This window comes from Hibiscus syriacus, unplaced genomic scaffold, assembly GCF_006381635.1.
Source record: "Hibiscus syriacus cultivar Baekdansim isolate YM2019G1 unplaced genomic scaffold, ASM638163v2 tig00111016_pilon, whole genome shotgun sequence".
NCBI classification, from domain to species: Eukaryota; Viridiplantae; Streptophyta; class Magnoliopsida; order Malvales; family Malvaceae; genus Hibiscus; species Hibiscus syriacus.
This window is the reverse complement of record NW_024062955.1, coordinates 86,111-158,040: the sequence shown is the minus strand read 5'-3', so window position 1 is coordinate 158,040 and position 71,930 is coordinate 86,111. Positions and strand designations below refer to the sequence as shown.

General features: G+C 34.0%; 7 protein-coding genes, 1 long non-coding RNA gene and 4 pseudogenes across 8 annotated transcripts; 5 read left to right on the top strand and 7 right to left on the bottom strand.

Moving 5' to 3' along the window:
- Window positions 1-9,178: 9,178 nt before the first annotated feature.
- LOC120150193 lies at window positions 9,179-11,014 on the bottom strand (annotated as a pseudogene).
- A 7,513-nt stretch (window positions 11,015-18,527) lies between these two features.
- On the top strand, window positions 18,528-21,426 carry LOC120150173 (pentatricopeptide repeat-containing protein At3g57430, chloroplastic-like). The gene is made up of 2 exons (XM_039162878.1): window positions 18,528-21,308; window positions 21,341-21,426. Exon 1 carries the CDS (start codon window positions 18,736-18,738, stop codon window positions 21,301-21,303), a length of 2,568 nt encoding a protein of 855 aa, XP_039018809.1. The 5' UTR covers window positions 18,528-18,735; the 3' UTR covers window positions 21,304-21,308; window positions 21,341-21,426.
- A 970-nt stretch (window positions 21,427-22,396) lies between these two features.
- On the top strand, window positions 22,397-25,493 carry LOC120150196 (annotated as a pseudogene).
- Window positions 25,494-27,799: 2,306 nt separating this feature from the next.
- LOC120150194 (adenine nucleotide transporter BT1, chloroplastic/mitochondrial-like) lies at window positions 27,800-29,540 on the top strand. The gene is made up of 3 exons (XM_039162891.1): window positions 27,800-28,571; window positions 28,711-28,872; window positions 28,966-29,540. The coding sequence occupies exons 1-3, from the start codon at window positions 28,011-28,013 to the stop codon at window positions 29,434-29,436; spliced, it is 1,194 nt and encodes a 397-aa protein (XP_039018822.1). The 5' UTR covers window positions 27,800-28,010; the 3' UTR covers window positions 29,437-29,540.
- A 3-nt stretch (window positions 29,541-29,543) lies between these two features.
- Window positions 29,544-30,360, bottom strand: LOC120150197 (probable glutathione S-transferase parA). Its single transcript, XM_039162893.1, has 2 exons — window positions 30,015-30,360; window positions 29,544-29,940 (listed from the first exon to the last, which is right to left on the bottom strand). The coding sequence occupies exons 1-2, from the start codon at window positions 30,327-30,329 to the stop codon at window positions 29,599-29,601; spliced, it is 657 nt and encodes a 218-aa protein (XP_039018824.1). The 5' UTR covers window positions 30,330-30,360; the 3' UTR covers window positions 29,544-29,598.
- Window positions 30,361-36,344: 5,984 nt separating this feature from the next.
- On the top strand, window positions 36,345-41,228 carry LOC120150204 (annotated as a pseudogene).
- LOC120150206 lies at window positions 38,585-40,295 on the bottom strand. Its single transcript, XR_005518508.1, has 2 exons — window positions 40,176-40,295; window positions 38,585-39,148 (listed from the first exon to the last, which is right to left on the bottom strand). It is a non-coding gene; the product is annotated as an uncharacterized LOC120150206 (long non-coding RNA).
- A 1,966-nt stretch (window positions 41,229-43,194) lies between the features above and the next one.
- Window positions 43,195-45,799, bottom strand: LOC120150205. Its single transcript, XM_039162897.1, has 5 exons — window positions 45,543-45,799; window positions 44,033-44,197; window positions 43,895-43,946; window positions 43,643-43,803; window positions 43,195-43,609 (listed from the first exon to the last, which is right to left on the bottom strand). The coding sequence occupies exons 1-4, from the start codon at window positions 45,797-45,799 to the stop codon at window positions 43,714-43,716; spliced, it is 564 nt and encodes a 187-aa protein (XP_039018828.1). The 3' UTR covers window positions 43,195-43,609; window positions 43,643-43,713.
- Window positions 45,800-48,124: 2,325 nt separating this feature from the next.
- LOC120150184 (uncharacterized protein At1g15400-like) lies at window positions 48,125-48,412 on the bottom strand. The gene has a single exon (XM_039162887.1). The coding sequence runs from the start codon at window positions 48,410-48,412 to the stop codon at window positions 48,125-48,127; it is 288 nt and encodes a 95-aa protein (XP_039018818.1).
- A 6,507-nt stretch (window positions 48,413-54,919) lies between these two features.
- On the top strand, window positions 54,920-55,863 carry LOC120150210. The gene is made up of 2 exons (XM_039162902.1): window positions 54,920-55,470; window positions 55,594-55,863. The coding sequence occupies exons 1-2, from the start codon at window positions 55,258-55,260 to the stop codon at window positions 55,780-55,782; spliced, it is 402 nt and encodes a 133-aa protein (XP_039018833.1). The 5' UTR covers window positions 54,920-55,257; the 3' UTR covers window positions 55,783-55,863.
- Window positions 55,864-56,120: 257 nt separating this feature from the next.
- Window positions 56,121-58,204, bottom strand: LOC120150209 (annotated as a pseudogene).
- Window positions 58,205-61,203: 2,999 nt separating this feature from the next.
- Window positions 61,204-64,356, bottom strand: LOC120150179 (probable xyloglucan glycosyltransferase 5). The gene is made up of 5 exons (XM_039162883.1): window positions 63,598-64,356; window positions 63,003-63,311; window positions 62,636-62,926; window positions 62,361-62,474; window positions 61,204-62,273 (listed from the first exon to the last, which is right to left on the bottom strand). Exons 1-5 carry the CDS (start codon window positions 64,318-64,320, stop codon window positions 61,629-61,631), a joined length of 2,082 nt encoding a protein of 693 aa, XP_039018814.1. The 5' UTR covers window positions 64,321-64,356; the 3' UTR covers window positions 61,204-61,628.
- Window positions 64,357-71,930: the final 7,574 nt, after the last annotated feature.

Genomic DNA, 71,930 nt, shown 5'->3' with positions numbered 1-71,930 from the left:
TCGATGAATTAATTGAACATCGAATGCATTCCATGCACCGATGCACTCTCCATGCATCGATGCACTCTGAATATTTTCAAAACATCGAATGCATTTGATGCATCGATGCACAAGACATGCATCGATGCACCAGGCTATTTTTCAAACATCGAATGCATTTCATGCATCGATGCACACTTGGTGCACCGATGCATCAAGTGTTCCAACGGTCAAAATATTTGAATTTTACACGAATGCACCGATGCATCCTTGATCATGCATCGATGCATGAGACGCTCCACCTAGAAAAATTAATTGTTTTCACACTTAAACGGCTCTATTGACTCCACTAATTATCACCAACGTTCAGAATTGATTCAAGGAGTATTTAAATAAGTTTTGAAGCCATTGATCAACAAGAAGAAACAATAAGAAACATCAAGCAACTAGAATCAAGATAGAATCAAAGAGAAAGAATCAAACCTCAAGTTTGAGCATTTCAAGCCTATTTTTCATCCAATATTCATTTGCTTTCAAGAACACTTTTGTACTCAATTATATTTATCTTTGAGTGTTCTTTTCTTTGTTCTATAATTGTGCAAACATCTTACCTTGTGAGGTTTTCTTGTAAGTTTGCAAATTTGTAATCTTCTCTTTGGGAAAAAGAGTGTTCTCAAGAGTTGGGGTATACTCTTGAGGGATTTTGTAAGGTTATCTCTTTGGCCTCAAAAGAAAGAACAAATTAGTGAATTTGTTGGAAAATCCTTAGTGTGGATAGCTAAGGTAGTGGACGTAGACTTTGTTTGAGAAAGTCGAACCACTGTAAATCGCTGTGCAATTACTTTCAATTTTCTGCAAAAGCTTCCACGAAATTTTAATTGCCAATTCACCCCCCTCTTGGCCGATTCCGTCGATCGATTAACTCAACACATAATGTTTACAAAAATATCTAAGCATATATTAAAATTAATTAGATTCTCAATAAGTAGTCGTGTGGTCAAATAATAATAAAACTCAAATTATATTAAAATTAAGAGATCTAATTTTAAACCTGAACATAAACTATTATGGGTTGATATATTTCATGATTATAAACTACAATAGGGTGAAGCATTGTATAATTAAATGGGATTAGTGGGTGTGGTTAGGGATGGGCATGGGCATGGGTCGGGTTTTTGGTTCATCCGACCTGACCCAACCCGACCCGAGAACAAGAGAACCTCCACCCGAGACCCGACTCAACCCGATCAAAACAAGGTTTCACCTGACCCGACTCGAATATATGACATAGAAACCCTACCCGACTCGACATAATAAAAAAATATTTTTATTCAATAAAAATAGTGACTTAATTGAAAAAATTATATATAGAGGAGTATTATTGTAATTATCCCTAAATATATAGGGTAAAATTATATATATTTTCGGGGTCGGTCGGATTTTTTTACCCTTAACCCGAACCCGACCCGACCTGAACACTACATAAAAAAGACCCGATCTGAACCCGATATTTAAAAAAAAAACTCCGACCCAATCGGGTCGGAACCCGTCGGGTTCGGATCATATGCCCATCCCTAGGTGTGGTTTCGAGTCAATTAAAGGTGATTATATGTTATCAACAACCAGTTGATTTAGTGAAATGAGACACTAAATTTCTTAAGTAAGGTCAGGAGTTCTAATCATACATTTATGAATAAAGCAAATTAAGTTGGGAGGGACATCCCCATAAAATTCGATCTAAATTAATTGATAAATAGATCAAATATCAGTGATTAATTAAAAAAATGAATATATGTCTTCAATTCCATATTGTAACACCCCAATTTAAGGGCTAAATTTAAGGAATTATAAAGTGGTGGATTTAATTGGTATTTTGAAAGAAACGATGGATTAAATTGTAAAATTTCAAAGTTGGTAGACCGTTTTAAGAAGAGTAGGAAGTTCAGTGACTAAACTCGTGATTTACCCATTTTTATTATGAGTTGAATTCTAAATCTCCCATTCCCGTATGTTTTCTGGAAAATTTTCCAGTTTTTAATCTTCATCAACCCTCCTTTGAACTCCGATCTACTCGTCGTCCGACCTCCGATCAACGAAGCAAAATCACCATCGTGTTCGTTGTCAACCGAGGAACAAAACCCCTCAAACCTTTCGTCGTGAATCGTCGCCGTTTGTCGTTAATTTGAGTCGGAAGTATCGTCGGAAATAACTCATTTTCAGTTGGTTTTTGGTCGATTCACGACGAACCGACAATCCGTTTTTGACACCTCCTGTATCATCGTGTTCCTTGCATCGTTCCGAGTTCACCGGTGTTCTCCGTTTCCCCGTCGTTGCCGGTGCGTGGAGGGGTGAGACCGTCAAAGTTTCTGACGTTTTCTAATCGAGCTCTCCACCTTTCAAAATTGTGAACCGAGCTTTGTAAGTGCCTTAAAATCGCTTAAAATATTTTTTAAGAATTTTTCCTGGAATTTTCCGACACCATAGCATTGTTCACGCGCCGCACGCGCCACCCCTGAGAGTGGGAATCGTCTAGGTGTTAATTTAGTAATTAATTTCTTTTTGGGTGCTATTTGTGTAAAATTCGGGTTTTAGTTTCGTAAATATTTGCAGAAGGTGACTAATTTTGTAATTAATTTCTGTTATGGTGAAATTTGTGTAAAATGGTCGGTTGTTGACCTGTGTTGACCATTGACCGGCATTGACCACAGTTGACCAGAACTTTGATCGGCTTTGACCGGGCATTAAACGACCTTTGACTTCGACCGAATATATATATCCTGACATTTTTCGACATTCCAAATCCGATTTCGCAGTCCATTTTTCAAAATTCAGACCCAAAGGCCTTGAAATTGCCAGTCAAATCCGTTGACTTTGACTTTGACCGAAAATTTAAGATTTTTGAAAAGTCATATTTTATGTTTTTGATGTCCTGAATCTATTTTTGGGGTTTGTTTCACCAAACTCGAACCCGGTAAGTTGTTTTTGATTGATTTATCACTTGATTCGATTCGTTTATCGCAATTAAGCTCTATTTTTTATATAATTTATGTTGATATGTATATGAGAAATTATTGGAAGATGATTTCAAGGTCGATGGCATTCAAATGGAATTTATATGGTCAATCAGTATTGCACAGAAATTGAGGTAATATTTTACTACATCTTTATGCTTTATGGAACATGTGAATATTGGTAAATGCATGAATAAGACATTATTGGTCTCATATGTGTATTTAATTAATTTCTACGCTCGATCCGAATACGATGAAAATTCGGTAATAGATTATGGTTCAGATGACTTTTATAAGAAATTGATGAATTGTGAGAATTAAAATTACAAGTTTTGTGTTTAGTGATAAAGGAATCAGCTTGGATCTGTAACATATAATTTATTTCATCAAAGATACTTGGATGGGAATTTATGAGATTACTCTGGTAGGGTAAAATTAAGGAAATACCTTATGTTGTAAGATGACAAGAATTATCCCTGAAAGTTGGTTAATAACTCTGAAAAGACATATTGATCCGGTAATCTTCAGATGTGCATAAGAAATGCTAGTTTTGCTTAGAATATTTGGATAACTGGTTTTTAACCCCAAGAGAGTTTATGCAATATACTAGAAGTCTGTTAAGGAATCATTTTGAGATCAGAGAATGTTCGGGAAAGAAATTAATCATAGGATCTCTAAATTATATTATTTTTGTTATGAGTTAATACTGAAATTATCTGGTAATGAAATTATGAAAATGCCCTTGAGAGGTAAAATAGTCCGAGTTTGTAACACCCCAACCCGTACCCGACTTGGATACGAGTCCGAGATGTCACATTGACATTTTCAAAACCTTTATTCTTGTAAAATAACTGAACATTTGAATTTATATTAAGCAAATACAATCATATATTATTCAATTGTGTTTGGTATAAAATTTTGAGATAAAAACGTGTTTATGAACAGTGAAATACGGTATGAACAGTACTACAATAACCTGCTATAGTGCTACAGTGATTTTCGTAAATTGTACATAACACTCGTAAAAATTTAACCGTTCATTTCTTTGCATTTATACTTATATAAATACGTTTAAAATATTACAAAACTTGATCAGAGCATAAATACTTAATTTACCTACTTTATTTACATGCCAACCTATTTATCACATAATAACACATACTGTGTAATTTACTTCTGATCTGATCTTTGAGCAGAGATATGTTGTTACTTTGAACTTAGCTTTGATCCTTCTGCTTCTCAGTACCTACGTGTAAATCACTTACACGCTAAGTCATAGACTTAGTGAAGCAAAAACATAATAATAATGCATTTCTCATAAATATAAACGTTCAATCTATGAATTCAATCGTGTCGCATATAATTCAGTATACATGATAACATATGATAATACAAGTACTTTTAATACCTTTTTATCGTATAAGTATATATATAATGAATATTTCTCTACATACCATGGAACACATATACTACTTCACAGCAAAACATACATAGTAGCAAATCAATTTGTTTATTTACTCTGTGTAAAGACCATGTATTAGCCCATGTATACTTTTGAGAACTTAAGGTATGTGAGTACATTGAGGTTGTGCACCACTATATTGTCACAACAGCTCGTATAAATGTCCCGAAGGACCAGTCCATAGATTCCGAAGAACCTAGGTAATCAGTCTATATGTCCCGAAGAACATAGGTAAACAGTCCATATGTCCCGAAGAACATAGGTAAACAGTCCATATGTCCCGAAGAACATAGGTAAATAGTTCATATGTCCCGAAGAACATAGGTAAACCCTCGACCCTTGGCATGCCAACTATACCCTAGCTCTCATATCACATAACATGGGCATTGTAATTTATAACAGTTCACATCACTTATTCATATCATTTCCTTTCTGTCACGTACCACATGTACGTGTAATCATTGATCTTATAATCACATATTCCATATAGTCACTTAGCTTATTTCATTTCACATTGGGTATGTCTCATAGTATATATATATATATCACACATGCATATAATCATGTAACATATATAATAACCTATATCCATTTCAGGTATCCATGAACATATCAGAATCATAAATCAAATAACATTTTAGGAGTCACTTCTTACCATAATAACTCCAATATTGGCTCATCGCAAGCCAATGTTCGTTCAATAACATAAGTACAATTAAAATTGCACTCACCTTAGCCTTGCTTTGATTCGATTATAATCCTTTGATTATTCCGGAACTTGTTTAGGCTCAATATCTACATAAATATATCATTTCAAAATAACTATCAGAAGCCTAAACTTTAAACTTGATGTTAATAACTTAAACCGGTTTAATGAATCAAATTCTATTTTTTTTCTTTTAGGGGAATCGATACCCCCCAGGGGAATCGATACCCCCTGAACATACTGGAATTTTTCGTTCAAGAGGGGGAATCGATTCCCATATCGGTTCCCTCTACCCAGAAATTGTATTTTAAGCTCGAAAATCATCAATTTTTCATTCAATTCTTCTATTTTAAACCCCTACCATGTCATTAAACTCAACTACCATTACTTAAACCAACTTATATCCATGAAAATCATCTATAACTTCAAAATCCTATCCTTCATATGTAATTCAAGAATCATACTCAAATTTCAATATGTTCTAAATACAATTCTAACACTTCTATCTTCTTATTCTCATAGATGACAAGTCAAATTCAACTTATCAACTCTATTCCATGATTTCATATAAAAACTCGCTTTCTTAAATCTCTTATAACTTCTTCATCTTTTGACTATAAGACAACTTAAGCTTTCCTTAAGCTTAGTTATCATCTAGTGATCATAACTTTTAAAACAACAAATAATTAACAAAATAGCAAACTCACCTTTGATGTCTCTCTCTCTCGTATGGAAGAACAAAGGAGATGAAGTGGAGAAAATATCTCCTCATCTTTATCCCACATGCCTATATATCATTTAATTATAATTTCCAAGTCAAATGACCATTTTGCCCTTTAATTCTTTTAATAATTACTAACAACTTTCAGGAAATATCTCCACATAAATCATTAAACTATTCAACTATTCTACTTTAATCACCATATTCTGAAATTTTACAATTTTGGTCACTAACCCGTATTTTGGGATGTTACAGAGTTGACCCTGAATGAGAAAGTACTTTGAGGATTCGTACTTAACTCGATTAAGTATGGATTTGATTGTTAAGATCCTGACTTAGTGCAGGAAAATTCATGATATTCCGTTTGTAAAATTTGAGAAGGCACTTAACCTGAAAATATTCGAGTTATAAGTAAATACCTGAAGAATGATTTATCAATGGTGTTCTTTTGTCAGAATTGTTTGAAAGGACTGAAGTAAAGGATAAGATTAAATTAAACAATAAGACCGGATTGAAGGAAAAGATTGAAATACCGTAGATCTATTGAATGACCTGAATACCCCTGTAATGGAAATGACCCAAGAATATCACCAAGCTCAGGAATGATGGGATATCTCTAGCTCTGTAATGATTGGAATAAAACTGAACACCAAAATGACCAAAATACCCTTATGGCCTATACTAAGTAAATGTCTTGGATTAATTCAGGAATCCAAATAAGCATAGGTTTTGGAATACCTTTAAAAGTTATGGAACACAACTTAAGTGAGCTGATCAATCTTAATGATAAGTCAGTACCTGAACGACATAGATATTACTTGAATGCGTGTTCGTATTCTCAAGTTTGACTCGATGATAATTTTGAGAGTATACAGCTAAACTTTATATCACATTCAATACTAAGAATTGGATATTTGTTCGACAAATCAACCACGAAGATCGAACTGAACGAAAGTACAATATGTATCTGAAATTCAGGAACGTCTGAATTACTCTGGAAAATTCGAAGTAACTGAAATAGACTTGACTGCTAAATGAACTAAGTAACCTCAAGGATTGAGGATTAAGTAAATAATTGGGATAAGCCTGGAAATTTGGATGAACTTATATGATGTATCATCCCTATGGATTATGAACCATAAATCAAGTACGTCGACATTTCCTGATATAGTTGAAACATGGAAATGAAATAAAGACCATTAGAATATATGTTCGTCTCCTTAAGATTTGTTCAGTAACAACTCAGAAGATGATCTGTGGATAAGAATATTTGGTATTAAAGAGTAAATACCCTGAAAAGGTAATGAATTGACCAGTCGATAAGTATCAGTTCTGGGAGTTGTTCATCCCGAGTTGTTCGATATTCCGATAGATCGACACAAATCGTAAATGTTCCAAATCTTCGTTTCTTCCTTATCAACTCAATTCACATTCTGAATAACTGATGATTATGTCAGTTAATGAACTCTTCCAATAATGGTTCTAAAATTCCAACATTCTATCGACATACTGAAAATATGTGTTTCTCTGCCTGATAAGATTATCCATTACCTCTAAAGAATATCTGTAAACTCTGGTGTGTTCCCTAATCATATGAATATTTTATCTGATTTCTGATTTGAAATATGTTTTGATTTCTGATCTGAATTCTGTTATGATTTCTGATCTGGATTCTGTTATGATATATGATATGAATTCTGCTTTGATTTCTGATATCTCCGTTTATTGACGGAAAAATGTTTTATTTGGGGGTATTATTGGAGGAAGAATATATGCAGGCTCCTCGACTTTGTGCTCAGGGCCTAACTGTTGTGTCGGGGTTGTATGGTTCTGGGGAACCTACACATTATGATGTGTTCGGTTGGTGGATTTACTATGGTTTTTGATAAATGTTTTATTTGGGGGGTTATTGTTGGAGGAAAAATATATGAAGGCTCCTCGGCTGTGTGCTCAGGACCTTACTGTTGTGCCGGGGTTTTACGGTTCTGGGGAACCTACACATTATGGACGTGTGCGGTTGAGGGAATTACTATGATTTCTAAAATTAAAAAAAAAATGTTTTGGAAAGATATGTATCTTTTCACTGGTTTTGCGGGAACACACTAGATAACCTATTTTGATCTCCTGAACTCAGTCATCCGAAATATTTCTCTGAACTGAAAGCTCATTGTCCGTTACCACCTGAAATATCAGTAGGATCTCTGCTCAGCATAAAAATCTGTAAATGTTCAGAAACAATAAGGAAATATATATTTATCTGTATCTGCACGTTCATCAGCATCATCTGGTAGTTCTGTATTAGTGAGCTTTCCAAAGCTCACTCTGTTACTCATCTTTTCAGGCTAAAAGAATTTTACCAGTGCAGCTATCGACTTCAGTAAGGGAGTTTTTCCGGTGCTGTTTGCAGAGTACGGTACATGTGATTAGGGGCCATGTAATTGTATTTTTGTTTTATATACGAGTATGAAAATCTGTTTTATTTCGAATATTGATAACTTTTATTTTGTACTCATAAATGATTTTATGAGTTTACAAGTTTTAAGAAAAGTTTTAAATTTTTCGCTATTTTTACAGTGGGTCACTCCGGTGGCCCTAATGTGACACTCCAGATCGGATCGGGTTATCCGCATCGGTCTAGGGGGTTACACATATTGCCAATGCCTTTAAAAAATAAATTATTTAAAAAAACTCAATTTTTTTAAGGAAAAAAAATATTAAAAGCCCTCATCCTAAAGTTATCATCGTCGTCGATCACTATCATCATCGTCGTCAACAACTCACTTGTCATCAAACTTTCATTACCAACTATCTCCTTTGTGGTCGCCCAATCCTTATTAATTCTTAAATTTTCTTAAATCTTAAACATATTATTTGATTAAAAATATTTTTTTATAAAAAACTAAAAATATTATTTAAAAAAATTAAATTCAAAAATTTTATCCGACTTAACTCAACTACTCATTTATAAATTAAAAAATTAATAATATATATTTTTTATTTTAATATTATGTATTATTAATTAAATTTAATTTATTTATTTTTACTATTTAAATTAAATTTAACGAAACCTATCTCTCAACCTAAGTCTAATAAAAAATACTAAAATCTATATAAAAATTATGGAAATTTGTATATAATTTTACAATGCTTGAAACATTAAAAAAATAACATAAAATCAATCATACATGAACTGAAACCATGGTTCTATATTGATTGAAAAGAAGACAGCAAGGGAAACCAGTTCTTAATCTACAAAGACGACAATAAACAATCATCGTGCAGTGTTTCTAGAGAAAACCCTAGCACTTATTCTCAGCAGATGAGCTATTAGCAATGGCTTCCATCTGTAAACCAGGTTTCTCGTTCCTTGGTTTATACCACATGGCACAAACAAGATACAGTACAAAATTAATGATCCCCAGAACTGCTAAAAGTCCATAGAAGCAATCAAGTCTCCCATGGTTTATGTTATCAGCCAGCCATCCTTGGCCGCCGTTGCTTCCTCCGGTGACTCTTTTCACCACCGATACCATGAAGCTGCTGACGAAGAAACCGAGCGATAGAGTTGTTAGGAAGAGACCGGTGCTCATGGTTTTCATTCCTTTGGGTGATTGAGTGATGAAGAAATCGAGTTGGCCTGTGTATATGAAGGCCTCACCAGCTCCAACTAGGAAGAACTGTGGGATCAGAAAGAAAACGCTTATAGGCAGCGTTGTTGTTGTCTTGGAAGCACCGGTGGTTTTCGCCACCTCGAGTCGTTTCTTCTCGGCTAGTGCGGCGGCTGCCATGTCGAACGTTGATAGAACTAGTCCTATGGAGATTCTCTGTAGGTTGGTGAAACCTGGTTTTCCTTTCCATTTCTTCCAGGCCGGCATAATGAAACGATCTTCTACGGCGAGGGTGATCAATATCGCTGCGACGAAGAATACGGTGAGGGAACCGGCGGGGATCAGGAAACCTCCGATTGATCTTTCCATGGTGGAGGCTTGCTCAACTGAGAAAGTGATCATCTGTGCGTAAGTGGTCCAAAATATGATGGTTGTGGCCCATACTGGCATAAGTCCCATCATCATTTTGACTTCCTCCACCCTTGTCACCGAGCAAAGTTTCCATGGATTCGGATCTGAAACAACATTTCTCTCGAAATCGCCTTCGGCAACAATGGCTGCCTTGTCCAAGAAGCTAGGGTAACAAAAACAAAGAAGAAAATGATTAGGTATTGCCTTGATTCCCAAGCAAACACTGATGAAGAACAATGAGATAAACTCACCGAAATTGATCAGTGTGATGAATTCTTTGAGCCTCTGGTGTATCCTCATATAATAACTCGACATTGTAAGGAAGTTCCATCTTTCTTTTATTGATTGCTGCCACAATGACTTGGAAAATCTGAACTATTGGACTTCCCAAACTTTTTTTGTACCTGTATCTTTTAGTCCCCGATAAGAATATCAGGATGGCTATAAACATGGAAACGGAGCAGATTCCGTAACTCCAGCTTCGACCGACTTCGTCTTGTAAGTAGACTAGCACCGTAACCGCCGTCAGGGTTCCGGTACTGATGATGAAGAAGAACCTGTTGAAAAAATAGGTCATTTGGGTTTTCTCCTTCTCATCTTTCTCATCAAATTGATCAGTTCCAAATCCGGAGACACTTGATTTTAGTCCACCAGTGCCTAGTGCAATCAGATACAAGGCCACGTATAAAATCCTCATCTGAAATCCATTTGCTGGTTTGCATGTATGGGATGATGCTGATGCGTGGCATGGTGGAGGGCGTAGTTGTGGCAGCTTTGTAGCTATTGCTAATGCCCCAGTCCCCTAAAAAAACCCACCACCATTTTCATCATTCATCACAGATCAAAACCTGAACATTCAGCACAAAAGATTGAAACTATAAACAATGTCTTCAGCACCCACCAGAGTCTGTATGATGGAAAAACGGCAATCGTCTTGTATCGGCCAAGGAACGAATCGGCGAGGAAGCCTCCGAGGAGACACAAGAGGAACGATGTTCCCATGAAATCTGTCACAACATTGGCTGATGTTGAGCTCGGAAAATGCATCACCCCAACCAAGTATGTCACAAGGATAACTGCAATCCCCATTGTTGAAATCCTCTCACAGACCTCAATCCCTATGAAAACATTTCAAAGTAAGAGCTCAAAGAAAATCCTAGGATCAGGGTTTCAAATCGCGGCCGTGGTCGCGTTTTCAATTACCATAAATGATTATATAAACCAAAATGATTATAGAAAATTTTATCATTACACCTCGTTTTTATTATTTTAGAGTTTGTTAAAGTTGAACCTAACAAGCTAAGATTTAGATACCTTTCAATGACCATGAATGTATGCTTATATGAAGACACGATTGTGGACTCGGATCCATTAGGGGTGAAAAACGCTCAAAACCGAAGTTGACAATAAAGGTAGTGATTGTTGAGTAGGGTCAAGCAAAGTTGACAAACAACTCATCTCTCTCCCTCACGTGTGCTCCGCACGTGCCGGATGGTAACTCGAGCTTCACACGTGCGAATCGAGTTATCTACAGTCTGTACACGAACCAACAGACGCCACTCAGGAACAGATCAAACCCACCGGCCATTGCCGCCACATGGTTCATGAAAAGAGACTTTCCTCTTCAAAAGAAAATTCATGTAAGGCCAAACGTGACCCATAACTAGGCAATACTCCCTCCCATGGGAACCCTTTTTCAACCCTTTCCTTCCCCTTCCCCTTCCCCTTCCACTACCAATTCAAGGATTTGTTTAATCTGTTTTGACTTGTTTCTCAAGGCATATGCCACATAATCCACAACCACCCCCATTTTTGTGTATGATCTTTTAACCACTTGTGTCTATAGAAATGCTCAAGTGTAAAGGAAAAACATAACACGGAAAGACTTGTTTCGGTGTTGTTCCAATCTCTTTGCATTAGGAACTCCCATTAATTAAACTTGTTTTCCAACATGTCATATATCCTTAGTGTTTAACGTAAGATTTTATATTAATTAAATAGTACAAATATGAAAAAATTATATTAAAAATTTAGGTCATCAATGGTAATTGAACGGATTTTTGACATACATAAGAATTGAAATTATTGAATACTTAAAATCTAATGCGCGAATGATAATTGTATAGGGAGAAATTATTAGTTTTTTATTCAAATTCTAATCGGTAATTAAGTTATATTTTTTTTGTAATTTTAATAATTGAAGTAAATACTTATTTTAAAAATATATATTATGAAATTAATTTTTTGTGACCAAGTCTTTGATTCTATGGTAAACTATACGTTTAATACTTAAATTGTCATTTTTGTTTCGTTTTAACTTTCATTTGTTTTAAAATTATACCTAACGTTTACTTTTTGTTTTATTTTGTACTTGCCGTTAAAAACTTAAATGGAATTGTTGCAACATGACACTTTTTTATGGGTAAATTACATCATTATTCACTCAACTATCTTCTCACTCCTATTTTGGTACTGAAGTTTATTTTTTAAATTTAATTACTTAACTTTTATATTACTCCTAATTTAATCACTCAAACTTTCAAATTTATTTTTTAATTTTAATTATATATTAATAAAATAAAAATAAAAAGTTTCTTGTCACAAAAATTATTAATAGAATAAATTAGAGTGATTAAAACATGAGCAATTTGAAAGTTGAGTAGTTAAATTAAAAAAAATTAAACTTTAGTGACCAAAATAGGAGTGAGAAGATAATTAAGTGATAAATGATGTAATTTACCCATAAAAAATGCCACGTGCAACAGTTTTGTTAAGTTTTTAATGGCGGATACTAAAATAAAACAAAAAGTAAACGTTAGGTATAGTTTTAAAACAAATGAAAATTTAGATACTAAAATGAAATTAATAAAAATTTAAGTACTAAAACGAAATAAAATTAATAGTTTATGTACTAAACATTAAACTAAACCTTGATTATAACTATAGAATAAGTCTTAACTTTTTGAATTATGTAAATATTCTTTTTGTAATATCTATATTTTTTGGAGTTTACGATGTAGAAATAGTTTATAGGATGATAGGTGAATTTTGGGATACACCAAATTTTAATATATATATATATATATATATATATATTGGATTTTAAAATACATATAATATTTTTTATTTGTATTTTTAGTGTTCTAAATATTTATATTTTTTCTGTCCGTAAAAATAATCAAATAATGAAGATTTCTAATATAAGTTCTTAAAACTACACTCTCTAATATAAAATTCGACCAACATTCTTGTGTATAATTCTAGGGTAAAATACACAAATAGCCCTCCACTATAGTGACTATTAAAAATTATAAAATAGTCATGTGATTATTTATATATTCCAAATTCATCATGTTTGATAAAAATAATTCGATCATCTGAGCTGGACGTTAACATGTTGACTGAGATATGATAGTCGCTTAAGATTCTGGGATCAAATTTTATCATATCTCAGTTAATAGGTTAGCGTCAAACTCATACTGTCGTTAATCTTTTAACAAAAAAATATGAGTTTGCAATATATGTATAGTCGGGGACTCAACAAAGCAACACTCTATAATCAAATGATCATTTTATAATATTTAATAATCGATAAGCATAATAAAACAATATCTTACAATTAGAGACCATTTATGTATTTTATTCATAATTTTAATAAGAAATGATAAAACCATCAAAATATTGTGTGGAGAAACTAAAAGAGTACAAGGATGTGCTTGGTTTTTTTTTTCCTTCTAATTTATAAAGGGTGCGTTTGGTTCACGGAATATAAGATTACTAATGAGAATAAAAGATTACCAGTGAATAGGATTACTGGAAATGTTATTTTTTTGTGTTTGATTGGTTTAGCATGAATGTAAGATTATCGTGTTTGGTTAAAGGAATAAAAGATTATTGGAATGTATATTTGACCAAATTATCCTTATTATATATTTGTTTTTTTAACAAGTTGGAAAATATTTATATATTTTCTTTTAAAAATTTAAATTCATAAAATTTATATAATTTTTTTATAAAATTAAAAATATAAAAAGGTTTAATGAAAGGGTAAAATTTTATTTTAACCCATGAACTTCATATAAAATTTTAATTATAGATTTTTTTTTTGTAAATTTAAAATAGTTTAAGGATAAATTTGTAATTTAACTTTCGTAGAATTTTTATTATTCAATGACAGAATAAGAATATTTTTGAAAATAAAAATAAATTAAGGGTATTTTAGTCCAAAACGTTGGTAATCTAACAATACCTAAGGAAATGGAGGTAATGACATTACCGGTAATATACCTAAAAAAATCCTCTATTGGTAATATAAGATTACCGGGAATGACATTCCCGGCCAACCAAACGGAAGAATATAAATTATATTCTCATAAAAATATCACATTCTCCCAACCAAACACAGCTAAAGGTTATATCTAAAGTACCAAATCAGAACCATCTTTAATGCTGATTAGAAGCTTCCCGTGGCTTATTATAACATTATTCCCCCATGCACACAGCTTTGGACCGGATTATTTTAATGGGATTTGCTCATTAAAGTTTGTGGATATATATAATAATATATAAATTGTTTATGTATAAGATCTGAGAATATTTATCTCATCTTTAAGATTTGAACTCACATTCTATTTTTAAATGTATAATATGTCTCATCATTATAATTAACACTTTGATAAAAACAAATATAAAATTATTACTTAAAAATAAATTAGGATACATTCATATTTGATGTAAAATTTTTAATTTTAAATCTTTTAAAATCGTTTGTGTGAAAATAGACTATTCAAATTATTTCTTTATTTTCTTAACAGTAAATATCTTCTATTTTTTGTTATTAATCTAAGTTGTATTTTTACTCATATAATAATTGCAAAAGAATTTAAAAAGTTTATATTATATAAATAGATTTATTTCTTCAAGAATAAAAATATTGACATGAATATTGATTTTAAATTTAAAAATTCTTTTAGTAGTTTTTTTAACCGTCGTTAATTTTTATATTGATCGTCGTCTGTTGATATTTATTATCTTTTTATTTTTAATAATCATATCTTTATAATATATTTTTATGTCTTTATGGCATATTTTTTTATAATTTGACTGTTATTTTTTTATTATTTTTCTCAGGGTTGGATTTGACATTGTCACGACTGATCAAAATATGTTTATTTGTTTTTTTGTTGATCTTCCATATTTTGGATACTCACATTAGTTTAGATGCACGATTTGCATTTGTGGACAGCTTTTTTACGTCACTCGATTCTAATTTACAGTTTGTCGGTGGTCTTTTAATAACTTGATCTCTTTTTATGATTTATTTTTTGATGCAATCAGATTTGTTCGCTACCTTTTGTTCGAGTTTATTTATTTTAAGGTTTTTTAAACTTTTTCCTCGTATGATTTTATGTAATCTTAAGTTATTAGTTTTCTTATGTTAATGATTATAAAAAATACTTATTATGTATTTAGTTTATTATTGTGATTATAAATCTTCTATCTTTATTTTTTTTTAAAAATTAGCTGTTTATATATATATATATATATATATATATATATTTTAGTAAAACAATATCGTTGTTGTTGGCGCCAACTGGATTTGTTTTTTTTGGTTGAATGTGCGTTTGGAAATGACAGAGAGCTTATCTCCAAAGAAGAGGAAAGCAATTTGGGGAAGCTTATCCCGGTGGTGATGATCACCAAATTCTGAATTTTCTAGAAGAAAATGTCTATCATGAATTTAATTAATTTTAATAGATTTATAAGTATTTATCTATAAATCATAAATTAATTTATATTTGTTAATTAATAAGATTTATTGTTATAATTCATTGATAATGTTTGAGATTCATTCATTAATAAACTGGATTCTACGAGAATGAAAAGTTTTTTTAATGAGTCTAAAACGTATTATCTAAGAAATTATGAGAGAATAAAAATAAATAGCTCAACTAATCGACCAAATATAGTTACTTTGAATTATGATCGATTAGTGATGTATAGACTTATGCATTAACGGTTAATCAAATATAAATTTATAAATATAATACAACATAATTGTTATATTAAGAAAAAATAAAGATAATAATATTATTTAAATTTAATAAATTTTGATTTGATATTATGAGGTGGACTTATTTTTTAAAAAATTCGATAAATATATGAAGGATAAATTAAAAATCGAGACACAATCAAATTTAGAGTGTACTTGCACCAACTTACCTCAAAATAATTACTACTATGATACATAATAAATATTAAATTTTTTAAATTTCTCTATTTTTTTTCTTTATTTCACATCGTTTTCTATTTTCCTTTGTTTGTTTTTAATCTAATTTTTATTTATTTATCTTGGAATCGGAAGGACAACTAAAAAAACAACTCTCCTTTCCTTCCATTACCTCAAGCCATTGCCTTCTCAATCTATGAGTCGTTTGATTAAAATTACCGAAATATAGTATTATTTAATATAATTATTGAAAACATTATATTATCTCATTTTGTTTGTTTAATAGGAATAGAAAATTATCGTGTTTGATTAGAATAATATAACATAAGAATATATATATATATATTATCAAATTATTTTTTAAATATATTTTATTGTTAACAAGTTGAATCTTCAAAAATAAAGTGAAACTGTTCACATAAAAGTTCATAAAAATATAATTTTTCTATTATTTTATTTTATATTATATATTCTTTTGTAAAAAAATTAAACAAATAATTTAATATATTATTATTATTTATTTCTTTAAAAATATAAAAATATTTATATTGGTGTATATATGTATGTATCTATTTTTATGTATCAAGATATTAGGAGATGTGCATATTTACATCAATATAAATATATGTTTGCTTTTACATTTTTCTTAATTTATTTTTGTTAAGTGTATGAATTATACAATAAAATAGGGTAAAGTACAAAAATGTCTCCCGATTATAGAATGTTGATTTATTGAGTCAATTAACTATTAAAAGTTATAAAATGATGTCATATTACTTGATACTATTTTATTGAGTCATTCTACTATTAAAAGTTACAAAATTATCACCCGACTTTTCATATATTCTAAAATTATCATTTTTCGTTAAAGAATTTATGGTCGTCTAAGTTGGAAGTTAACATGTTGATTGTGATATGATAAAATCCGATCCCAAAGCTATTTAAGATATATTATGTGGATCGACTCTTCGTTTACATTATGTCGTCGAGCTAGTTCTTAAAACATTATGTCTTTGAGTCAGTGCTTGAAAGAAACAAAGGTACATGTAGATATCATTAAAATATGATTTTATCATATCTCAATCAATATGTTAACGTTCATTTTAGACGGTCGTTAGTTTTTTGATAGAAAATGATGAGTTTTGAATATATGAATAATCGGATGACCGTTTATAACTTTTAATAGTCGATAGACTAAACAAAACAACATCCTATAATTAAATGATGACTTTATAATCTTTAATAATAGAATGATTTAACAAAACGGCCGCTTATAATCAAGTTTGATTGGTGTCTTTTATCCCAAAAAATTAGTCTACAAGTATGGACTTGAGCTGCCAATTTGTTGGGTAAAACCATAACCAACGTCTAGTAAATCAATAGAAGCACAGGCATGGATAGAGATGGCAAACGGGTACAGTTTCGTGGATTTCGTATCGTATTCGTTCTAATTGGAGCAGGGATGGGTATAATTTTAGCGGGTAGTGGGCGGGTGTGGATTTATAAAGTAGTACCCGTCGTGGATGGTGGGCGGGTAATGGGTTTGAGACATTACCCGCCCCGCATCCGCCCACCCCGCATCCGCCCGCCCCACATAAATATCTATTAAATTTTGGATCATTATAAATTTAGGTATAATTTTAGAGACTAATTTATAAATTTTAATATTGTATAATATATAACATATAATTTATCCAAAATATTAAAGATATTTAGTCTTTAATCTGGTCTTTAATTAGGGAAATATTCGGCTCTTTGATTAAACCCATAATCACACTAACCACGTCACTTTCCATGTTCTTTAGCCCATGTTGTCCATCCAAACACAAATTAGCCGTACTATAAACATTAACATCAAAAGCAGCAGTTTCCATGTTCTTTAGCCCCTCAAAACCCATATTAGGCGCACTATAAGCATTAACATCGAAAGCAACACAACAATCCAGCTCTGCGACTACATGCTCCCTACAATCTGTCTCCATAACATTCGTAGAGCTACTCCTCTGACAAATTGAAGCATGCGCTGCTACCCCATCACGAACTGTCTGAGAACCAACTCCAACATCCCATTAGTTTGCTGTCAGGCGGGTCTAGATGGGTATGTCGTTAGTGGGTAGTGGGTGTGGGTATGGATTTGAAAATATACATGCGTGGGCGGGTGTGGATTTGAAAATTTGTACCCATCATGGGTGGTAGGCGGTTGATAGATTAAAAAAATATTAGGTGGATATGGGGATGGGGAGGGGTATCCGCACCCGACCCGCCCATTTACCATCCCTAGGCATGGACTTCGGCGTGGGATTTTGGTTGGGCTTTTTTGGTGTTCCAGCGTGTGGGATTTAGCAGTTCCATTTCCCCCACGACGTTGCTGATGCTGAGCCACAACTTTTAGCTTTTGCTTTGGTGATTTCCATTTCTTCTCATCTCTATCCTGGAACTGCTTCTATTTCCAGTTTGAACGACAAGTTAACATCATTTCAATCTCTTTACCAAAGAGGAAGGAATTTCTGTATTGGATGAATGTAGTCAGAGCTCGTAAAATGTTCATTCTCTTACTATTTGTTTATTGAAGAATAAGAAGGTAAAAACCACATCTTTGTATTCAGAAATGTCATCTCCTTTACTCTATGTATCTGCTGCTCCAACCCACCAATCCATCCCCACTACAACCCTTTCTCGGGATTCATGGACCCAATCTCTCAGAGCCGATATCCAGTCCAACCAGTTCCATCAAGCCATTTCAACTTACGTAAACATGACTGCCTCCGGCGTCCCACCTGATCACTTTGCTTTCCCCGCTATCCTCAAGGCCGTTGCGGCTCTTCAAAACGTGGCCTTGGCAAAGCAGGTTCACGCTCACGTTCTTAAATTCGGATACGGAGCGTCCTCCGTCCCTGTCGCCAATTCCCTGCTCAATGCCTATGGTAAATGTGGGGACATTTGGGATGTCTACAAGGTGTTTGATAGAATTACCCAGAGAGATACCGTTTCTTGGAACTCCTTCATCTCTGCGTTGTGTCGGGTTGACGACTGGGAGACTGCATTAGAAGCATTCAGGTTAATGCTGTTGGATAACGTGGAGCCTAGCTCGTTTACGTTGGTCAGCATTGCACATGCTTGTTCAAATTTGCCCAGGCATCATGGGTTACGTCTAGGAAAGCAGCTTCATGGATTCAGCTTGAGAATGGACGATATCAAGACATTTACTAATAACGCATTGATGGCTATGTACTCGAAACTAGGACACCTCGATGACGCCAAGTTGTTATTCGTGTTGTTCGAGGATCGTGACTTAGTAACTTGGAACACCATGTTGAGCTCCTTATCCCAAAGTGATATGTTTGTAGAAGCACTACTGATGTTACGCGGCATGGTAGTTCAAGGTATCGAACCTGATGGTGTCACAATTGCAAGTGTGCTTCCTGCTTGCTCACACTTGGAGCTCTTGGAAATCGGGAAACAGCTTCATGCGTATGCCTTGAGACATTATATTCTGATCAACAATTCTTTTGTTGCTAGTGCTTTGGTTGATATGTACTGCAATTGCAGAAAAGTTCAAAGTGGTCGTCGAGTTTTTAACTCCGCCATGGAGAAATCAATCGCTCTTTGGAATGCTATGATCACTGGGTATGCACAAAACGAGCATGATGAGGAAGCCTTGACGCTTTTCATTGAAATGGAAGCAGCTGCGGGTCTCTGTCCCAATGCTACCACAATGGCCAGCATTGTGCCTGCATGTGTGCGCAGTGAGGCATTTGTTCACAAACTTGGAATTCATGGATATGTTCTAAAGAGAGGTTTGGGAACCGATCACTATGTGCAAAATGCACTTATGGATTTGTACTCTAGAATGGGGAAGATAAAAATTTCAAAGGCTATATTTGACAGCATGGATGTTCGAGATATAGTGTCTTGGAATACAATGATAGCCGGTTATGTTTTTTGTGGGCAACATGATAGTGCACTTCTTCTGCTGCATGAAATGCAAAGAGTTGAACAAGAGAAGAATGGAAGTTCTTATGAGTATGAGAAAAGAATTCTTCTTAAACCTAATTCCATAACTCTTATGACAGTCCTTCCTGGTTGTGCCACCCTGGTCGCATTAGAAAAGGGAAAAGAGATCCATGCTTATGCAGTAAGAAACATTTTGGCATCAGATGTCGGGGTCGGAAGTGCATTGGTTGACATGTACGCAAAATGTGGCTGCTTGAACATATCTAGAGAAGTGTTTGATATTATTCCCTCTCGAAATGTAATTACCTGGAATGTCATGATCATGGCCTATGGCATGCATGGCAAGGGAGAAGAAGCCTTGGAGTTGTTCAACCGTATGGTCAAGGAAGTCAAGCCTAATAACGTAACTTTTATCGCTGTATTTGCAGCATGTAGTCACTCAGGGATGGTAACCGAAGGCTTAAACTTGTTTTATAAGATGAAGGGTGAGCATGGGGTCAAACCTACACCGGATCACTATGCTTGCATTGTGGATATGCTTGGTCGAGCAGGTCAAGTTGAGGAAGCATATCAATTGATCAATGACATGCCTTCTGAATTGGACAAGACTAGCGCTTGGAGCAGTTTGCTTGGATCCTGTCGGATCCACCAAAAAGTCGAAATCGGGGAAATTGCAGCTAGGAATCTCTTCCGCCTAGAACCCGATGTGGCAAGCCACTATGTTTTACTCTCCAATATATACTCATCTGCTCAACTATGGGGCAAGGCAACGGAGATTCGGAAAAAGATGAAAGAAATGGGTGTAAGGAAAGAACCAGGGTGTAGCTGGATTGAGTTAGATGACGAGGTTCATAAGTTTATAGCCGGTGACGCATCACACCCACAAAGCGGACAACTATATGGATTTCTCGAAACCCTCTCAGAAAAGATGAGAAAGGAAGGGTATATGCCTGATACTTCTTGTGTACTACATAATGTTGATGAGGAGGAGAAAGAAACTTTGCTTTGTGGGCATAGTGAGAAACTGGCAATAGCTTTTGGCATTCTCAACACCCCTCCAGGTACCACCATTAGAGTTGCAAAGAACCTTAGAGTGTGTAACGATTGCCATGAGGCTGCTAAATATATCTCAATTATAACAAATAGGGAAATTATACTAAGAGATGTGAGGAGATTCCATCAATTTAGGAACGGAAGATGTTCATGTGGGGATTATTGGTGAAAATGATCCCCCATCCCCCAAGGTCACTTTTGCTCTCAAGAGAAATATTTCTCTGAGGCTGTACACTATCTACAAATATACCTTTTCTGACATATTTTGTCCATTCAAAGGCTCTCAGGTTTTCAACATGGGAGAAAACGGTTAAGTTGAATCATTGTTGGCAAGAACAAAGAACAATAAATTATCAGTCATTAACACAAAAACACTATGCATGCTAATGTCTGCAACAAGAAAAATCACCGCGAGGTGATTACCATGTGTATACACCCTATAAAACGTAATTGCTCGAACTCATAATATTTAGAGAGAACACCACCTTTTATTATTGAAATCGTTCAGTGGGTTCAACTTATGCTATCACCATATGTATACAAGTTTTGCATACTTGAATTATTATTAATATTATAATGTATATTTCTCTGTGTTGGAGAGATTCACTCACATTAGTATAAAATAAAGTAATTTTACACACTTTAATAATAAACTATTAATATTCTAACAATCCGATCGTTGAATTTAATAATACAACTATATTTTTTATGCATGCAAATTTTTATATGAATAGGATAATTCAATCGTATTGATCCACAATAATGTCTATATTAATATATATTTAACAATTGATTTTTTTTTATAAATCAAATAGTTATACACTACAAATTTATTTGAAACTTGGTACACCTGATCCATATAAATAGAATATGAAATACAACAGTCATACCGTTAAAATAGTAACAATATTAAAAATTATTGAAGCATGTAAAAGCAATCTAGTTGAATATGTTAATGAATACTTTTTCAGTTACAAATTTAATTTAATTTTTTTTAAGATTTTGAATCGGATCTAATTTAAAATTGAGTCTAATCTCAGACTCAGTGTCTTGAACTTGAATTTTCTTGAACTCAGATTTTTCGGACTAAATTATAATGTAACTATACTTAAGTTATTTTTTAAACATGAATCCATTCCAATTTAGATAGAGACAATAGCGGACTTCAGAGTTCAGACCCGGGTCTATTTTACCAACTCTACATAAAACCCATTTTTATAAACGTAAAAACTCCATTCCTCAGTTGGCTTTGTTATGTTTTAAGAAGCTGAGCTTTTAGCTTAGCAGCCAGCACCAAATAGCAAAGCAAAACGAAGATGGAGATGGAGAGCCAGAAGCCCTTTGAAGTTGACGTCGGAAATCTCCTAGCTTTTAACCCTTTTCACATCTTCCTTTCCCTCCCCACTTCGAGGTTCACTCTTTTTTTTGGGTAGTAATTTACCTCAAAGAAGCTCCTTTATTTTGATTTCTGGGTTGTTCTGTTACTTCTTTTTTTTGTTTTTCGTTTTTCTCTTTTGGGTATGTTTTTATTGGAATCATGAGAAATTTCCAGGGGCGAAGGAGAGTTGAAGCTGTTAATTTAATCCATACGCGTTTCCTTCAAACTTGGTTAAGTTAGTCTTTTCTGGACTGCCCTTTGTATATTTGCTTATTTGATCCGTAGATAATTGAAATTTTGTGTGTTGCTTGATCTTTTGTAGGGATGAACTAGTTAAGGAATGTTTAGATGAGGGTACCAAGTTAGTTCAAGCAGTTGCAGATACTCTTTTTAATTTGCCTTCAACTGAAGATGTTGATGGACCCCTTGTTAAGCTGCCTCTTCCAACAACAAAACTTCTCTGGACCCCTTGTTAAGCATGTGAGCCTGGCCTTTTATTTAATCATAGTATTATGCTAGTGAAATAAGCAATGCTTTTTACTTGGATTCCTTTTAGACTAGCGTCTTCTAGCAAACGAATCAGAATATTTGTGTTTATGGGATCAAATGGGTTATGGCGGCTAATGACGATACATCCCGAGAGTCGTAGCGATGAGAATCGGCCATTGGCCAGTGTCAATGAGCTTTGTCTTCATTAATCGGCTATTGAGGTTACATTCCGTCTCTCGATCATGATTGAGAGGTTTTATAGTGTCTTTAGTGCACGTGCTAGTAGTAGGGTCATAATAGCTGCTCGTAGGTTGGCATGCTAAATGAATACATTTAGGTGACGGTGGATTTGGTTCTTGTAGGTCACATGAGCTGTCAGAGGCGATATCAATATGTTATGGCTTCCCAAAATTTAGATCTTCAAGATCCTTCCTCTGGAGACATCCTTTTATGTCTTCCGGAGGTCCCTAGGTGGCAGAGATTCGGAGATGCTTCGAAGTACTTTGGAAATCCTTTATTATGGAGCTGATATGTGGAGGGTCTATTAGCGGGGTACAACAATTTGCTTTCTCGCATATCTAGTTGATAACATGCCATGAGAACTGAACAGCTTTGTTTGGTTGTGTTTTCAGCTTCCAAAGCCTAAACCTCCTACGAAATGGGAGGAGTTTGCTAAAAAGAAAGGTAAATCATTTTACCTATCATCTAAAACTTCTATGGCTTGTTTGGAGTGAAACATAATTTTTCATTGTCTGAAGGTTCTCTACTTTTGCTTTGTTCTTTTTTTTTTTTGAAATATCTTGTACGTATAAAGAAGCGTAAGAAGGACAAAGTTGTTTGGGATGAGCAGACTGGTACATGGAAGCCTCGCTTTGGTTATGATCATGTCAATGATGATAAAGACGTACCCATCATCGAGGCCAAGATGACTGATGGTGAGTATCTGTTTGATTGTTGCCTTAGAGAAGAATGTTACCTATATTTGACTTTTTAATTACTACTACTATTCTTTGCTTTGTAAGTTTACCAGTATCCAAGAGGAAATAGTGGATGTGTTTGATTCTAGTTGACCATGATTTTTGCTTTTTGCAGAGCCAGAAATGGACCCATTTGCTAAAAGACAAGATGATAAGAAGAAACGAGTCGAGAAGCAAGAGAAGAATTGCCTCCAGAACTTGAAGCAAGCTGCAAAACTTGGTGCTTTGCCGAGGTCTTTGCCCACATCCCTTATATATATGTAGAAATTGTCATTGTTATTTAGAAGTAGAAATTTTACCTCTCCGATTTCGTATAAGTAAGCCACTTCTTATCTTATTCTTCATGTAACATTATTAGTCCTTCTGCCTGTAATTCCCATTCTTGGCCAGCATTCCCTTATTCCTTAATATCCGAATTGTTTTACCAGTGCAAGGCTAAGCCTACGATTTTACAGACCATGATGTGTATAGGGATTTGTTATAGGTATCAATGTGTTGCCGGAAGTTAACTTCGATTTCTTTTCTGTAAGCACAAATTTTAGTCCAAACTGCTCTAGTTCTTCATGAGAAGATATCTGACACGTTATATCAGCTTGCATTTAATAAACTAGATATTTGATTGAGTTTTAAAGCTCGTCGCGCACTTCTTGTAACTTCTGAGAGGATACACATTTTTTTGTTGCCAGAATCCTTGCTTTCTTTTCGTGTTGCTGGTTTAAAGCTTTTGGCGATTTGTTATCTTTCCGTTAAGTTGATTTAACTTTAAATGGTTTCGCTGCAGGATTGTTCAGCTTGCTGCAACGGCTCTGCCCATAACAGGAACCCAGGCTCCACCTAAGAAAGTTACTAAAGATGAATTGGGGACGTAGCTGGGATGGCTGCTACATCAACGGCCAGTGGCAGGAAATTCGATAGGAAGTTGCCCGGAGAAAAGCCTGCTAAAAACCAAGGAAAGCATTGCAAGGTTCGAACTCTTGGACATCTTGGCCTATGTTTCAATCTAAAAACTTCCTCTTAAATTATAATGGCATGCTACGATATTTCCTCTGCTTCTCTTCAGTTCTTACCAGTCGTTGAAGGATCAGGGATAGGCTCACGAGAGAAGGAGCAAACCGAGAATGTCATAAACAAGCTAATCTCTAAGCATTCCCATGAGATACTCAACGTCGACAAGGTAAGTTCGAACCATGCAGTTTGGTCGCACCTCTTGGTAAATTTGTTGATATAATCTGAACCATAGTTTTTTTTTTCACCCCTGAAATCAGGCTGTTACAATGTATAATGTGAAAAAAGAGAAGAAAGCTAGGAGTCGAAAGAATCAAGAAGGGAAGTCATCATCGACCTCGAACAAGTTGAAACCGAAAAAGCAACTTCATAAGAAGGCTGCAAAGAAAGGCTCCGGGCCATCGAAGAAAGGGAAGGCAAAGTAATATTATTAGTTGTTGGAACATTTTGGTAAGCTTGTAGAGATTTGGGTTAGATTCTGTCAAAATTTTATTTACTAGAAGAACTATAGAATTATTTGTATCAAGAACAGGTTTAAGTCTTTACATTAACTGTGCTCCGCTTATTGAATCAGTTCAAGGTCCAGGTTCCCGGTCCAATTCGAAATGTATGTTCGAAACTTGGTAGGGCTTGGCTGTAAGTTTAGGAAATAAGTTAGTTTTGATAACAGCGGTGATGCTGCAACCTTAGTTTTAAAAGGAGCGCCTAAGGCGCCAGGCGCAGGTGGGCGCCGAAAAAATCCCCTCCGGTGGCTCAGGCAAGGCAGTGAACGGCGGGTGCGCGCTTTTCCAGATAGCTCAGGCGCAGGCGCTTCTGCGCCTTTGGGGGAGGGGAAAAATTAATTTAAAAAGTCAGTCCCCTGCCTCCCCCGTCACCACAGCGCAGCTACCACGCCGCCGTTGCAGCTGCCAGTCACCGGCTGTCAACCACCAGGTCATCTCTCTTCTCCGTCTCACACACACACACACTGTTTTTTTCTTTGTTTTTGTTCATTTCTGCCAACCAATTTTCCCTAAGAAATGAAAAAAAAAAGGGGGAAGCAGAGAAGAGTTCTGCCAGCCGGCTATATATTATAGCCAAGTTGAGTGAATTATAAACATTTAATGCACTCTTTTTCCATCTTATACAAGTATAGTAATAAATAATAGTATTAATCTCATCTTCTTTTCCCAATATGCTATTTAATATATTATCTTTTCCCCATATATAACAATAACTAATAGTATTATTATCTTCTTTTCCTAATCTACTATTTATTACATTATCTTTTCCCAAATTATACTGTAATTACTACTTAATATATTATCTTTTACCTATATTTTGTTGAATTTAATTTATATTATTTTGAACATTTATCAGATGATTATGTTATTAATATTGAGTACTTATATTAATCATCATTTTTTGTTTCGAGTATAAAATATGTTATATAATTGATTGATAGATTTTTCTAGTATAGAAGCGTGTCTCGCTTATGAAAGGCGTGTGCCTTCGCCCTACGCCTAGACTCCGGAGATCCTTTGCACCTCGGTGTGTCTTGCGACTTTTAAAACTAAAGCTGCAACTGCATTCAACTCGAAATGTTTGTTTGTTTGAAACTTGGTAGGGCCTGGTTGTAACTTTGAGAAATAGGTCGGTTTCAATACGACGGTGATGCTGCAGCCGCATTCAACGGCGAGCTACACTGAATTTTCCACCGGTACGCCCAGATATAAAAGATAAGGCTGAAAAGATTTTAGAAGTCCCCTCCTGAGGTAAAGTATAAAGATTATCTAAATCTTGTGGCAACCAAACGCAGCATCTCCTCTTCTCATAATCTATGTAGAATATAGACAAATTACAACTCATTTTCGAATTACGTCTTATAAACGATTGGTGATAAAAATTTTCATTAGAAAGAATGAAAATGAAATGAATGAATGAATGGAAATATGAGAGAATAAACTATACTTGGTAGGAAAAATATGAAAAGTGAAGGAAAATTATTGTTGATTTTTTTTATTAGTATAGGGTGATTAGAAGATAATATTTGTTTGAAAATTTATTAGTCATTTGACAATAAACGTTCAAACACCTCTGCAATATCGTGCTCGAATCAAAGATTTTTAAAAATAATCATCATCTTTTTAATTATTGAGATTGTTTGATTCATGCTTCGTTGATTTAATATCAAAAAGATTTTTTTTTCAATAGAAGAGTATTTTTTAAAATTAATAAAATAAATTTTAATAATTGAGGTTGTTTAACAGTCAATATATATTGTTCACGTTATATTTTCAAATTGAAATTATGATATGATATGTATATCATTTAAAACGATTATGTGATATATATCATATCACTTAAAATAATAATGTGATATATGTCATGTCAGTAATTGAATATATATAAAAATAACATATCAATTATATGTATTGAATCAACTAATTATTTTTATTTAAAATGATATATTTTAATTAAAATTTAAAATGTTAAGAGTTAAAATTACCCAAATAAAAAATAAATAATAAAATAATCATTTTTACAAAAATTAAAAATTATTTTACCATCGTACTTCATTTATTTTATCTTAGAAAATAGCTATTTAAATAACTCAATTCAGATTTAAACTTTCTTCTTCTATTCTACGTATTTGGTATAATAATACTTTTCATACAGATATTTTCGTTCCAACATTGAGGTTGAACAACTGCCAACCCTCGTGAAATTGTGACCGTCCGTTCTTTTCCACTTGCAGCAAAGGAACTTGCCTTTTTACAGCCAACAAAAGTTTCGGTCCACACTGCCTCTTTAGTCTTCATTCATCACCAGCCACCATAGCCACAGTACAGATCTCTCTTTCTTCTCCTCTCCTCCATTTTCGCCATTGGAGGAACACATAGAGAAGAAGAGAGGAGAGAATTCAAATTACCCGTTGTTCATTCACCTCTTCTTTCTTCTTTTCCTCAGAATTTTCTTCCTTTAATATCAGTGTTTCAGAACGAGAAAGGCGGTTACTTTCTTTGAACTTTGAAGCTAAAGACTAAAATGGCTGAACACAGTTCACCAGTTCTTGGCAACAAAGATATTATTTTTATCGGTTCTGGTATAAAGATCGAATGTTGTTTTTCACAGAAAAAAGTTTCTTTCAAACCACGAGGGTGTTTTGCAAGTGTTAACCAAGCTGGGATGGGGTTTGTTATCTCACCAAAACCTCCTATTCCTCTTGAGAGCACTGCAAAGCTTCATTATGCAAGTCTCCATGCACAATTTGTTCCACATCTGGTGTTGGATTATGAACTTGAAATTGCTGAGAGGTTGGTGGAGGAAAGGAAGGAGAAGAAGAAGAAGAATAAGAGTGGGTTTAAGTTGAGGATTAAGGTTGAGAATGAGTCATTAAGGCGGCTACTGAGTGGAGCAGTTGCCGGTGCGGTTTCAAGGACTGCTGTGGCACCATTGGAGACCATAAAAACGCATTTGATGGTGGGGAATTCTGGGAATTCTATGGCAGAAGTGTTTGATAAGATCACCATGACCGAGGGATGGAAAGGCTTGTTTAGAGGCAATTTTGTCAATGTCATTCGAGTGGCTCCGAGCAAGGCTATTGAGGTCTGTGGTTTAGCCACTTTCATTTTTATGCTTAAAGACTCTGTTAAAATTGTTCACCATGACACTGAATTGCTTGTACTGCTATTGTGTCTGTGTATGAACGCTGATCTCTTGCCTTGTATCAAATTGTTTTTCGCAGTTATTCGCATACGAGACGGTTAAAAAAAGGTTGACACCTGAACGTGGGGAACAGCCGAAACTCCCTCTTCCTGCATCATTCATTGCTGGTGCCGCTGGCGGAGTTTGCTCGACTTTGTTGACATACCCTCTGGAGTTGCTGAAAACTCGTTTAACCGTCAATGTAAGCATGAACTTTGGGGGAAGAAAATAACTAATGAGCTTAATTTCTTCATGTGAAGTATCTTTACCAGTTATACCTTTGCTTTGGTTGCAGGAAGATTACAAGAATCTACTCGACGCCATCGTAAAAGTCGTTCAAGCGGAAGGCACTGGAGGACTATACAGAGGCCTTATTCCGAGTCTGATCGGAGTGGTTCCGTATGCTGCCTCTAATTATTTTGCTTATGATACATTAAGGAACGCATATAAGAAAGCTTTTAAGAACGAGGAAATTGGGAATGTTATGACCCTCTTAATAGGATCAGCAGCCGGTGCAATCTCGAGTACCGCAACTTTCCCGCTCGAGGTAGCTCGGAAGCAGATGCAGGCCGGCGCTATTAACGGAAGACATTGCCGCAACATGATCGAAGCTTTGACGAGCATAGTCGAGAAAGAGGGAATCGCGGGGCTTTATAGAGGCTTGGGTCCAAGCTGTATGAAACTGGTCCCTGCAGCTGGGATTTCATTCATGTGCTATGAGGCATGCAAGAGGATATTAGCAGAGGAGAAAGAAGAAACTCCATGATCGATATGCTCAAAAAGTCGGAATCCTTCGAACAAGGGGGTCAGTACTTTTAGATTTTTAGCATCTTGTGGTGCAATTATATCTATATACATACATATACATACATAGGAGAGTAATTGATTTGTTTTATTCTAGTGATAACAGTGTTTCTGTTACATATAATCACTTTACTCCGAGCTCTTTCTTGAACTGCAAATAGAAATCATAAATCTTGTGAGGATGAGGCAGGGCCATTGAAACACTCGGTTTCTCTTGGCATCTTTGGACCCATGCAATAAGCTTGGGGCAGCTTTCCTGTATGCTAAAGTTTCCGCTCGTCTCGTAAGTGTAAAACCAGCTGGTGAAGGGCAGAAGAGCCACATCGACGAATCCGATGCTATCACCCCCGAAGTGGAGCTTGTCTCCGAGCTCAGTTTCCAATGTCTTCAAGCATTGAATCAGCTTCTCCTTCACTTCCACTTGGTCCTCTTGTCCTATATATACCCTCTTGCCAAGGTCATATATCTGTAGCCAGTGCAACCACCAAAATCACAATGCGTCCTAGTAAACATAAAAAAAATAAATATCGAAGTACTCACGTATTTTTCGACATAATCCGCCCAGAACAAGGCTTGTGATCGTTGATAAGGATCGGAAGGAAGAAGTGGCGATACGTGATTCCAGACTTCGTCGATATACCGGACGATGATGAGGGATTCACAAATGGATTTTCCATTATGAATCAGCACAGGGATCTTTTTGTGAACTGGGTTGGTTTGTAGGAGCAGGGGACCCTTGTTGAGCAAGTCTTGTGGCTTGCACTCGTGCTTTATCCCCTTCTCCAAGAGGGCTAATTTAGCTCTCATGGCGAAAGGGCTTGCCCAAAAATCAAGAAGAACCACTTCATCCGCCATTTCTTATCTTCTTCGTGCAGTTGATGGGAGGAGGTTAAGGCCAATTTATAATTGTTGAGGGCAGCAATGATGTCATCGCTTACTTATTTTCTACTGACTAAATTTTCACATTTTAGGTTCTTTTAATATATTTTTTTGGGGTAAAATACATTCTAAATCATTCTACTATTCATTCTATTATAAATGAGTTTTCTCTGTTACAACGTTTATTTGTTATCCGATTGATTGATTAAGATGACATTTATTTGTTATCATATTGATTTTCGTGATTTGGATTCTAGGACAAATTTGGATATGTAATTTGTGTTCGGAGATAATTTTATCACGACGCTCGACTCTGATTCATAATTGACGATGGTCTTTCAGCAGTTTGATTCCTTGTATAGTTGTAAACTATCATTGTAGTTTTGGATTTTTCTTTTTTAATCAAACTAACGACTTTTATTTGCATAAAAAAATATTATTCTATTAAAAAATAACAAGAAAATACGTAACAGTTTGGAGGAAGAACGAACAATTTAAACGAATAAATATTAAATTGATAAAAAATTTAAATATAAATAGTTAACATTTGTTAAATAATTTTAAATTATGATTAAGTTAATATAATGTATGAGTTTTGAAAATTAAAATTATTATTATATCAAGTCATATTATTATTCTATGTAATATTTGATAATCAATTGTATTGTTTATAATAATATTTTAATTGATTGATTGATTAAATTATAATTTTTTAAAATGAACCATTTATAATTTTTTTATTTAATGAACTATTTATAATTAAACTAATAATAAAGTGATTTGAGGTAAATTTTATCCTTTATTTGACAATCATTAGTTCAAAGGCTGCAAGCTTCTTTAATGTTGATATAGTGTGGAAATTATTGAAGAGACATAAACTATAGCGTAGCATATTTGACTGAGGTGCATTCAGTCAAGATGCAACTTGCAAGAGTGGAATACGTGAGGTATATAAAGATAAAATACCAACTCTAATCCAAAATTATAATATTAATTAATTAGTTAGAAGGGTCCATGTAGTAGGTGGTAAATTGAATTCAAAATTGAAACACTCGTTTAAAAGTATAATAATATTGTTTGGATCTTCAAACATTAACTTAAATATACAAAAAGGTGTACCGTCTATTTTTTTAGTTTAGTGCATAATATTTATTTCGTTCTAGTTTTTCAGCCATGACGGACCGTTAGTTTTATCCGTTAAGTGTCACGTTTCACAATCTCGTAAGTTTGAAATTTATATTTTTACAAAATATTAAAAATATTATTATATTTATAAAAATTCTTTTTTTAATTACAAAAAAACCTCAAAATCCCTAAATCTTAACACTAACACGCCGTCGTCGCCTTTTCTGGCCACGACCATCACCGCCAACATAGTCCTTGTCATCATCCTAATTATAAGTTGTCATATTTGTCGTCGATTGACCGTCGATTTCGCGGGTAAAAATGTTGATTCGCCGTCGATTGGCCGTTGATCAGTCACGATTTCATATGGGTTTTGGTCACCGAGTGGAGTTGAGGTCGGGTGGAGCTTCGTCGATGGCAAAGGGTGGCAGTCAGCTTGGGTTTAGGGGTTAAAATGAAGGTTTTCAAAATTTATGTGTTTTCTCTTTTTTAAAAATATTTTTTTTTAATTTTATATACTTTTTAAAATTATTAGATTATGACACGTGTCACTTAACGGAGGAAATTAACGGCTCATCACTGCTCCCATTTCGAGTAACGGAATAAAATGTTAGACACCAAACTGGAACGAAATAAACGTTAGGTACTAAACTGAAAAAAGAGCATAGATTGATCACCTTTTGTATATTTAATTCTTAAACGTTTAAGGGTAAACTATACATTTAGTGCATAAACTAATATTTTGGTATCTAAATTTTATTTTTGTTTAAAATCATATCTAACGTTTAGTTTAAGTTTCATTTGGTACCCCACCGTTATAAACTTAAATGTGATGTTAACGTGTCACCGTAAGATAATTTCACATCATCATTGAAAAAATAAAAAATATCACATCAGTAATTCTATTAATTTTTTTTAACAACATGGTATCTAATTGAAACTTAAACTAAATGTTAGGTATGATTTTGAAAAAAATAAGTTTAGGTACCAAATGAAAAAAAAGTAATAGTTTATCTATTAAATGTGTAGTTTGCCCAACATTTAATTATGTTTTATTAATTCAAATTTGAATTAAACTTCAATAAAAAAAGAAAAAACGATAGTTTGTTAATATATTGGAATAATGCCAAAAATAGCCCATAATGTTTATCAAAATGATCATTTTGACCTTTTTAAAAACATTTTGGTCCCTAACATTTTACTTTAGGGAAAAAGTTCCATCTATAAGTGAAAACTATTAATTAACACATGATTAACACTCCAAAATAAGAGTATTTTTAACCTAAAAATGAAATGTTGAGGGTTTAAATGCCCAAAAAAATAATAAGGAACAAAGTGATTATTTTGTCAAATATTAAGAGTATTTTTGCCCTAAAATAAAATATTGGGGCTCAAAATGCTCCAAAAAATATAATATAGAGATAAAAGAACTATTTTGATAAACGTTGAGGGGCTAATTTTGATATTATACCTAATATTTTTCTATGAATGGAATGAAGGTATAAGGAAAATACGAGAGTATGTGTGAAAAAAGGTGATCCAATGATCCTCACTCATGGTTGAAGAGTATTTTTAGAGTAACTTTAGTTGATAGCGTTAGGCATTGTTATTGTGGTCACTTGTGAATCAACAAACAAATTGAATTTGATAGTCGAGTCTCAAATTTTGTTCTGATAGATTATGTTGGCTTATCATAAGTCTTATTTATCTATTGTAACTGGCTTAAAGATTATGATACTTTTGTGCTCGTAGGACATGAGTTATTTAAAGACATTAATAAGTAAAAAGAATATTTAAAGATGATATAGAGTTAATAATTTACATAAGTCATCAATGAATATATAACAATATCATATTGATATAATAAAACTTTCTTTAAACAATATTTTTATAAGTTTTTTATCCGAATTACATAAATAATTTTGATGTTATTTATTTGTATTTGTGTTATAAATACTTAGAAAAATAGTCATTGCATCAACAGTTTCTCGAGGTTCAGGTTCTCGAGGGCGAAAGGAAGCAAGAACAAAGGTTCCGTATATTAACCAAAATTTTAATTTGTAATATTTAATCCAAATTTAATTGTGATTCTATTGGTTAACTTTTATGAAATAAATAACTATTTTTAATTGTAGAAAATTTCACTAAATAAATTCTTTAGTGGTCAAGTAATAAATTTTGTTAAAAAAAATTTATTCAATTTTTTATTTCTTTATTAAAGTACGGAATATAATTCTCATGTTATAAATATTGATGTACATACAATGAACTCGATATTAACTCGAGCTACTCTTTGGAAGATTAGTTTCTATCTTAATTTTTGTTTTAAGTCCTTCTACAAAGGGCTCATGTTTTTCTTCGCAGGATAATACTCACATCCTGTATGGCTCTAAGGAGACGCAAGGTTATGAAAACCTCTTCTAACGATGTTCGAATGACGAGTAATTAAGTTTATTGCTTTGTATGATTATATGTTTATATGTTGGTGTTTGTTTGTACTTAGATAATACATTAATCTCTACAGTTTATCATTTTTCTTTCTTTCTTATTCACATTATTTAGATGTAAGATTGATTCGACAATCATATTTAATTCTGACATGTATGTGATTTCCGTAATATGTTTATCAAAGTTTTAAACAATTTAATTATTTGATTTATTTTCAACAATCACTTTGGTAACTAATGTAATTTTTATTATTTGATCATAATTTTTAGGCCGAACGATAAAATTACATTTTATATTTTATATAAAAATAAAAGGATTATTTATAATTATTTTCATCTCGTCTACTTGAGTTTCAAATCATTTGTACCTAGGGATTGACATGGGTCGAGTTTTCGATTAATTCAACCCGACCTGAAAATATACACCATCAACCCAATCCGAACGCAACCTGAACAGAAATAATATATTTGTTTAAAAATATTATTTTTATTCAATAAAAATATGAATTTAATTGAAAAAATATTTAGAAGGTATTATTATAATTTTTCTTAAATATAAGATAAAATTATATTTTTTTGGGTCGATTTGAGTCCAGTTGTGTATTTTTCACCTTAAACATGAATCTAATCAGACCCAAATATAACCTTTAAAAGAACTCGATCGGACTCGATTCAAATCCATTTTTTTAAAAATCCAATCCATCTAATTGGGTCGAATCAAAACCGTTGAGTTTGAGTATCATGCCCATCCTTATTTATACCCCTTAATCATTTATACCATATCAGTACGTAACAATAACCTGTACCAATAAAAAATATGAAAAGTAATTTTAAAATGTAAAAAATATTTAAAAACTATGAATTTATTTAAGTAATGAATTATATAAAATTTAAATAGATAAAATTTTACTATAAAGTTATTATACGTTTGAGAAAAAGTCATTATACCTTTGAGATAACAAAAGTTCCCTCCAGAAATTCCTTGTTAGATGTTCCCAAACACAATAAGTGACAACTGGACACGTGTGATCCAACGGCAGGCAACAATGATTTTAATGGTTGGAAATTGTCAATAAATACCTCTTTTCTTTTTCTAATTTGGGTTCCAAATAAATGTCTTTTCACTTGTTTATTTTAAATTTTGAGGACAAACCAAAGTGTTGGTTTTATAATTTGAAAAAGAGACACGTGTAAGTATCATGTGATGGAGAAACACATAAAAATCGTATTATTTTATTAATTTCATTTTCATGGCTTTGGGTTTTGAGATTCATCGATGATGACGAACATGACGAAAGCGACTGCTGGCTACACAAATTTTCAATAGCCAGTGGATTTACTTTTGTGAATTGCCAAAACTGTCCATTTCACTATTGAATTGCTCAAATTTGGATGATTTTAGAAGGGCCTTGTCCCATCGGGGATAGAGTTAGGATTCAACTATGAAAGTTAAGTTATTTAATTTTAAAATAAAAAAATTAAAAATAATTAAATTATAAAAATTAAGAGATTAAACGTTTAATTTAATAATTTTAAATTTAATAATCTTAAAAGATAATTAAATCAGAAAAAAAAATTGGGGTCAATATTTAATTTCATTAAATTTAAAACTAATAGTGTCTTAAAATGTAATTATACTAAAAATTTGTTGAGGAACAAAACTTAATTATAATGATTTTAAAACTACCAATAACTTAAAAGGTAATTACCATCAAAGGTTAGGTCATTGCCCCTCCCACCCATTACGTGGCTATGTCCCTGGTTATAATCGAGGTGACCAAAAATAAATAAAAAGTAAACATTTTTCATACAGACACTTAAAATAATTTTATCAAAGTAGGTACTTAAAATAAATCATATTTTCATCGAGTTATTTAAAGTATTTTTATCACGTGTTAACTTTGATGAACCTAGATGAAAAATATATATATATATATTTTAGGTTTTATTTAGACAAAAATATTTTAGGCAGCTAGATGAAAAATATCATGATTTTTTTTATGTTTTGATCATTCAATTATTTTTTATTTTAAAATCATACATATCGTTACATTTTGATTTATTTTGATCACACATCGTTAAAAATTAACAATGATGATGATGTGTCATCATAAGGTAATATCACTTCATCATTGAAATTTTTTAAAAATACAATGTCAATAGTTTTGTTACTTTTTAAACATTATGATCAAAATAAAATCAAAATAAAATGTCAGATGTGATTTTAAAAAAAATTGATAGTTAGGCAGTCTTAATTGAAATACTAAATACGTAGTTTACCTAAAATACTTGTGCACTTAGATGAAAAATGTAACCTATTATTAAATTAAGCCAATTACAATTATAGTATGACCATATCCGTCTTTTCCCATAAATTTAATCATTTTCCAAAATTTCAACAAGTCCACCCTATATTAAAATATCCTTCCCGAAAGTCCCGCTGCTTCCGAATTCTGTCCAAACTTGTTTAATATAAGCTCTAAGCATTGCACGCCAATGGGAGCAACCGAGAACATCTGGACCGCCATGGAAGCAAACCAAGCCAAGCAAAGCGTCAACGGCGTTTCAACCGTTGACGATTCAATCCCTCACTCTAATCTCTCGGTTGATACCGCTCTTTCTTTTCCCCTCATGGTCCCTCGCGTCATGTTCGTCTTTCTTTTCACTTTTCCGTTTCTTGTTTTTTTTGGCTCATTTCGATCGCTTTGCTTGTTATAGTATTTGATTCTCATTTGAAAACTTCGGATCTTCAATATTTACTTCGTTATGTTTAAGTTAATTACCAGCAGCCAGCTCAAACGCCCCGAAAATTCGAATTTGTTTTGGTTTTATGACATTTTCTCGGTTTGTATATCTTTGCAGCGCGTTGTGTAACGATCTGTTTCCGAAATGGGCGAATTATAACGAGTCCTGCTTCTCCGTCGAAACAGTATCAGGCGGCATCACGAATCTTTGTGAGCACTTTGCTTTTTGATGTTTGTTATATTCTTTTATGGAAACTTTTGCTCTCTCTAGATTATCGAGTTAAATTGATTTGTAGTGTTTATATTTATTAGATCGGATTTTCATACTCAATTTACAGTTATAGCGTTTTAAATTGGAAAAGAAAAAAAAGGAAAATGAATTGTCCGTATTCCAAGATGCAGAACCAGAGTTTGGTTGTCTTTTGTGTTTATTTTATACATTTATATTTTCTGGTTATGTTTGCTGTTTTTTGATCCATTTTGTCGCTGATTATTCACTAACCATGAACAATTTAATGCAGTACTAAAGGTTTCTGTGAAGGAAGAAAATGTGTCTGTAACAGTTAGATTATATGGACCTAACACAGATTATGTCATCAATCGGGAACGTGAGTTGACGGTATTTTCCTATGCTTTTTGTTACTTTTTATTTGTAGAAAAATTTCCTTTCGGAGAATTGCAATTTTAGTTCATGGATTTTGGTAGGTATAATATAAAGTGCTAAAACATTGCTTAAAAATTAACGCAAAACTTGTCAGTGTCGTGTTTCCTGGCTCTAAACTCTGAATCTTCCCTGGAAGTGTTTTGGTGAACTAAGGTGTCAATGGCTTCATGTATATGTAGTTTATTCTAGCCAAAGGAATTGTTTATTTTTTATTTGTTTTGATATATCTTGCTTACATGCTTTTAGTAGGGTGGGCCCAAGGATATGCTAACAATTTCAGGTCAATGGGATTTAAAAAGATAGTTTCGTATCTCTTTTGGTGTTTTTCGAACTAAATTATTGCTAATTATGATGGTTCATCCAATTTTTTTAAATATTTTTTTTGGTTCTATCAATGCCTTTCTGTTTGATGACCTTTCGTTTTATTCTAAATTTGCATCTTAATTTTGTGTTTAGGCAATCAAATACCTCTCGGCAGCAGGATTTGGTGCCAAGTTGCTTGGTGTATTTGGAAATGGGATGGTACAATCTTTTTAAATGCACGTACCTTAACTCCATCAGGTAAGCATGAGAGATCTACTCTGGGAGTAGGCATTGCACATGAAGTTGTGTTCTTTAGACATCAGTTATTTGGGTGGTTTTATGCCTGCGAGCATCTTGGTCTCCTGTTCTATGCTGGCAACATCAGTAATAAAGTTATCTGCCTCTTGAACCTTATTGGTCCTATTTGGTTCATGACTATCATCAATATTCGGCCTAGATTCCACAATTAATTAGTCTCTGAGGCATTGACTTCTGTGGCAACTAATTTCTGCCATTAATACTGACAATTGTTGTACTTGAACTGCCAGTTATTGTTGGGCCTGCTATCTGTGTACAGTGTACTAATATACTTTTTACCTATTTTCCCCCTTGCCAGATATGAGAAAGCCAAAGCTGGCTTCTGAAATTGCGAAGCAACTACGAAGATTCCATCAAGTGGAAATTCCAGGTTCTAAAGAACCTCAACTATGGGTTGACCTCTTTAAGTTCTTTGAGAAAGGTTTGAGAACCAACTTATTTTACATGTTCCCATAAAAAATGAAATGGACAGTCTTCTGGTTGCAGTGGCTTTGATATTTGTCTTCTTAGTTTTGTTTATCTTCAACTTTTGGATTTTTGGAGTGTATCGCTTGTCTGGAGTTTTAACTGATTATGTCTGCTTCTGCCAATTGTCATTAGCAGCATTGGGGATTGGTTCATTTAGTTTTCTCTTAAGATTATTACCTAGCAGTATTCGATGTATATCTAACGCACGAGGCCTTCTTTTGCAGCATCTTCTCTCCAGTTTGAAGATACTGATAAGCAGAAGATATACGAGACAATTTCATTCGAGGAAGTGCATAAGGAAGCAACACAGCTGAAAGTAAGATTTCTTTTTATGGTTGGTTGATTCATCTGGTGCTGATGAATAGAAGGTGCTATGTATCTTTGATTATATGTTTTGATTCAACATCAAGAAGTCTATCCCTGTTTATGAGAGTGTCGCTTGATGATGGACCAGGAATTGACGGGCCTTCTCAATGCTCCAGTGGTGTTTGCTCACAATGATTTACTTTCTGGGAATTTGATGCTTAATGATGAACAAGGTATGTCAGCTTACAATTTTGAGTTTGTTCACTCTGCTAACCTGCCATCTTTCTTCTCGTCCTGTTCACACTCAAAGAAGGTCCATACGTGATATTCATGTTAAGGTTGTATCTATTTGCAGTATACACATATTGCATTCTACATGCGCTCATCTCTCTCCCCTATGTATCTTCTGACATGCCTAGACTGATGTTGGTGGCACGTGCACACTTTTGCACTCATATTTCAAGATGAGTTCAGTGTCCTTATCCTAGCATATTTACATATGCTGATATTGGGTTTAATTTTTGCTCTTTGTACAATCAATAGATAAGCATATTATCAGTAGCAACAAGTGAAGCAACACAGCTGGTTATGCATAACATAAGCTATATCTACAAACTATTGCATATTGGTTCTTAAAGATAGAACATTATGGGGTGATAGATCTGACAATGTTAAGTTTTAAACGGGAAGCTTGGTTGGCATAGGCATAGATGTCAATATGAGTGCAGTGCAGTGTCTTTATCCAAAGAAATTTTTGGTTGTTGATATTGGGTTTGATTGTCGCTCTAGATACAATACCTAGAAAAGCAAATATATGTAATGAAAACTGAACCAACACTTTTGGTTAGACATGAAGGAATAAGAATATCTGTAAACTATTGCATAATAATTCTTAAAAACAGAACATCAATGCATGTAGATTTGAGAATATTCCAATGCCAGTACGAGATGTTTTGGGCATAGGCTGTTAGCAGTGTGTAAATCCTGCAAAAATGTAATAGGTTTTACCAGATTTTTCTCAAAGATAAGGCCTATGGATCACGATGCCATATTTGACCTGTCTTGTGTAATTGTTGTCTATCTCCACCCAAAATAAGTTTGTGTAATATGCCTTAGATATGTTTACCACATTCTTCAGAGCATGCAAGAATCCAAGAGGGAGAAAAAAGATGAGAAAGAAATACATCCATGTGTGAGCATTTCCATATCTTATTACTTGAAAATACATCAGTTGTGCACTAGTCAGTATCCAAGAAATATTGTCTATTTTTCATCTAATACGAATACAACCTCAAAATGAGTGCACAGTAGTGTGTGGTATGACACACATTCAACGATGTACTATTCGACTATACATTTATCCCTGTAAGAAGTTTATTATTAATGTTATTGCTTACTAGAAGGTTAAAAACACTGGGCTGTCACCATGACAATCAAATATAGGAACAGGATGTCTCACGAAATCAGTAACCAAAAGACGGAAGAATGTGATATTGTGTTGGTGCCTAACTACTGGATGGAACTTAAGAATAATTTTTCCTGTTTGCCTATAAATTGTTCAATCTTTGTGTGCTGACTTATCTATTAATGTCCAGAAAAGCTCTACTTCATCGACTTTGAGTATGGGTCTTACAACTACAGAGGCTTTGACATCGGAAACCACTTCAATGAATATGCAGGCTATGACTGTGACTATAGCTTGTAAGTTTCTTCTATATTTTCTGCATTGGATGGATTGGCACCTACCTATTGATTATCGAACATGGTGTCAATGCAGGTATCCTAGTAAAGATGAACAATATCATTTTTTCAGGCATTACTTACAACCTGAAAAACCATATGAGGTAAGGATATATCTCTTGGTTATTTTTACATGTTTTCTGGAGCATTTGTTGCGAGTCTTTAGTTTGAATATTCATTACTATTTTGGAAAGGTCTTAGAACCATAGCAACTTGGTTATCAGCAACCGTGCAGACAATCACGTGTTCCTGATTTAAGACTTCAAACTATGAATTTTTTTTTAATATTGTTATAAATCGATCTTGTTTACATATTCGCCTTTAAATAGCCTTTCGTACTTACGGATATAGTTAGATTTTGTTACTTATATTGTATTTTATGTTTCCGATTTGAAAAATCTATACATTAAAGCTCCTTTTTTTTAACCACAGGTATCAGAAAAAGATCTTGAAGCTCTTTATGTGGAGGCAAATACATTCATGTTAGCTTCACATGTATATTGGGCATTATGGGCCTTAATCCAGGTATCTTCATTCCCCAACTATGCCTCTTCTTTTCACTCCCCAGAAACCATGACATTTATCTGAGTCATTTTTCCCTTCTAATCATAGGCAAGGATGTCTCCGATCGATTTTGATTATATCGAGTATTTCTTCTCGCGGTACAATGAATACAAGAAGCAGAAGGAGATATGCATCTCCCTTGCAAAATCTCACTTATCGAGATCTGGAAAAGCATAAGATTGTTGGCGTTTCCCACAAATAGCTGACTTCTATACGTCATGGCTTCATATGTCGAGCATTTTGAGTCTTTCTGTGCTAATGATCGTGTATAATATTCTCTTTGTGATTTCCCACGAATAGCTGACTTCTATACGTCATAGCTGCATATGTCGAGCATTTTGAATCTCTGTGCTAGTGATCGTGCATAATATATTCTCTTTGTGATTTGTAAGGTTTAACAAATTGGAAGAATAAAGAAATTTCGGGTGACCGTCCTAGATATATCCTTTCGTCTTTCATGATCTCGTCGGATTTCACTGCAGTTAACAGATTGGATCGAGGTGTATTGTTAGCTGGTAATCGACTCTACGTTGCTAATTAAAGCAATGTTAAGACTTGATGCTCAATTGATTTCCGAGTCGAGCTTCATGTTCAGTATAATTTCTGGATGCTCCCCTGAATTAAGGCTTGATGATTTAGATCCCAAATATGAATGATAATATAATAAGAATGCAATGTTAAATGCTTGAATGTAAAAATGCGTAAGTGTTAATTTAGAGATGATCTATAGAACAACTTTCATGAATTCGAGATTTACTTGCAACTTTAGTCTGTATCAAACATTTCTTTAAGGTTGCTTTTTATCATAAGATCCCATCAATTGTTGAATTCGACTCACCTTTAGATTGTAGGATTCCCCCCCCCCCTCCCCAAAATCATGAACGTTTTCTATTTCTAGCTACGAAAATTCTACATGTACATGCTTAATATCCAACATGTTTTTATTGAAGATTTTACACATGCTTACCATCCATCATGCTATTATATTTATTTAAAGAAGGAATTGCGTTTAACATAAAATAAAATAGCAAAAAAAGATGAACAAAAATTAGAAGTGTTGATCATATGTACTTATATCTATCCAACTAAAGGTTCGACATAGATTTAATTGGATGAACTTTTATGGTTTATTATATGTGATTGGATTTTAAAGAAAATGTACTTTAATTGTCTTTACTATCGCCTGCTAAGGCTAGTAAGGCTCTCAATCCTCACCCATTACATGTTCATATAAACCAAGTTCAATTCAATAGGACATATATCCTTACACTTGTACGAAGATTCACTTCTCAAAGACAGAACATATGCACCCAAAGTAACCTACTATATTGCACGAAGATTCACCTCATAAAGGTATAGCGTTTATTCCCACTTAAAAAGGATATAACTCAGATAGAAAACACATATTATGCCAATATAAATGTATAAAAGATAATACTCGTATTATGCTGAGTAATACTTATATAGATAAAAGAGATAGGGTGAATAGAAGATTGTGTAGTCACTGGGGGTAGGGTGAATAGAAGGTTGTGTAGTGATTGGGGGATTCCTTAATTTTGTGTACTCTCCCAAGGTTGTATTTGTTGCAACTTTAATACTTTCTGGATTACTTGACTTATCCAAAAAAAAATTTACAAAGATGTTGATATAAGAATTAATCCCATATAAAACAACCTTCAAAACTATATTATAGAAGTCTTTTATTTTCAGCGAGCAACCAATTATTGATCAACACCTTTTAAAAAAAAACAAAAACAAAGATTTTTTTTTTTTTAAAAAATGAGCATTAAAGATGATATAAAAATAATATCATATAGAACAACATTCGTAACTTTCTTATTTCTAACAACCAATCATACGTTCACACCCTTTTTTGAAACATTTTTCTTAACTTATAGACTAATAAACAAAAATCTCCAACAGAATCGTAAAATTATCTAAATCGTTTTTTAAATTCGGAAATATTTTTTTCCTCAAATAATCGGCTTGTGTTTTCGAAATCTGGAGGCAGCATTGATCATTTTGGACTATGTATAATCGAACATCTATAAGATCGCTCTTTATAAATGATAATGAACGTATGCATGCATATAAAAAAAATTAGTATTATGAGTAAATGAATCCCTCCGCATACATATCATTAATGTATGTATATTTGAAACTGCAACAAGAACCGATTATAACAAACAATAACAAGAGAGCTAAAATTCTGAGACTGCAATACCGAAAATGACAAGACACTCTTTCCAATATATCCTCTTTGTTTCGGAAAAGTAAACAGTTGAGAAACACGAGAGGGGGATGCAAAGCAACAGAGATGTGATTCACTACAAAAGAATGAACAATCATGTCTATCTAAACCATACCTCAATATCATCAGATGACCTCAAAGTTGACCGTAAGAGAGACTTTCCCTCCGGTATTTGATCGTTGTACTCGAAATCCTAAGATGCAATAACAAGGTGAATTAAGCGTTATCAAGGCAAGGTAAGAGATAAGACTAATTCATGACAATCAGCCGCATCATCATTCATCGGCACACCAACGGGAAGAAACTGTCACGAAGAGCTAAGGCAGAATCCTAAAAAAGAAACCCACTCCAGCCAATAGCTGATGCAGCCAACTATCTGTTTATATTCTATCTTCATGTAAGTCAGTACTGTGTCTTTATACCGGAACGCTTAGTCTATACGGAAAGAATCGTTTTGTGGCCTCAATGTCTCGATCATGATATGAGGGTATAGAACTAGGCCAGCCATAAAAAGTGTGAACTATACAACAAAAAGAAAGGAACATTAAACAGTTTCCGAGGGTCATATATCGGTAATGTGAAAACAACAAAATAAATGCCGTGAAACGTACCAGAAGAGGAAGGGTCAAGAAACTCCAAATAGGCCATAACGCAAAGCAGAGCCTGTATAAAAAAAGTTAGAAAAAGGTGAATGAATTTATAGATGCCACAACGAATCTATGAAGAAATAACACAATCATTTTGCTTACAAGCAAAACGAGACAAGTCCGAGCAAGGTAAGAAATGGCAAAGCAATGATGCATAAAAATTCCCACTTTTCGTCGAACCTTCTTACACTCCATGATAACATACTTGTATAAAAGAAGAGGGCAACATCCAATCCAATTCCAATTAAGCCAAGGTACAAAGGCATTCTGCACAGGAATTAAATGACATAAGATGATTGGTTTTTACATAAGCTGAATCACACCCATGAATATATATACAGTATCCCGATGTGGAGCAATGACAAACGGGAAATGAAGCAAATGTTGCAACTCATAACTAAAAGCAGTAGTAGGGCAGTAGGGCAAATCAGAAGTTAAACTAATCAATTGATGAACGAATAATGAAAATAATTTCATCACAAAATTAAAAAAAAAAAAAAGTCTCACTATCTGCTATATTACAGAGGCAATTTATCCAATGCATGTTAGATAAATTGGATGGAGCCTCAAAACAGTTAGGTTTGATTCACAGCCACAGCAGATAACTGGAAAAATCAAGAGCACGGGACAAGCCTCGGGGTGAAAGCACAATATCGTCACACAATTCTAAAGAAATATATCATTTAAGGCTTGTTATTCAACAGTATAACATGACTTATATACCTGTGTCAACCAATATCAAATAGAAAATATACAGACTTTCCAATTTTACATAAAAGTTCCACGAAAAAGAAAGAATAAATGGAAAACTATTCTAATTCAAACAGGGAAAAGATGCTACCAGTAAATATTCCACTGGCAATAATACCACAGAAGAAATCATAAGAAAATGTAAACTGCATTTCTTGCAAAAAGTTCAATATTTTTAGATCCCAGTTCTCAACAAAGCCCATCAACACCATTACATAAGAAAATGATCAGTATCACGGTAGCACTTTCTTGATAATACAACTGAATGAGGCCTCAGCCATAACTTTTACAAGGCTGTTGACACCACTCAGGACTATTGCATTTTAAATGTCAAAGGTTCTCACAGGTAGACTGTTAGTTACTTTAAAGGACGAACTTCACTTTTCTAGCAGTGGCTCAACATGTCCATAATTTGACTAACATGATGTCAAAGCTATGAAAAGGTACATAAAATGCATGATTCTGAGTGATTTCAATGAACATACATTTGGATATATGATCTCAACAGTTAAAAAGCTATTTATATCACGATTCCAAGGCACTTCAGCTTTTGAACCAATTGAAGCAACATTTCCAACGATCAGCGGAACCTTTAATTATTGTTTTATTTTTAACCAACTTAACTGAATTTAATTCCAGTTTTAACTAGCTCCAAGAACTTTGACATTGAGGAGACCAAATCAAAAATAACAATGAACCATGTGAAGGAAAACAACAGGATATTATCATTTATTCAACAGCCAAATAACAACATTCAAGCTTCATGAGCACTTAACTAACTCCAATATCTAACAAATCATACTACAAATACAATATGACTACTCTAAACCACACCAAGTTAAAACTGGATCCACTCAGTTACCTTCTGATTCGCTCATCGTGCCACAACAGATATATCAAATTGGAGTGCCTATCACCAAAGTAGATTATGAACAAAGCTGAAGCAATCCATAGCATATTCTCAAGAATCTCAGTCCAAGTTCTAGTTCTCAGAGTTTCCGGTGACAGAGGCTGTAACCTAGAACATGCATCATCTTCAAGGTCCTCATTGCCTGATGCATATCCTTGACTATGTCTTTGCCTCATATATCCACCAGCAACTGGTGTCCCACCAGACATCTTTAATCCTCTCTCAAAAGATTAATACCCCAAAAAGAAGAGAAAAAAACTCAAGAACTAAAAAAAACCCAACTTCCTGGGACGGAATTCCAAAAAGAATCTAGTGAGATGATGTACTTCCACTGTAGCCCCTTTCTTCGAATAAGAAATCTAAGGAATTAGAATCGAAAATTATAGAAGATTCAATGAAAAATGAAACCCACGGTAGAAATGATATTGGTGAAGGAACCCAGACGGCAAGTTCCAACTTTTATTGTCTAAAAAAATCAATAGAAAATCTTGAAAAAGAAGAAGAAGAATGACAACAAACCCATCAAAAGCCCCACAAAATCCCACAGAACCCAAACCCAAATACAGATTCGGCTTCCGTCGATAACAACGTAATAGTTCTCCTCCAGATTCTAGTCCAGGAACAAAGAAGAAAAAAGGTGTAATAAACCAATATTAAAGAAGGATAGTCGATGTGCCGTTTTGCTTTACTTTTATGGGCGACGACTGACGTGAACTCATTCGTTTCTTCTACTTACAATAAACATAATGTGTTGTCTTTTTATTTTATTTATAAATTTTGGATAAATTATATATTAGTAATTATTCTCAAATGATTATTTTAATTATTAAAATTTTATTGAAATTTTAAATATTTATTAAATAATTATAAATAATTATCATATTTTAATAATTGTTCAATAAATTTATTAAAATGATTATTTTAATATAATTATAACTTTTGTCTTTAGATTTTTAATTTTTTTAAAACTATTTTTTGCTAATATGGGATGATTAGAATAATATGTATTTGAATGACTCAATTATTTGAAAAAAAATACTCAAACACCCTTATAGATATTGTGCTCGAAAACAATACCTATATAAATATCAATTAATTATTTAACTATTAAATTCGTTTCATAAGTAAAAAAAAATTATTTTTTATTATATTTAGTACGTTGTTATTTTTTTTATAATAATAATAAAAATGGGTGGTTAACCTAAAATGAAGTCAATGATGTGGATGAGTCCTATGGGTCATCCGATGACGTTTTTAAAGATTATTGGTGGGAATGTGAATGGTCTGTCTCGTTTGGGGTTGACTTTGATGTTGGTAATTACTTTTTAGGTGCTTGAAAGGCAAGATTGGTGGAGGAATACTTGGCCGCCACTCCTCTAAAAACACATGATTTATCAACTCCCATATTAAAGGCAAATTTCCTTTCCCACACTGAGCTGGAATTTGAATCAGATTTCTTTTTTGTTGATTAATCAGAGTTGTATTCAACCAAAGAGTTAATCACCAGAAGAAGAAGAAGAAGAAGAAGAATACTGGGTAACAGTGTAGCTTTTGGTTGCATCAGAATCAGACATGCCCTCATTAGGTAAAGGCTTAGGCCTGTTCATGCTCCCGCCCATTCTCAATCATCACGTGAATGCCTTCCGTGGAAGCAAAAGTCAGAGTAGTAAGATCGGGACAGTTTTTGAGAAGAAAGTTCATTATTAATTATGTGATTTATCAAATTTTATTTTATTTTAAATGTAAATCCTTTGTGGCTGGAGAAAATATTAAAATAAGTCAGATCATTAAAGTGTAATTGATAAAATGACCTAATGACTAAAAAAATCAATGCATAAAATTTAATTATTAAATTGAAAATTTTTAAATTACAACTATTGAAATAGAAGTGAAAAGAAAATTTAATTATTAATTATGTATATAAACTATGCTTTTTTTTAAACCTGATAATAGAAGGGCCAGGCCCAATATTAACCCAAATCCAATTAACCAATATTACTAGGGTATAAAATATATTTTTTCAATAATAATAATAATATAATCGAACATTTTTTTAGTAACATATAATTTAACATATTCGTGAATAATTTCAAAATAAATAATAAATATTAACAGTTGAAATATTGTAATATATATGATTGTTTGATTGACATCATTTAAATAATTAAATGATTTGATCGATAAAATTAAAATATTAGTTATCATATTAAAAATTATCCATATTTAAATGGTCATGGATTTATTTTACCTTAATTTTTATTTATTTTTAAATATCAATTAATATTATTTTATTTTTTATCCTTTAATACCAAAATTACATTACAAAGGAAATATTGGAAAGCTTTTGGAAAATAAAAGAAATCAATGTCTATATATAATAAAATCCCAAGAAACACATAAGTTTGAGGCTTGTGCCCTCTCATACACACATTTTCAACTGTGGAAATTTGACACCAAATAAATAAAATAAAGTAAAACACACATAAATGGAATGACCATACCCCATAGCACACAAGCTTTTATGTGGTACATGTTCAATACTTACATTTGTTTGATCTTCTCTTCTTTGCTCCTTCCGGTTTACCGAAAACCCCACAAAATCCACAGCCCGAGACCCTAGGGGAAGGAGGATCGAAGCTAGGCGGCGGCACCTTCATCGTCGTCCGGTACATGTTCCCGTCGCCTCTGTTGGATCGGCTATGTTGATTGTTGAGTTTCATTTGGTTCAAGTCTCCTGATAAGAACTTGTCGTCCCATATCAACCCGGACGAGCCTTGTCGCCTGAACGATGTCGTGGACCGTTGCAAACCGCTCTGCTCCATCCCTTGAACTGCGATTCTTGGTGGTCCCAAAGGAAGTGAATTATGGGATTTGATGTTCAAAGCTCTTTTCTTCAATGTATTTTATAAGTGGAGAAGATGACAAAGGAATATGAGAAAATTCATAAAATAGCGAGTAAAATATGTGTAAGAATGGGATTTTTGGTCCACCATTTTTGCAAACTTTTAAAGCACCGAATCAAATATTGTTGGACCACAACAAACTGTCGTACTCATTGGTCTAAAATTTGGAATATTGAAGGCGGCCGGCCTATATAAATAAGAATGCTAATTAGTGACCAAAATGTGACAAAACAGAAACCATGTCACTATTGGAATGAAAATTTATTCTTATGAGAATGTTGATATCACCCTCTTTTTCTATACCTTTTAATATTTTTTAAAGAATAAAATAAATGATTTCAACGTTTTGATAAGTACAAAATATTTGGGTCAATTTGATAAGAAAAAGATTCAAGGACTAAAATGACTAAACTAGTAAAGTTCAGGGGCCAAAAGATTATAATAAAATAATATTATCAACAAAAAATGTATGCATTTGATTATAAAATAGATTTTTTTATTATTATAGTTTAATTTTAAAAGAAGTCAAAGAGTTATAAGCTAAACTTGTTGAGATCGTGGCATTTCTGGTAAAATAAAATTTGGTTCACGTTCAGAAGGTCAAGGAGTGAACTGAAAATTTTGGCGTCCAACAGCCGGTGGCGCAATGGTGAGTGGTGGCTGACAACAGAAGATTTTGCTCAAATTCAATGATTAAATTGATATTTTTTCTAAAGTTTAAGGGTTAAAATAATATTTGATATAAAATTCAAGATCAAATCAGTATTCTATCTAAAATTTAAAGGTCAAATTAAAAATTAACTTTCTTTCTTTTAATATATTATGTCATCAAACTAACCGTGATCAACGATTCAGTTATTGAAATATAAAAATTGTTAACGTTTGTAACAAAAATTTAATGATCAATAACGTGATTGAAACGTTTTTATAAATTTGATGAAGAAAAGTATACAAAGTAAAAACTATTAGTCCAATAATTTATTTTCAAGGAATTTATAATTTAATTATAATCTCTAAATTAATTTGCTGAATTTACGAGCCTAGTATAAATGTTAAAGCTGAAAACTGTGAATAGAGGGTTTATTTGTTGCCAATTGTTTTTTTTTTTTTATTGTATTGGATCTAGAGACGGTCATTTTATTCGGATATGACGAATTCTGACCTGATTAAGTTAGTTTTTTTTTTAATTTTGGATTTGGTCAATTTTTAGGATGCAATCGGATTAGGTTAAGTTCGTGCTTAGGGTGATAAATTCACCTGATATGATATTATAATTATTTTTATATATTTATAGATAATTATAATATTTATTTTTTAATTAAATGTTTATTTTATCTAATATAAATAAATCTAGGTTATGATCGGATAAGATTGAGTTCATACTTGAGTCATGCGGATTTTAACCTAAAATATCGGAACGGGTTAAGGTCTTTCTAAACCTGGGTTGGATCAGAGGTGTGGGTGGATGACTCCAATTTTTTAGTAAGATTCAGATAGACTAAAAATCCTATCCGAATCACCGGAGCCATCCCTACAACAGTTTGCCATCCCTAACTTGGTCTCATGGTGGCCTAACTCCTGAACTTTTGGGCTGAGCTAGAGGAAAGAGGGTGATATATGAACTATCATGCTTGAGGTTGTCCAAGAAAGCAACGCTTTTTCAAACCACTTGCAGAAACTGCAGACAAAAAGCTCTCTGTCATGTTCTTATTCATCGTCAGTGTTCAATTCACCAATCTTGTTTGCATATTTGTTCATTCACTCAGAGTAACCTGAACCCAAACTCTTCACACCAGTGCTTTTTGCAGAGCACCAGACAACTTTCCCTCACAACCATCAGGGTCACATGGAAAAAGGATTAATAATAATTGAGGACAAAGATAATAAATTGTTGTCTTTATATCTATGATTTGAACGGTGGACAATGGACCAAGATTCCCTTTTCATTGTCATGGGTGCACAGATGTAAAAACCCTCAAACAAGAAGGATCCTTGTCCCTGGTTTTGGAACTGTTTTAGGTTCTGAAATCTTTTGGTAAATGTTTACTATGAACTGTCCACAAGTAGTAGGTAGTTTATGTAGAGACAGAACTCGGTGTAGAATGTTGGTAAAATAGACCGTTGCAAAATGAGACGTTAGTATTGACTGGAAAATATTAAATAAAATAATCAATCAGAATGATAACCGCGTCGTGGTAATCCACTGCCTTAGAAGCAAATTCGCCCCAATGTGTGTAATCGCTACAATGGACAAACAACCCCCTGAGGTTAACACGGCTCTCCAAGAATTCGTACATCCGAAAATTGGAGTGAACTTGGTGGCATTGCTCTTCTTTCAACTCAAACAACACTCAAAAGAGATGAGTGTTTCAAAGCAAATGTTTTCTTGGGATGTCTAAAATGAATGAAATTGCTCACTATTTATAAGCTAAATAGTGAGGGCAAAATAGTCATTTCCAATACTAGTGGAAATACCTAACTTGAGCATATTTCCAATACTAGTGGAAAAACTTAACTTGAGCATTTTTCCAATGCTAGTGGAAATACCTAATTTAAGCATTTTTTCCAATATTCAATTGAGTATTATCAACATTCCCCCACTAATGCGAAAGAATTTTTTTCGTAAAGATGAGAGCAATGAAGTTAAAACACGAAAAGAGCAATAGCGAGATTAGTTGCTTAAGCACTAGTGAGCGTATCTGAAACTAGTATATAGTGATGATGAGCAATCCTTCTCTTAGATAAGTGAAACTAGTCTTGAAATTTCTAAGATGGGGGTAAACTCATAACACACAACTAACCCCTTCATCCACCAAAGTCCTCGATGTGTCTACAAAGAATATATATAAAAGCGTATATATGTTCTCTTTCCCTATGATTCTAATAAGTGTACTAGAAAAATAGCCCAACGTTTTTCATAGAAGGTGGCTAATCCTTCTCACTTATGTAGGTTATTTCATCAAGTTTATCTCAACATAAACCATTCAAACTGAGCTATGAAATAATTAAGAGCTTTTAAAATAGCTCAACCTCACAAAGGGTATGATGACTTTCTTCAAGCTCATTAAAAATGAACACCCAAACTCAAGGATAAGGAGTCATTAAGAATAAATATTCAACCTCATAATTCGGTGAATTCAATATGTCATTCTCACTAGGAACTCCCATTCAATATGTCCTTCTCACTAGGAACTCCCAAACTCTTGGGTTTGAATTCATTAAGAGTTTAATAAAAACTCATCATCTCAAGAGGTAAGTTCATCTAGTCCTTCGCGATTAGAACTACCCACTCAACTCTGGGTTATGAACTTATTAAGAATAGATATTCAGTCAAAATCTGTAAATTCATCAAGTCTTTCTCACTAAAACCACCCAAAACCTGGGCTATGAATTTATTAAGAGCAATTAAGCTCATCCTTGGCATGCACATTATTCATCATAGGGATAGGCAGTAGGAATGTGCACTATGAGTCTTTCCATGGTTTCGTTTGACCACATGGAACTTAGATAACTAAGTTGGGTATCCACCATGAATTCCTCAACCAATGTGCTTTAGACCCATCCCCCTCGACGAATCTAGGACCAGCTTCCTACTTAACCCTTTGGTAAGTGGATCTGCTAGGTTCCTTTCAGACTTCACATACTCTAAAGAGAGCACTCCATTCTTTATTAAGTGTCTAATTGATTCACGTCTTATGTGAATGTATCTTTTCTTACCATTGTAAGCTTGTTTTTTAGCCACACATATCGCATCTTGTGAATCACATAATAAAGAAATCGGAGGAGTCGGTCTTCCCCCACAACGGAATATTTGCTAACAAGCTTCTGAGCCACTCGGCTTCTTGCCCAACTAGATCAAGAGCTATAAACTCTGACTCCATGGTAGAACGAGCAATACAAGTATGCTTTGATGATTTCCATGAGATTATTGCTCCACCTAAAGTAAAAACATATCCGCTCGTAGAGCTTACCTCATCATTATCAAAAAACCAATTGGCATCACAATATCCTTCCAGTACCACATGATAGCCAACAAACTCAAGTTTCCAATCCAAAGTACCCTTAAGATACTACAGTAAGAGTTTAAGAGCAATCCAGTGTTCACCACTCGGATTATGAGTATGTCTAGTTAGTTTACTCATAGCATAAGCAATATTAGGCCAAGTAAAGTTCATTAAGAACATTAAGCTTCCGATTAATTTATCATATTCTGTTTGGGAAATGTTACTTCCTTTATTATTAAAGAGATATATGCTAGGGTCACAAGGGTTCAAACAGGGACAACATCAAAACTGTCAAATTTCTTTAACACTTTCTCAAGATAGTGTGCTTGACTTAAAGAAAATCCCTTTTCAGTTTTGATAATTTTGACTTCAAAGATTACATTGACCTTTCCGAGATCCACCATCTCAAATTTAGTGGACAAAAAACCGTTTGTTTTGTTAATGGACTCAATGTTAGAACTGAAAATCAACATGTCATCAACATACAAAACTTATGATAACGCAATAACATCATCCGAACCATTCACAACAAAACCAAAACTAAGTATAGTTTTATGAAATTTCTTGTACCATTGTTTCCATATAGATTTCCTTATCTAGATCACCATTCAAAAATGCAGTCTTAACATCCATTTGATGTACTTTCAACTTATGAATGGAGGCTAGTGCAAATAATGCACGAATCGTTGAGATGTTCATAACGGGGAAGTAAAAATCAAAGTAGTCTAAAACAAACTTGTGAGTGAACCCTTTCACAACTAGCCTTGCCTTGTACCACTGGATCAAACCATCTGGTCTCATTTTCTTCCGGAAGATTCATTTGCTACATATTGGTTTAAATCCTCTAGGCAAGTCAACTAATTCCCAAGTATGATTAGACATTATCGATTCTAGTTCATCATTAAAAGCCCTTTTCTAGCATCAATAGATCTTATAGCTTTTTTTTAGGATCCTCATATAATATTTAAGCTATATGATCAGAAATAGAGTCTAAATTATTTATCTCAGAAATAAAGGAAGTGATAAAAATTGATCCAAATAGCCTTTTACTTATTCTAGGCTCGAAATCAATTTCTTGAGAAGACCTAGCAGGAATACTAGAAGAAGTGGATAGAACATTTTCTATTTGAGTTTATGCATTTAATCTACATTTTAAGACATCAATATAGCTATGTATACACGTTAAAAGCAATAAATGTTTTTTAAATCAGTAAACACAATGAATGCTAATATAGTATAAAGCTAATTGCTTTATACATGAAAGGAACCGAAATAATATTCATACCAACATTTCATGCATTATTATGCATTAAAATCCCCAATGAATTATTAATAAATATTGCTTTTATTATACTATTTGACTAGTATATATTGATAATAGCCTAATACCATTCGAAAGCAATAAACACACGTCTCCATTATCTTTTCAGTTTTGCAATATTTTAATACCCAAAAACTTGTATAGCTATTAAAGAATGCTTAACATCTGTTTCCGATCATGCATTATTATTGCATTCCTCACAAACGTTTAAAAACATTATAATAATGCTTTTGCAAAGATTTAAAGCTTTTAGACACTAAAAATAGCATTAAAAACGTTTGAAGATATTATTCTAACAAGCATCGTTTTAATCATTCTTAATGAGAATGCACACGTTTCAGAATCAACAACCATTTCTTTCTCCCATTTTATTGGTAAATCACAAAATTAATTTGAAATGGTTTAGATATATTATTTATACTAACCTTTTGATTCTTACCATTCCCAGAGGTGGAATACATTCCAAATTTGCAAAGTAAAGACACGATCTCATGCAGTGCCATCCATATTCGATTTGGAAAATTTATCCTGCCTTTGTAAGAATCATGTGTTAACAACAGTATAATGAATTTGTTTCTATATTATTGGTAAAATAGACTGTTGCAAAACGAGGCGTTAGTATTGACGGGAAAATATTAAATAAAATAATCAATCATAATGATAACCGCGTCGTGGTAATCCACTGCCTTAGAAGCAAATTCGTCCCGATGTGTATAATCGCTACAATGGACAAACAACCCCCTGAGGTTAACACGGCTCTCCAAGAATTCGTACACCAGAAAACTGTAGTGAACTTGGTGGTATTGTTCTTCTCTCAACTCAAACAACACTCAAAAGATAGGAGTGTTTCAAAGCAAATATTTTCTTGGGATCTCTAAAATGAATGAATTTGCTCACTATTTATAGACTAAATAGTGAGGGTAAAATAGTCATTTCCAATACTAGTGGAAATACCTAACTTGAGCATATTTCCAATGCTAGCGGAAAAACCGAACTTGAGTATTTTTCTAATGCCAGTGGAAATACCTAATTTAAGCACTTTTTCCAATATTCAATTGAGCATTATCAATATAGAACAAAACCAAACCCATGTTTTTCTGTACAACCGATGAGAGAGGGAATCTGTCTGAATCCAAAAGGATGTCGAGTTCATGTCCAGCACAAGTGAAATCCCAAGCTCAAAATTCACTGATTAGCCGAGCAAATACTGTGGGCATAATTGGAGGGGTTTCTGTTTTGTCCACTCTTGTTTTCCTTGAGAAACTCGTGTGGTGGAGCTCGAGAAATGGAGAAGAGAGTGTGCCTTTTGTGGTCTGCAGCGATCCAGCCATCGATGGGGTGCTTGTTTCTTCATCTTTCGACGAAACGGATCTAACGAAGCGATTATCCTGAATCTCAGGCACAAAAGAGTGTTCCTCGAAGAGTCTGGCGCTCGATGCATGGTTATGCCATGCCATATCTCAAATGCATGGCATGAAAAGATATCTGATGGCTGCTCATTGCCGTTTTTTCATATTGGTGAATGTGTTGCCGAAGAGCTCAAGGAAGCAAAACTTAAAAATCACAATACTGGGAGTAATGTGCGGATCGGGGTGCTTGCCACCAGTGAGATAACTGCTGCTGGTTCTTACCAGGAAAAGCTAGGGAATCAGGTATGTCAAATTCTATATATGTATGTGTCATGTCCAAGGAAACAAAGGACCTTTGCTATGAAAAACTTTCACTATGTTCATCCTGAGTACAATTGTATTGTGCTGAACACTTAAAGTTTTCAGGGGTTTGAGGTTGTCTTGCCAGACAAGGCAACCATGGAACACATTCTAGTTCCCGCTATCTACTCATTGAACAAACGAGACATCAAAGGGGATCAGAACCTCTTAAGAATCGCAATCCAGGTCCTTTTGATAAGGGCTGTGAATGTTGTCGTCCTTGCCTCCGATGAACTTCAGAATATTTTACCTTGAGAAGATCCGTTTCTCAAGAAATGCATCGATCCTATGGACGCCTAAGCTAGATCAATTATAAAATGGGCTAAATCTGAAAAATAAGGTGCACCAGAAAACTACTTGATCTCTTGTAAGGATATTTGACTATCAAGTAACGCACACCAAATTGTTCATTTAGATTATCAGTCAGTAAAAGGTAATAACATATGAATATGATCAAATGATCATTAACAGATATTAACTGCCCTGGTTTTAATTGCAGAGTCTACACTTCTGCAAGATCAAATGATGTGTTTGAAACAAATAATCATATGAACGAAAAAGTTCGAATGTCCCAAGTTTCGACCAAAAATTTAAAAATCATATTTTTTTCCATTGATAATCCAAATTTCAAGACACTTAAAAACAGACAATTAAACTATTGCTGTGATTTTCATACTCATGATCTGAGACAATTATTTGATCTTGTTTCAGCCCCTCCAAGGAAGGATAACAACACCATAGCTGACCAAAAACGTATAAAATTTGAAAAGGGCATATGATTTTCTCTTCCAAAAAGAGTTCTCAACTCGAATTTTAACTCAGCCCTCCACCTGACTAGGTAAATTGTGCACCAATGGCATATCTTCGAGCCAATCCCCATAAATCCTATTGATTTTCCTCTGTCCTTTCCACTTCAACAAGCATTTTTTAGCCTGGCCATTTTCATCCAAAGGGGAGCTCAACGTCACTGGAGGTGGATCATTGGCGGGGAGGCTGTGAATTTTTGATGAAACCGAACCAATTCTTGTCAAACCAGAACCCGAATTCCCAAAGTCACCATCAACACGTCCATTCATGCCCTGCAACTCTGATTACAAAAATAGGCCACATGAGATAAAGATTTGTGCAAAGCCATATGAAACAAAGAATTGTAATGGCATCGAAAGCCATACGAAACGAAGTCTTTTTTTCTTGCTCACAGATATGACATTTTGACGACAGTATTAACATTTCAAATATAGAAATCTCTTCTAAAATCAAATTTAGAAAAAGATCATTAACAAAATTCAAGAAGGAAAACCAGTAATTGAATTCTCTTAAGTTAAAGCATAAATAAGAAATCATTTAATTTGGTCAGTAGCTTAGTATTTAACACACAAAATGTGCTTATACGCTTTCTTTAAAAAAATACCAGCTAATGTTAATATTATTCTTCTTAATTTAAATCAATAAGTTGCAAGGCACAAATATTATGATAATTCAAAGCTTGAACAAAAATATTAACATGAAATATACCTGCTTGTCCATGAGCAAAGTGGCATTTCTCACCAAAGGGACAATGACCTGTTATCTCCCACTTCGTACATAACTTAGTTTTCCAATACACAGGATAAACAGGTTTCATATTTCCTCGAAAAGAATCTGAACTGTTGCTGTTTGCCGGCCTATTACCTTCAGATTGGTCGGGCACAATTCCATGTCCCGCAGGTGGACTGGTTGTTCCAATGCTAATAGCTGAACTCTCCCTAAACCTCCCAATATCATCCCTGAACTTCGATGGATCTTCATGAAGAAAATTACATCTGTCCCCATATGGACATTCCTCTCCGTTATAGAACTTCTTACAAAGCTTCATCCGATGAATAATCTTCTGATCATCATCCCAATTCCCCGATGGGTGTTCTTCCTCACGACTACCGACGAGTTCTTGCCAATTCGGAGGAGGCTGACGCAGGTCCTCAATGCCATGAGCAAAGTTACAACCTTCACCATTCCTACAAGTACCCAATCTGAATTTCGCACACATTCGAGTTTTGAAGAAAAATATTAGTGGTTCCCTTATTAATAGGCGGATTTAGGGGCATCCTCGGATTAGTATGATTTGTAGGAGTACATTGCACGATATTAGATTGGTTATCCTCGGAATGTCTAGGTCTTTTGAATGGAGGCGATTGTTGTTGTTGTTGTTGTTGAAATTCGAAATGTGGCTCGAATTGCCAATCATTCATGGGAATCCCAGGCCAAATCCCAATGGCATCACTGCCAGCATAAGTTGATTGGGGCGTTCTCATAAAGGAAGATTTAGAATAATTCATACTAACAATTTCAAAGGTTTCAAAATCGAATCCAACTCTATCCCAAACACTATTTTTAACTCTCAATTAAAATCAAGCAAAAATCAACTGCCAGACCGAATTCGGATCAATGCTACTGATTATTAAACCTAACAAAGATGCAAGACAAACAAAATCCCAAACGGATAACAATTAAATTATACACGTAACGAATAATTGTACCAAGATCCAAACTTTTTCTAACAAAAATAACAAACCAGATTGGATTTCAATGAATATAACAAACCGATTAAAAAGAATAAAAGAATGAGTATCTGGAAGGGAAATGAATGGTAAACAGAAAAAGCTTACCAGTATCAAACGAATCCAAATTGAAAAACTTGAGAATGTAGATAATGAATGATCAATGCTCAGATAATACTAAGAGTACCCCGGGATGATAATTTTGAATGAAAAACGAGTTCATATAGAAATCTTAAAGTTTTAAGTATGGGAATTGAATAGAAGAAATCGGGGAAGAAGTTGGGTAGAGATAGAGGCAGTGCAGTATGAAAAATGGAAAAGCAGGAATGCAGTATACAAATATATATAGAGAGGATAGGTCACAAAGGTCAAACAAAAACCCTAGCCGCCTTAGAAAAAAAGATCCTAATTCAGAAACAGAAACCCTAAATCTTAAAAGGAAAAAAGGGTTCCTCAACCTCCAAAACCCTGCCGTAACGGCCTTCTATACCAGCCACTACTTTTTTTTAATAAATAACATGTAAAAATTTTAACTTGTTTTATATATATATATATATATATATATGGTAAAAATAATGTTATTTTCTTTAGAAGTTCTTAATTTTAAGTTGTTGTTTCTGCAAGATGTGTCCACGTTAATTTTAAGATCCTATGTTCGAGTAGTTATACTTGTGAATGTGTGTTCATTATTAGCATCTAAGAAAAATTCTAAACCAATACTAACTTATAATCCTATTAAATTATTTTTTTAGAAAAAATAATAATAATAGCTGCCTCAAGCACTAAATGTTTTTATTTTTGGTTACGGAAGGAAGTATGTATTCAGTCCACTGCTACATTAGTAGTCTCTCTCCAAATTATAAAATTATATTTTAGATCAAATTGAAATAAAACAGTAAAATATAGATTTCAGACTTTATTAAACCATAAAATTAGCGTTAAATTGTTTTTTCGATTTTTTCGATTTCCTTACCAGGTCTAACCCAGATTGCACTCTCTGGTTTCATTCCCATAGTCGAATTGTATCCTTCATCGGTCATTCGTGCGAAAAGCACAATGGCCTCGTCGGCCAGCCTGTGCATTGCTGCTAGTCCACATATCATTGCGCCAAACTTTTCTGTTTCTTTCTATTAAAGGCTTGTTGTTTGCGCTGCTTCTACACTTCCACACTTTGCGTATATACCAACAAGACTCATGCAAATAGAGATGTTATTTTGTTATATTTTGATCGGATCTCTTTTGTAAATTATATTTTTGTTAATATATTTTTTCTATCCAAACCTTTGAAAAAGATCCTCCGTTTATTGAAGTTGTCGGAATTTTGTATCCACCAGTCAACCATGATCTCTTGGTATGGCTTCTAATATGTACACGTGACCAGATTGAACCATATCGACAATCATATTTATTTATCTTGTCAATCTTCAAATATACATCATGATTATATGTTTGACATCAATACTAAAGGTTTATATATAAATATTCATGTAAGGTTAAAGAAGACATCGTGATTTTTTTTTCTTTTAATCTCTCGACGTCATGTATCACCTTCTTCAGTTCACATGAATCATCGACTACGATTCTCCGTTCAGATCGAAAGGATAAATTACGACCATCGTTTTCTCATCTAATTGAACCACAAGACTTGCAACATTATGGATGCATAGTGAATCTTGTAGGGCGAGCAGGGTTGTTTGACGAAGCAGAAGCTTTGATTCAGACTATGGAAATGAAACCAAATGGTGCAATCTGGGGTTCTTTGCTTGGACCTTGTAGGGTTCATAAACTCGTTTAGGTGAATCAGTGGCCGAGCGCCTTCTCGAGTTAGAGCCTGAAGATCCTGGGGTTTATGTTCTCTTGTCAAATATCTATGCGGGACTGTAAATGAATCCAGCTTAAAATAAATAAAATTGTATTTGTGTTTGTTTATTTTTTAAGATGTTCGGTTCGTGTTCGGTTATTTATTTTTGGAGGTGTTCGTTTTTTTAGTATTCGCAAACATGTTCGTTTAATATTTACAAGCCAAAGAAAAATAATAAAATTATACCATTGGTCTATAATCTCCTTAACCTTCACAATTTGAACTTCAAAGTTCACCTTTATGTTCCATTTAATTCCTATTTTCATAAATAATTAAAATATAAAAAAAGGAGAACCAAGTAAATGAACTTAAATGAGCTTATAAACAAACTTGTTCGCTATAATAAACGAACCGAACACACTTCTATTTGTGTCCGTTCGTTTATTAAATGAATATAAAAAATAAAACTCGTATGTTTAGTTTAATCAACAAACATTATACAAACAATATGGAAAGTTATTTCATTTATATCCCTACTAGTACGTGAGACGATGTACCATGTCTGCTGCCATGAATATCAACTTATTAAAGTAATGCAGCCATGAATATCAACTTATTATAGTAACGTTGAGCAATAGGTCTTTCATATTGCAATCGTATGTACAAGGTGAGTTTAGGATTGTATACTTAAATTTTTCTATTTTTATCCGTTTATCAAGTAAAATGAATGATTATAAATAAAATTATAAAACTCGTTTATAATAAAAATTGAAATCAACGGATTTATTAAATAGATGAATTGTAGAAATATCCCTTTCAATCAAACATTTAATATTTTCTCGAGTTGTGTTTTTTTCATCCTAAACTCAAACTGACTTTAATATTTTCTCGAATTATGTTTTTTTTTTCATCCTAAACTCAAAATGACTTTATTCTCAAAAAATTTATCCCAAACCCGAATTTTCAAAAAATAGAAATAAAAATAATCTTTATAGAGGAGTGGACCATGAAAGAGAAGTCATGTGAGAGAATCAAGTTTGTCTCAAGCTCTGGGGAACCCCAAACCCATCAACAACATGCATTTGCAAAGAAAGCAGAATCATATGCTCACCAAAGATCTCTTGGTCCCCCAACCATGTCAAACTTCTTTAATACCAATAGTTATGTACACATGAACCAGAACCCGCAACCACCATAGCTGAGCCCCCACCACCACCATGTTTGGCTTCATCTCGTTTTCGCATACCGACACTTTTTGACATTATCGAATCACATTCTCACACATGCCATGAAACAAATTGCAGACGAAAGGGCAAAGAAACTATGGAAGAAAGGGAATTTTATACAAATATCGGATGTTTTTACATGAAATCATAGCAAATATTTGGAATCCGAGACCGAGAAAGGGCATCGAGTTTTTACAAATACAACATGGCCTGAACCTTTATTGCCAAACCACACTCAAATCAAGAATCAGGGTGGAGTTCAAAATCCTACCTATATGTCTCTATAACAACAATACCAACAAATGGTTCACTGTCCAATGTGGAAAAACAAATGTAGATATAAACTGTGAATACAGAAAATAGAGTTATTGATGAATAAAAACCTTCAATCCGGCATCTCGATGCGAACACCTGGAATGGTACCCTTAACCATTTGCCGAGAACTGCACAGCCGAAAACCAGTTTTTTGTCAGTGGATACAAAGAATACTGACTTAATTATATCACCATCGGTTTTCTCTCTAGCTTCGGTGCGGCATTAGCTCATCTGCTCTCCGATTAAATCTAGACCGACTAGGAGAAAAGTCACGCCCTGGAAGAGGAGGAAGTAGAAATGTACTCCTTGTGCTGCTAGCAGGCTCCTAACCGAAGCTGTAAGTAGGAGGAATGCCAGAGTGAGCTCTTTCCTGTATATCTTATTGACCCTCTTAACAGGTATGGGAGCCGCCTCTTTCTGTTCCTTTAATCGGTTTAATTCAGTGAGCTCACTTTCTGAAGCTCCTCTCTGAATTTGCAGCTGGTTCATTGTCTTCGATTCCCTCTCGGCAGAAGCGAGTAAGTCAGATTCCGATGACCTGCCAGCCTTTTTGGTCACAACCCACTCATAGGAGCTACCCAACTGGAACAGTCCCGATACCATTGCATTGAATTTGGTCACGGACATGGTGTTTTCAAATAGAAGGTAAGGAACAATGAAAGGGAATGATTTGGGGGCTGGAAGAATGTTGAGGAATGACATAAAAACAGGTACATAACAAATAACCCAAACAGGAAGCTCGGCCTCCGGGACGAACATGGTTAGAGGAAGAATTATGCAGAACAATGTGAAGGAGTAGAAGGGAAGGATAAGTTTCCTCAACAAAAAGAAAAGCAGTATTAAGTTTGCTTTTTTCCATATCGCTATCTGCAGAGTTATGGCATTAAAGGTACTTAAGTATACTTTAAATAGATCATAAATGCCAAATATTGAAAGTCATGTAACAATGTATACCTTGGAAGTTATGATCGCTGGAAGGCATAAGCGGAAGAGTTGCATAGGTCCTGAATGCCAGCGATGTTGCTGCTTCCTGTATGCTTCATACGACTCCGGGACTTCACAAAGGACCTAAAAGTTTTATACAATAACTAACAGCAGTCAGGACATTCCCTGAATCTTCCACCGAGGGGTTATACGCTTTATGTCGCATGTATGACAATGCAAGGGTGAAAAATAAGAGAACAGGATCATATGAAGTCAATACAAGCAAAAAGAAATTAAATTAGCACCTTTATATCATTAAGGAAGAAGAATTTCCAACCATTGAGATGTGCACGAATGGCTATGTCCATGTCCTCTACAGTTGTCCTTTCAAGCCAGCCTCCGGATTCCTCGAGAGCTTTAATTCTCCAAACTCCAGCAGTTCCATTAAAACCAAAGAAATTTAAAAACACACCATTAACTTGTTGTTCGACTTCGAAGTGGAAACATAAGTTAATGTTCTGGAGACGAGTCAACAAATTCTCATCCTTATTGACAAAAGCCCATCTAGCCTGAACTAACCCCAACTCAGGATTGTCCTGCAAGAAAAATCCTGATAAGCTGATAACAGGCAAGGAACTTGAACAAAAATGATTCCAGTTTGTTTCTTTTCACCTTGAAATGCGGCACGGTTTGCTTTAGAAAATCCGGGTTAGGTTGAAAATCAGCATCAAATATTGCTACAAACTCATAGGCCTGTACATACTCGCAACTCATGGCAGAATTAAGATTCCCTGCCTTGTAACCGGTTCTTATCAGACGATGTTGGTAAATTATATTGACACCCTTTTGGTTCCATTTAGCAACCTCTGCTTTAATTAAATACCGGATGCTTTCGTCATCAGAATCATCAAGTACCTGAATCAATAATCGATCCTTAGGCCAATCAAGTTGGCAGACAGCAGAGATAGACTGCTCATATACCTGTATGAAATCGGCGGAAAAGGCAATCAACATCAAGAAAAACAAACACAATACGCCTAATATTACCATACTCCATTCTTGGATGTCCTTGGCTCCTAGTTAAGTCCTATCTATCACAATTTGCGGCGACATGTTCGCTAAGAATAGCATCATAATATGCCAATATTTTTTCGATACCGATGTCAATTTCCATTACATAAGCTTCTAACTAAATTCATCACTGAAATCTACAGTCTAACCAATGTAAATTGTCAAAAAACTAGAGAAAAGGAGGAAAATTGAGTACCTCTCTCTCGTTACACATTGGGATTTGAACAAGAACCATGGGATACACATCGGCGGATCGTTCCACATCATCGGACTTGAACGGATCCCCCTCAATTCTGGGTTTAATCTTCTTGTACTTAATCCAAAAGCAGCCTAAGCTAAGTATCAACCGATCAGCAGATTGGATAAGAAACAGAGCAACACAGAAATTAGACAAAGCTTGAATCGGCGGTGCAATGTAATTGGCCCGAACCGACAACCAAGTGACATAAACCAAGTGGAGCAGCCCCTGGATGTCACTGCTCATCGGAATATGCAAACTGGGATTCCGAAAATAATGCCATCCGTTGAGATAAGCGAGCAATTCGAAGCACAGAATTGCGATGGAAGTCACTAGGAAGAGTTTAATGACAATGAACAAAACTTTCCCTTTCCCCATTTTTTCACTGGCCATGGCAACATCTTGCCTGAAGATCAGCCTTTTGTTGATGGCTCCGAGCACTGCCCAAAAGAGTGAGGCGATCCAAGCGACACAGCCGACGGCACGGTGAGCCTTGAGAAGTAAAACCCAAGTCACTTGCTTGGCGTTTTTGCCTCTGGTTTTCTCCACTGGCCGGAATGCAGCATCGGGGGCGTCGATTTCCACCACCGAGTAGTTCGGGTTATCCATTTTTACCACCACGGGCGTCCCTTTCTTCGCTTCAGTTGGCCACCAATTGGAGAAATCTAAACTCTGAGCCATTTTCAGTTCACTGGGTCTGACTCGGATCTCACAAAGAGCAGTTTAGCAAAAGAAAAAGGAACCCAGAGTTCAGATGGTGAAAGAAGGAAGCTTGAGAGTATCCATTGTAGAAGAGAAGGAGTGTTTATAGTGTGAGGGTAGAAGAAGAAGACAGACACAACATGGGAAAACAAATTTATGAGGAAAGGTATATGATGCTGTAAGAACCCAAACATCACGCCATCTGGTTTTATCTGCTAATCATCCAAACAATTTTTTTAACCGCACATCCATAATTGATGTAAGAAACCAAACGTTTTTTTTATTAGACTGCTTAACCTGTTATCCAAACAAAGTTGATTAATCCAAAATACTTTGGTGCTTTGCACAATCCACTCTTAGTTGTAAAAAAAAAATTCTATAAAGGATAGATGTGTTAATTTGATTTGATTATTCAATTCTATTTAATTATAAAATTTTACTTTTAATTTATTAAATAATTTTAATAATAAAAATATTTTTTTTATATTTAAACAATTACGTGTTACCTGAAGTGATAGGAAATTTTTAACTCTTGTTAGTCAAAATCTAATTTTGTCAAACATAAAATCAATCGGACCAACTTGACTCGTCCAGTGTTATGTGATGTAAATGGTCAGTGAACCATAAGAAAACAACAACTCAATGATTTTAAGAACACTCAATCGCGTGAATTAAACTGTGCATAATTATTATACTTATTTTGAGTTTAAATATCAACGATCGCATAGTATTTAAACGTCCATTGTCAAATGATTTATAATCTTTATAACAGATACTACCTCTTTTAATTATCCTAGATTAATAAAAAAAACACCATTCAACAAAGTAATACCCTGTCAATGAATAATTTTGTAACTTTTAATTATTAAGGATTCAACAAAACAATATTTTATAATCGAAAGATCATTTCACCTATTTGATTTAGTTGTCATCTTAAATTAAATGCATATAGACTCAATTGAAGTAATTTTTTTATATAAAATATTCATTATTATTATGAAGAAAATTTGTTTGATGCAAATTATTTATTTTAATTTTATATGTTTTATTTAGGGATTATAGATTTGGGGTTTTAAATATTTTAATGAAAAGATAAAACTTTTGCCGATTTATTATTCATGATTAACAGGAAATACATTTTTAAAGGTATAATTATAAAAAAACACATAATAACCAACTTATTTATAAATTAAGAATATTAAGATGCATGTTGTAAGGTAAGAATATTCTTTTCTTTTGTTCTTTTACGTTGTCTTCCCATTATTTATTTAACTTTTGTAAAAGTTTAATAATAGTAAGAAGAAAATCATTATCTAACATATACTAACAGTAAAGTTTTTCCTTTATAAGTTATTTTAATCTAATAATAACTTTAAATATTTAAATTTTAAATCAAATAATCTAAAAATATTTTTAAATTACTTTTTCATTACAATTTTCAAAAGTAATATGAAGTTACCCTTAAAATATAACAGCTTCTTTCTCTTTTGATTTGGATAGCATTTAGTTATTATTTTGTAGGGACAAAGCTAGCTTTAATAATTTAGGCATAATGTAAACATTAGTCTCCATCATTTATCAAAATTGTTATAGAAATGACCATCCAACTCAGTTGGTAGAGCACAAGGTTCTTAACCTTGAGGTTGTGGGATCGGGTCCCACGGAGGGTATTTCATAATTCGGAAGTCTCTTACGGAAGCTACTCTCAACCTGGTGTTGGGGTAGCCTACTATCTTACCCCCCCTTACCCCATACATATGGGAAAAAGGGACAACCATTTATCAAAATCGTCATTTTAGCTCCTATTTTTTATAGAGTGTAACACTCCAACCCGTACCTGACCCGAATACGAGTCTGAGGTGTCACATTGACTTTTCAAACCTTGACACTTAAAGAAAAACCCCGGGAAATTTAAAACTTGTTTAAAACAAAATACTTTAATTTACATAAAAGAGACCACAAAATACAAACTTGATCAGAGTACTCATAATTAACGACTTATTACATGCAACACTCTATACACAACAAAATACATACTTTGTTGATTACTTCTGATCTGATCTTCTAGTAATAATACTGTCCTTGCCACTTCTATTCTTGCTCTTCACGTTTCTTGGTACCTGCGTGTAAATCACTTACACGTTAAGTCATAGACTTAGTGAGGCAATAAATAAACATGTAACAGTGGATTCATGAAAATGCATTCTTACCATTTGATAATGATATTTCAATATGCATGGATATATTTCCTATGGCATATATAATCAAGTCATGCACACATGAAACTTACCTTTTTGCATCACTTTCACTTTAATTTATATTTAAATTGATGTTGTTGTTGCCCATGTATATTATTGAGAATAGAGGTATGTGAGTACATTGAGGTTGTGCACCAATGCTGTTACCACAGCTCGTATAAATTCCCTCACGGGGCACCGAACATTTGTTCAGTATTCGTCCCGAAGGACTGCTATATATGTCCCATAGGACCACTACGTCTCGAAGGACTACAATACCCTCGACTATTTGCATGCTAACTATACCTATAGCTCTCGTATCATATACTATGGGCATTTATTATGAATATATTTCTCATCACTTGTTATTTCTCTTCTGTCACATACCACATGTATGTGTAACCATATATTTCATATCATATCACATATTGCATATTCATATGTCATTTCATATATTCACATAACTTATTTCATTTCACATTGGTTATATCTCATATCATATATCACATATGCATATAATCATGTATATCATATCATATATCTTATGTTTCATGCTCTTATGTTTATGCATATCATGTATTCATGTACATATCAGAATCACATATCAAATAACATTTTAGGAGTCACTGCTTACCATAATAACTCCATCATTGGCTCATCACAAGCCAATGTTCGTTCAATAATATAAGTACAATTAAAATTGCACTCACCTTAGCCTTGCTTTGATTTGAATCAATTCTAATCCCTTGATTATTCCAGAGCTTGTTTAGGCTCAATACCTACATAAATATAACATTTCAAAACAACTATCATAAGCCTAAACCTTAAACTTAATGTTAACAACTTAAGCCAGATTACTGGAAATTTTTCGTTCAAGAAGGGGAATCGATTCTCTTCATAGGGTATCGGTTCCCTCTACCCAAAAATTGTATTTTAACCCCAAAAATCATCAATTCTTCACTTAATTCTTCTATTTTAAACCCCTATCATGTCATTAAACTCAACTACCATTACTTAAACCAACTTATATCCATGAAAATCATCTATAACTTCAAAATCCTATCCTTCATATGTAATTCAAGAATCATACTCAAATTTCAATATGTTCTAAATACCATTCTAACACTTCATATTCCTTAATTAGCATGATGACAAGTCAAATTTAACTTCAAATTCAACTTATCAACTCTTTTCCATGATTTCATATAAAAAATCGTTTTCTTAAATCTCTAACTTCTTCATCTTTTGTTTTAGAACAAATTAAGCTTTCCTTAAGCTTAATTATCATATGATCATAACCCAACTTTTAAAACAACAAATAACCAAGAAAATAGAAAACTCACCTTTGCTGTGGTTTTCTCTCGTATGGAAGAACAAAGAGAAGAAGAAGAGATATTCTTCTTATCCCTTTCCCTCGTATATATCCTCAACACAATACAATTTAATCATTTAATGGTTAAATGACCATTTTGCCCTTTAATTCTTTTAATAATTACTAACAATCCTTCCAGATAAATCATTGAATTATACAATTATTCTACTTAAATCACCAAATTATGAAGTTTTACAATTTAGTCACTAACCCGTATTTTGGGATGTTACAAATCTCTCCCCTTTAAGAAAATTCGTCCTCGAATTTTCATTGTACAAAGAGATGGGGATATTGAATCTTCATGTCCTCTTCACGTTCCCACGTCGCTTCTTCCACCTTGTGATTTCTCCACAACACTTTGACTAATGGAATAGTCTTGTTCCTTAATTGCTTGACTTCGTGACCCAATATTTGAACAGGTTCTTCCTCATAAGTCAAATCTGATTGAACTTCGATATCTTCGGTAGTCACAATATGAGATGGATCGGATCGATATTTCCTAAGCATGGAGACATGAAAGACGTTGTGGATTTTCTCCATTTCAGGTGGAAAAGCCAATTGATATGTCACTGGTCCTACTCTCTTAACGATTTCATATGGTCCAATAAACCGAGGACTCAATTTTCCTTTACGTCCAAATCTCAATACTTTCTTCCACGGAGACACTTTCAAGAACACTTTATCTCCGATTTGAAACTCAATTTCTTTCATTTTTAAATCAGCATATGATTTTTGTCTATCAACTACAGCTTTCAGATTATTCTGAATGACTTGAACTTTCTCTTCCGTATCCTGAATCAACTCAGGACCAATGACTTCTCGATCCTTAAGTTCATACCAGTTCAAGGGTGTACGTCATCTTCTTCCATATAAAGCTTTATATGGAGCCATTTTGATGCTTGACTGATAACTATTGTTATACGCAAATTCAGCAAGTGGCAAATATTTTTCCCACGATCCTTTAAATTCGATAACAAAAGCTCTTAACATATCCTCCAAAATTTGGATAATTCGATCAGACTGACCATCTGTCTGAGGATGAAACGATGTGCTAAAATTCAGTCTTGTGCCCAATGATCCATGTAAAGACTTCTAAAATCGTGACGTGAATCTAGGATCCCGATCAGAAACTATGGAAACAGGTACACCATGTAACCGTATAATCTCTCTGATATACAACTCAACATATTTTATCCATAGAGAAATCAGTTCGTACCAGAACTGTCTACAATCACCCATATTGAATCTCTTTTGTTTAGAGTTAAAGGCAACCCCGTCACAAAATCCATTGTTACATTCTCCCATTTCCATTGAGGAATTGAAATTGATTGTAACAGTCCCGACGGAACCTGATGCTCAGCCTTAACTTGCTGACAAATCAAACATTTTGATATAAATTTCGTAATGTCTTTCTTCATTCCCAGCCACCAATATCGACTCTTAAGGTCCATATACATTTTGTTTCCTCCTGGATGCATCGTCAATGGACTACAGTGAGCTTCCATTAATAAATCATTCTTTAATTCATTAACATCTGGAATCACTAGCCTCCCTTGATAATATAAGTTCCCATTAGTTTTCATCTCATAATCTGTACATTCTCCATTCTTTATTTGCTGTAACTTCTTTGAACACTTTTCATCTTTAGCTTGTAATTCTTTAATTCGATCTAACCATGATGGTTTGATAGTCAATTCCACACAAATTGCACCATCTCCACCTAATGATAGTTTAGCATCCATAGCTCGTAAGGCTGCAAACGCCTTTCGGCTTAAGGCATCCGTTACCACATTTGCCTTTCCGTGATGGAAATCAATCACAACATCATAATCCTTGAAAAATTCCACCCATCTTCTCTATCTTAAATTTAACTCTTTCTGAGTCATCAAGTACTTTAAACTTTTTGTGATCCGTATACAAGTAGCATTTTCACCATACAAGTAATGACGCCAGATCTTTAAAGCGAACACTACTGCAACCATCTCCAGATCGTGTGTCGGATAATTCTTCTCATGCGGTTTTAATTGTCTCGAAGCATAGGCCACCACCTTGCTTCCTTGCATTAATACACATCCCAATCCATTATGACACGCATCACTATACACTACAAAGTCCTTTCCAGACTCAGGTTGGACTAACACTGGAGCTTCTGTCAAAATCTTCTTTAACTTTTCAAAACTCTCTTGACATTCTTGAGTCCAAACAAATTTTACTTCCTTTTTCAACAGTTTAGTTAAGGGTAATGCTATGATCGAAAAGTTTTTAATGAACCTTCGATAATAACCAGCTAACCCCAGAAAACTTCAAACTTTTGTCATATTCTTTGGAACTTCCCACTCCAGAATAGCTTTAATCTTTTGAGGATCCACTCGAACTCCTTCTGTAGAAATTATATGTCCAAGAAATGTCACTTCATTCAACCAGAACTCACATTTAGAGAATTTAGCATAAAGCTTCTTGTTTCGTAAATTATGTAACATAATCCTCAAATGAGAACTATGCTCTTCCTCTGACTTTGAATATATTAAAATATCATCAATGAAAACCACCACGAACTGATCCAAATAGGTTGAAAAATTATGTTCATTAGATCCATGAAAGCAGCTGGTGCATTCGTAACTCCAAACGGCATCACTATAAACTCATAGTGACCATATCTTGTTCTAAACGCCGTCTTTGGAACATCTTTCTCTTGAATCTTTAATTGATGATAACCCGAACGTAAATCAATTTTTGAGAACACTGAAGCTCCCTTTAATTGATCAAATAAATTGTCAATTCGGGGAAGTGGATACTTGTTCTTGATGGTCACTTTATTGAGTTGTCTGTAGTCAATGCAGAGACGCATTGAACTGTCATTCTTCTTAACAAATAAAACTGGAGCTCCCCAAGGTGATACACTTGGTCTAATAAAACCTTTGTCCAGCAATTCTTGTAATTGAATCTTTAATTCTTTCAACTCTTTTGGAGCCATCCAAGGTACCATTGCAATGGGTGCTATTCCCGACATTATCTCAATCTGAAATTCCACCTCTCTGTCCGGAGGTAAACCTGGCAATTTTGCAGGAAATACATCAGAGAACTCTCTAACGATAGGAATTTCTTCAATCTCTTTGTCTTTGGCTCTTTCATCCAATACACTAGCAATGAACCCTTGACATCCTTGTAACAGTAACTTCTTTGCCGTCATCACTGAGATCACATTTGCCAATGGATTCCACCTTTCACTAAACACCACGATTTCTACCTCTTCTGGACTTCTCAACGTTACTCTTTTCAGTCTACAGTCGACATTAGCATAATAACGATATAACCAATCCATTCCTAGTATCACTTTAAATTCTTCAAAAGGTAATTTCATCAAATTAGCATATAATTCAATTCCCTGAATTCGTATGGGACACCCTCGACTCACCATATTTACCCGAGCACTGTGTCCTAACGGATTCTTCACTATCACCTCATTGTTAGTAGCTTCTAATTAAATGTTCAATTCTCTCACTAACTTACTAGTAATGTATGAATATGTAGAACTCGTATCAATCAATACCATAACCCGTTTATCAAACAACAGAAAGGTACCTGTTATAATCTCCGGGTCATCCCGATCCTCATTGGTCCTGAGATTATACACTCGAGCAGTGGAACGTATCTCTTGTTGAGAAGAGGACTCTGACTGATTTCTTTATCTGCCTCTACCTCTCCCCCTTTGGCCTGTAGAAATAGACCTCTCTGGCTGTGCAGATTCATCGACTACTCTAGGACAATCCCGAACAAAATGTCCGATCTCCCCATATCTAAAGCAAGCTCCAGAAATCCTTCTACATATCCCATAATGATTCTTTCCACAATGTTGGCATTGTCTGTCTTGAGTCTGGTTAAATCTCCCAGCTCCAGATCCTGCTGATTGAGTTTGTCTGCCTCTCATCGGATTTGATCCTATAGCTGAGGATACCACTGACTTCGATCTAGCTTGAGGT

What these genes read in the sequence shown, in the direction of transcription:
- LOC120150173 (XM_039162878.1), top strand. Translation starts at nt 18,736, where the DNA reads ATGTCATCTCCTTTACTCTATGTATCTGCTGCTCCAACCCACCAATCC.
- LOC120150194 (XM_039162891.1), top strand. Translation starts at nt 28,011, where the DNA reads ATGGCTGAACACAGTTCACCAGTTCTTGGCAACAAAGATATTATTTTT. An exon ending in CTCCGAGCAAGGCTATTGAG is followed by an intron (nt 28,572 to 28,710) that starts GTCTGTGGTTTA and finishes TGTTTTTCGCAG; the next exon opens with TTATTCGCATACGAGACGGT. An exon ending in AAACTCGTTTAACCGTCAAT is followed by an intron (nt 28,873 to 28,965) that starts GTAAGCATGAAC and finishes CTTTGGTTGCAG; the next exon opens with GAAGATTACAAGAATCTACT.
- LOC120150197 (XM_039162893.1), bottom strand. Translation starts at nt 30,329, where the DNA reads ATGGCGGATGAAGTGGTTCTTCTTGATTTTTGGGCAAGCCCTTTCGCC. An exon ending in CGGATTATGTCGAAAAATAC is followed by an intron (nt 29,941 to 30,014) that starts GTGAGTACTTCG and finishes CACTGGCTACAG; the next exon opens with ATATATGACCTTGGCAAGAG.
- LOC120150205 (XM_039162897.1), bottom strand. Translation starts at nt 45,799, where the DNA reads ATGTCTGGTGGGACACCAGTTGCTGGTGGATATATGAGGCAAAGACAT. An exon ending in GGACTTGTCTCGTTTTGCTT is followed by an intron (nt 43,947 to 44,032) that starts GTAAGCAAAATG and finishes TTTTTTATACAG; the next exon opens with GCTCTGCTTTGCGTTATGGC. An exon ending in TCTTGACCCTTCCTCTTCTG is followed by an intron (nt 43,804 to 43,894) that starts GTACGTTTCACG and finishes TTTGTTGTATAG; the next exon opens with TTCACACTTTTTATGGCTGG.
- LOC120150184 (XM_039162887.1), bottom strand. Translation starts at nt 48,412, where the DNA reads ATGGAGCAGAGCGGTTTGCAACGGTCCACGACATCGTTCAGGCGACAA.
- LOC120150210 (XM_039162902.1), top strand. Translation starts at nt 55,258, where the DNA reads ATGGTTATGCCATGCCATATCTCAAATGCATGGCATGAAAAGATATCT. An exon ending in AGGAAAAGCTAGGGAATCAG is followed by an intron (nt 55,471 to 55,593) that starts GTATGTCAAATT and finishes TAAAGTTTTCAG; the next exon opens with GGGTTTGAGGTTGTCTTGCC.
- LOC120150179 (XM_039162883.1), bottom strand. Translation starts at nt 64,320, where the DNA reads ATGGCTCAGAGTTTAGATTTCTCCAATTGGTGGCCAACTGAAGCGAAG. An exon ending in CAATGTGTAACGAGAGAGAG is followed by an intron (nt 63,312 to 63,597) that starts GTACTCAATTTT and finishes GATTTCATACAG; the next exon opens with GTATATGAGCAGTCTATCTC. An exon ending in CAGCGATCATAACTTCCAAG is followed by an intron (nt 62,274 to 62,360) that starts GTATACATTGTT and finishes ATAACTCTGCAG; the next exon opens with ATAGCGATATGGAAAAAAGC.